At 49.2% G+C, this 71,752-nt stretch overlaps 1 long non-coding RNA gene and 1 pseudogene across 2 annotated transcripts; one reads left to right on the top strand and one right to left on the bottom strand.

Annotated features, from left to right (window-relative positions):
• The first annotated feature begins 19,302 nt into the window (after positions 1–19,302).
• LOC309638182 (GMP synthase [glutamine-hydrolyzing] pseudogene) lies at positions 19,303–22,119 on the top strand (annotated as a pseudogene). The gene has a single exon. The product of its transcript is annotated as a GMP synthase [glutamine-hydrolyzing] pseudogene (transcript).
• Positions 22,120–22,211: 92 nt separating this feature from the next.
• Positions 22,212–69,676, bottom strand: LOC309638333. Its single transcript, XR_014251082.1, has 3 exons — positions 68,636–69,676; positions 41,743–41,831; positions 22,212–27,076 (listed from the first exon to the last, which is right to left on the bottom strand). It is a non-coding gene; the product is annotated as an uncharacterized lncRNA (long non-coding RNA).
• Between the last annotated feature and the right edge of the window lie 2,076 nt (positions 69,677–71,752).

The following is a 71,752-nucleotide window of genomic DNA, read 5'->3' as shown; positions in this document are numbered from 1 at the left end:
GCAACGAGGTGCAGGCATCATCCCCCCCCTCCCCCCCCCAGCTCACATCTGCCCCTCCTCCCTCTCCCACCCAGCTTCTCCCGTGGGGGGGGCAGAAGTATCTCTCTTCGATCCTCAATCACTTCAAACAATTGTGCAGCTTGGAGGCGCAGGCCCGAGTGACAGAACGTTTTAGACCTAGCAACAGAAAGCAATTACGTGCTGTTTGGCGCTGCCTATAAGTACAATCGGAATTAGAGGGGAGACAAAAATGATTTCAGAATGCCAAGACTGGGTGACTGGTGACAATGCAATGACACGCCTTGCTCCCTCCCTCCTTCCCTCATTTCTTGAGCTTCAGTTGTGCGCCAGATTCTGTGCTGTATCTAAGAGGCGTTCAGTATTAGGTGTGGGGTGGAGGCGGGGGAAGGACACACAAACCAGTGTGTTCTGCCAAGAAGAGCTCTGGGGGTGCAGGGAAGTTACTTAACCTCACTAAGCCTTAGCTGCCCCGTCTAAAAGTGGAGGGCCACCCCACCTCACAGGACAGCTGTGAGGGAAACGCGTGTAGTGGACAGAGCACACGGTCAGCGACGATTAGCTCTCTATCTCTGTCGTAACCAGTAAGTGTTACTCTGTTGGTGGGAATGTAAACTGGTGCAGCCACTATGGAAAAAAGTATGGAGGGTCCTCAAAAAATTGAAAATAGAGCTCCCATGTGATCCAGCAATACCACTCCTGGGCATATATCCAGACAAAACTATAATTTGAAAAGATGCATGCACCCCTATGTTCATAGCAGCACTATTTACAATAGCCAGGACATGGAAGCCACCTGAATGTCCATCGACAGGTGAATGGATAAAGAAGATGTGATTATATATACGTGTGTGTGTGTGTGTGTGTGTGTGTGTGTAATGGAATACTACTCAGCCATAAAAAAGAATGAAATAATGCCATATGCAGCAATATGGATGGACCTAGAGATTATCATACTAAGTAAGTCAGACAGGGAAAGACAGATACCAGATAATATCACTTTTATGTGGAATCTAAAATATGACACAAATGAACTTATCTACGAAACAGAAACAGACTTACAGACAGAGAACAGACTTGTGGTTGCCAAGGGGGAGTGGGTGGGGGAGAGAAGGATTGGGATTTCAGAATTAGCAGACGTAAACTATTATGGGATAAACAACAACGTCCTACCGTATAGCACAGGGAACTATATTCAATATCCTGTGATAAACCATAATGGAAAAGAATATGAAAAAGTATATATATGTATAACTGAGTCACTTTGCTGTACAGCAGAAATTAACACAACATTGTAAATCAACTATACTTCAATAAAACTAAAAAAAAAAAAGACAAAAAAACAAAAACAAGAAGTGTTACTTATAGATGCAGTGTACTGAAAAGCTATGCTTCCACCAAGCAACGGCTTTTATTTGAAATTGTCAATGAAACATACATACACACAAACACACACATATCGTAAATGCATAGCTTGATGAATTCTCACAATTCCATACCCAGATCGAGAAATAGGACCTTACGAGGATCCCCAGGACCCTCCCCCTACTATCTTCCTATTCCTTGCCCCACTCCCAAAGATAACAATTATCTTGACTTGGAACGGCATGGATTAGTTTTGCCTGTTTCTGTACTTAGCATGTAAATGGAATTTCATAGCATGTACTCTTTTTCATCTGAATTCTTTTATTAAACCTTCTGTTCGTGGGGCACGGGGGTCAGCCATTTTGTGACTGACTTCCCTTTGTCAGTGAACTTTGCAACTGATCATATTTTTATGGAGCTGAGAGCCACAGTAACGGCCCACTTCCAGAAACTCTACAGGATCCCACCGGAGTCATTCTGTACACTTATCTTGCCCTTGCTCCCCCATATTTCCCCATGAACTGTATTCTGTCTCCTTTGGTGAAGTGTAAGAACGTTGATGACTTGTCTCACATCCCATTTGGAATAATATATTTGGAAAAATAATAATTGAATGGATCCTTAGTTCTTCCTTCCCTAGTCCAAGCTTCCTCTCACTATACAACTGTTTTAGGAAGATGATAATAATGATGATGATGTTGGTGACAGTGATGATGGAAGAGGCAGAGGGGAAGATGGTGCAGATGAAGCTGACGCCGGTGGTGACAGGTAACACATTTTATGTTGCTTCTTACGTACCCGGCCTTATTCTAGCCTCCTGACCTGTACTGACTCATGAAATCTTCATCACAACACACTTCTATCCCCACTTTCAATTAAAGAAGCCAAGGCACAGAGAGGCTAAAGTATCTTGCCCAAGGCCATCCAGCTGGAAGGTGGTAAAGCCTGGATTAGAGCCCAGCCTGAGTGGTCTGGTTTTGGAACCCTGCTCTCCGCCAGCAGCTAGTACGGTCATTGAAGGACAAGGATGTCCTCTGAGCCATTTGTATTGTCATCCCTTTAGAAGCAGTGCTCCTGGCTTGCTCCCCTGATCCTCTGCATCTGTTACCAAAGCACCAATGACAAGCCTCAGTGGCAATCTTGCACACGTATATGTGTGTGTGCACGCGTGCACGCACACACACACACACACACACGCACACACACGATGCTCCCGATTTTAATGCAAATGAGCACATACCACACAGCAGAGCAGTCTCCCTCCACACTTCCCCCCAATCCCACACCGGGTGTAATTATCACTGTCTTTCAGCAGAGCCATAGGCAGCCTTCAGTGGCATCAACAAAGGGAGAATCCCTGCAAATCAAGCTGACCTGCTTACAGAGGAAGAGCCATGGTTGCCTGGGAAGGATGACCAGAGCTGTTATCCTTGGGAGAATTTACCCCGGCACCACCAGAATTTCCATTCACTGACTTGATCCAGGCTCTTTAGGTACTTATTTCTACACTTCACAGCCATCCCATAAAGCAGGAGTTACCATTTCCACTTTCCAGTTGAAGAAACTGAGGCTCCGATAAGATGCAGTCAATTAATGGAAGCCTGAGCAGTCTGGTTTGATTTGCCGTGAAAAAGGAATCCCAGTGTTTGTTAAGGAGAGGAACACACTGATTTTTTTTTTTTTTTTTTCCCCAACAAAATCAAAGGGACTGGGCCCCTAGAGCAGGAGCACGGGAGGCCTTAGGTTCAACCCAAGCCACAGTGCAGCGGCAAAGGACGCTCCCTGGCTATCTCTCCTCTGAGCAGATCAGGCTCCTCGCCTCCAGGAGCTGCCACTGCGAGTGGGAATAACGGTGAAAATATGCGTCGACCTCAGGTTCCCCAGGAAAGCTACTCCCGTTCTGGGTCCTTCCTTGGGCTTTAATCCTTCTTACCACTTAATGTCTCAGTAAATCTTGTTGACAACTGGTCTATGCTTTCTCCAAGAGCAGTAAACACCTTGTAATTTACAAATCATTTCATCAATAATTGCCTGCAGAAGAAATGAAGCAACCAAAGGCTGGGTGGCGAGGATGGAGAAGAAAGAAGGACCATCCAATACAAGGGTGCTGTTTAAAGAAACAGAGACAGGCACCCGGGTGCTTGGAAAGGGCTGCCTGTCCTCAGTGACTAATTCCTGTTGTCACGCTTAGAGCAAACGAGTGATGCTGAACGGCCCAGGTGCCTGGCATTTCTCAGTTATTATTTCTAATCCATGTGGCCAGCCTGCACAGCCCGCATCATGGCCCCAGCTCTCACACGTATGGGGGCTAAGGCTCACCTGGGGTGAGTAGTCTGTCCAAGCTCAGGCAGCCTGCAGGTGGCAGAGCCAGGATCCAAGCCTAATTCTGGCTGCCTCCAAACCCATGCAGGCTCCCAAGGCCGCCTTGGTCTCCAATGGACGATGGTTTTTAAGAGCACTTGACTGCAATCCATGGGAAGATATAGATGTGACATCTCCCTGGGCTGGAAATTGTCCCTTCGCCCCTTGGGATCCCTCTGCCTCAGGAGCTGTAGGGCACTGCGCCCGTGGCTTTCTTGCCCTCTGGCCTCTGGGAGGCTCTGCGAGTGGGTAGCTCCAGCAGGGCATGGAAGGGCGGAGAGTGAAGCTAGGGGTATTTTCCCTCCTGGCTTCCTTCCTGCTGGGTTGCAGCAGGCTGGCTGTCCCTCTATAAAAGGCTGTTGCTCCTCTCAAGGTGGCCTTTTCTATAGGACTCCCCTGTTGGGTTCTGGAAAGCACTCCCTCCCTACGTTCCTTCTGCCTCAGGGGTGGTAACAGCCCTACTGCTGCCAGCCCCTGGTCCTGCATCCATGGTTTCCCTATTCTCCACCTTTGCAAACAGTCCGTGAAGCCTGGCGCCAGTTATTCTCATTGAAGTGTGTCCTCTGTTTCCTCTTGGGACTTGGACTGGCACAGCGACCCAGTACGCACGTGTGCACACACACACACACCTGAAACAAAAGTGTCAAGGAAACTTCCTATTCTGCCATGCCTTACCCTGCCTCACCAAATAATTAAAATTTTTTCATGGCCCACATTTTGGAAAAGTCCATTTTAGACTACACCCATGGTAGCATCCCTAGTGATCATCTAGCCCAATCCTGACTTTCTGAAAACTGAGGTTAGGAAAAAGAAGTAACTGGTTTACAAGGATGTATTGTACAACATGGGGAATATAGCCAATATTTTATAATAACTATAAATGGAGTATAACCTTTAAAAATTGTAAATCGCTATATTGTACACCTGTAACATATAATATTGTACAGCAACTATACTTCAATTATAAAAAAAAAAAAAAAAAGTAATTGGTCAAGGAAACTTGCTCCAGGCAAAGTCCGGACTAGAACTCGGATAAGGTGACTGCAGATCCTGCTTGCAGCACCTAGACCAAGTCCTGCTGCCTTTGCTGTGGGGACCCTTGACTCTCCCATGACCTTCTCTCCCAAAGAACTGGCTGGAATATGGTCATCACCTTACTAACCAGCTTTCCTTTCTCATTCCTGGTCTTCTCCAAGGCCGCCACTTACTCTCCCACTCATGAGTGGCGCCACCACGGTCGATGGGAGCCTCGCTTGTCGGGGCTGGAAGGAGACCAAGCAATCACTCAGCCCACCCCTCTCATCTTACAGGTGAGGAAGCATGTCACCCAAAACAGGACTCGCCACTAAATCAGCACAGGCCTGATTCACAGCACAGTGGCCGGGATCCAACGTTAGAGAGAGAAAGGAGCGTGGCCTGCAGCACGTGCAGTCAGGGAGCACCTCGGGAGTCGGGGGGTGCCCCGCCATGGCTCGCCACAGCTCCCCACACCCTCCAAAGGCAGCAGAATCACGAGGAGTTCACAGTGGAGGGAAGGGGAGCCTGAGGTTTCACCCTGATCGTAAGCATCTGGGTTTCCTCCTGAGAAAACCTCCTGGTTTTCCTCCCATAAGGGGGAGATGACTCATGACCTTGAAACTGAGCATGACCCTGCAGGGCTCCTGGGCCTGAAAACCTTTCAAACAGTTGCTAATCAGGGAAGTGAGGGGATGCAGAGACAAGGGAGGGGCAGCCAAGAAACAACAGGGCAGCCTTGCAGCAGGGCCCTAGTGCTGCCTCAGGGGATACACATAAACATATCTTTGAGCTCTTTACAGATCTAAAACCCCCAACAAATGGAAGACTTCAGCATTCATTCCAGAGAAGATCACAGTTTGATAACCTTGAAAAGCTCATCAGGAGACCACCTGAGACCAGATTGAAGGACTGCAGCAACCCCCTCCCACTCTGATCCTTATCAGCAACTCTGCCCTTGAACCCTTGCTATAAAACTCCTCACCAAATTCTCCCAGGTTGGGATGCACAGTTTTTCAGGGCACGAGTCCACTGTGTCCCCCTTTGCCTGGCAAAGCAATAAAGCTGTTCTTTGCTACTTCACCCAAAACTCCTTCTCTGAGGTTCAATTCGGCACCTGTGCACAGAGGCTGAGTTTTCGGCATCATTCTCAGTGGTTAAATCTCCTCTCCCAGTCCCTGTGGCCATGGCTTCCAAAGTGGGGAGCACAGAGGGTTAGAAAGCAGAATTGAGGGGGGCACGAAGGAAATATTACAATTCCTATTTGTATTTATTTTTACCTTTAAAAAATGTTTTCCTTCTATTACTTGATGTCGTGGCTTTCAGTATTACATGTATAAAACTTACAAATTAATACCCTTATTTTGGGGGTGAGAGGTAAAATGTGTTCATTCTTGGGATACAAATCTGCAAAGGCTCTGCTCTGGGGAACCGGGGACTCTCAGAGTATGGGCTGCATCAGAATCACCCGGGGAGCTCGGTTCAGGGCCCAGGCCAAACCCGCTGCAGCAGGTTCCCTGGGTGCAGGGCCAGCAATCTGCATGTCAAGCAAGCTCCCCAGGGAAATCCATGGCCACTAGCCTTTGCAGATGGTCACTCTGGACTTTGCCTCTGCAGCAGTTGGGAAGAACCCACTTAGTCCACAGCCATGCCTCTGTCCCCATCCCCAGAGCTGCGTCTCACAGAGAAATAGGTCCTGGCAGCCCTGTCTACCACGTGCTGCATACAGGGTGCTTGGCCAAGGGGTAGCACAGGGCTGAAGCCCTTGTGATGTGCACCCTGACACGGGAGCTACCTCTACCTCGAAGAAGGGGCACCTCTTTTCTAGTTTACCCAGAGCTGCCCTCAGGGCTGGCAGTGGCTCTGGGCTGCTCTCCATCTGCCTGCTGGGGGAGCCTGACCTTTCACTAGGACCAGACTGGGATCACCACCGCAAGGACAGCCCCTGTAAGGGCAAGAGGGGAAATGTGACTCAGACACGCCAAGACCGGCCTAGGGTTAGGGAAACACCCCCAAGTCTGGCCCAGGGTTTAGAAAGAACTTCCTGATGTGAGGGTGTTAAAATGGAAAGTCACGGAAGACCCACCTCAGGAAAAGGAGGAGAGAGAAAAAGATGGGATAGAGAAAAAGCAGATGATAGAGAATAAGACAGGCAGAGACTGAAAGAGGAGAACAGAGAAACGGACAACTACCCTTGAGAGGTGGGCACAGTGAGGAGTGGGCAGTAGGCACCGTAGCACATCTGCCCGACGGGCAGAGCTGGGGAGAGGGTAGGTGGTGGGTTATGGCTCATTTTAGGAAAAAAATTATGCCCCCTGCTAAGGCAGGAGACAGATGGGCTCCAGGTTAGATATTTACAACTGGCTTCCTGTTCACACTTCCTGGGGTGAGAAGAAGTTGGGCTTCAGGCCAGACATTCATTACCAGCCCCCTGTTTACATTTCTGAAGTAAGAGACAAACGGGCTCCAGGACTACATACTTATGACCTGACTCCTGTCTATATCTCGAGATCTGCACCTCGATATAAAACCCAGCAACAGAAATAGGGTAAATAACCAGATGTTGGACATTTTTATGACAGGGACAGAGTAGGACTAAACCCTGTTAAAAGATCAAGAGGTCATACATTTCCCATCCTTGGGGCAAGGGAAACATTCTGCACATGCGCAGAAAGGCTCCTTGGAGGTCAAAAAGGAGGGGGCACCACCCCATAATATGTGATGCTAAGGCCATCCCATAGGCCTCTGGGCTGAAATCCATCTTGGAAAAAAGTTGCACACGTATGTGGGGGAGGGTCCTAGGGCAGGTCAGGTGTGGAAAAGGAAACCAGATAATTGGTCAAAGGTACACAAAGACCCGGAAGAACTGCCCTATATAAGTGACTTAACGGCCTCTTTACTGCACTCCTCCTCATTAGGGAGAACGCCCACACCCTTCCTCTCCGGGTGTGCATCTCTGCCTTGCTTCTATCTTAACTAAACAAACTGTTTCTCTGTGTGCTCTCCCACCTGTTGTTGCGCTATGTCTCTAAAAATAAACTTTGTACCTGTTTTTACAGTTTTGCCTCCATGAGAAGTGCATTTTTCACTAGGGGCAAGAGCCACGGGGTGTGGTGGCTAGGATTCCCGGTTTTCATCCAGGTTACATAGGTTCAATTCCTGGGCAGGGAATTAAGATCTCGCTTCACACCACCGCTCACTTGCTGCCTCTCCGAGATCACCGCAACCCGCCAGTCTGTATATTCCTTCACACTGGCCCAAAGCGGCTGGAGTAGGAGAGGAAGACCAGGGATGCCCAGCGTTTCTGGGACTTTCACTGGTGAAGGTGAGGAAAAGCATTTTGCACTGTCAACGTTCTTCCATTGGCCACTGGAGCCTGTTTACATTCGTGTTTTAGCATCTGAGCCGTAAATCAGCAAATTACCTGTTGGGCTGTTTTAGCCAGGATGCTTGCTGATGATGACATTTCCACTGCTGATATACACAGGTGGGATTCTCCAGGGTGACTGCTATTATCACATCATCAGGAGTTTATCTTGGGAGCATTTGGGTTTTGCTGATTTAATAACCAAGCCCTGGTGTCTGTGCCCTCGGGGCAATGTTTAGCCTGATGAAGGGAACTGGTGAGTCCAGTGTCTTCTCCCATAGGTCAGGCCAGAGCTTATTTAAGAGAGAGAAAGTAAAAGGTGCAAGGGGAACATTTGCTTGTTTCATTGGCCATAGACTTTCCTGGCAATAATTTGCAGCAAGATAAGGGACCTCTTCAAGGTCATGCATCTTGGCTGGCTGGGTAAGGAAAAGGACTTGGGAAATGCTGGGCGCTTGGTTTTTTAAATGAGTTTGCTGATTTCTCTCAGACTCATCCATCAGCTGATGAATGTCTATTGTTTAACTGATGGTTCCTGCCCAGCTGGCCTGGCTCTCTGCCTGGACACGCTGTGTCTGGATGAAGGCAAAGATGGAGGACTTGCCCTGGGGTCTGGAGTGCCAAAGCCCTTGTATCCAGACCCCCAGGCATAAACCCTGCCCCAAGGTCAATAAGCCACTGAGCCTCATGGCAGAGAGGTAGCTTGGAGAGAGAACAGGCCACCTCTGCACGAAGTGAGATGGGCAACAGTGCCTGTGTCCCAGCTTGCACAGGTCCAACACCCTATTCCCGGACCAGTGATCTGCTGGAGCAGAACCTGTGATTCCTCGCATTTATTCCTGGGGCTTAGCACATGGCTTGACACTCAGCAAATGCTAAGTGCTGGAATGAATGAATGAATGTAGTGACTTGCCCAAGGACACATAGCTGGTGGTGGCACAGCCAGGATACCCAAGACTAGCGCTGTGCTCCTTATACAACCCCCCCCCCACTGTCTACCAAGGGGTTAAGTACACAGGCGTCTGCCCCAGACCCCTGGAGTCTGAGTCCTGGTTTATTTCCTAGCTGCGAGGTGGCTGTGGAGGCATGCCTCTCAGATCCCTCTTCAAGGAGGAATTTCCTGTTCAGTGACAGGAGGGCAGTTAGCTGAGAGCCTCCGGTTATAGCACCTTCAGGGGCCACCTCAGTTCTGGAGCTCAGGCCAGTTCCTCCCAGTCAGGGCCAACCAACGACCCAGCAGGGCAGGTGCTGGGGCCTGGCCATTTCTGCCCAGAGCCAGACTCGTCTAATGGGCAGTCTGCTGGGGAGCTACCCATTGGGCAGCCTGAGATGCTGCCATTGTGCATGAACTGGTGAATGGTGGTCTGAGGTGTTCCTGCCTCCTTCCCTACCCCAGCTTGCAGGTCTGCATTATGGTCTGAAGGCTCTCTCTGCCCAAGGACCATAGTTTGCTATGTAATAAATATGATGATACTGCCCAGGGATAACTGATTCCACCACCTGGACTACAGTGATTGCTGGGGGAGGGAAGTAGAGGGAATACATAACCCAGTTCGGGCCAGTGAGTTATGAGATGTTTTGGGGGGGGGGGAGCTTCTCCAAAGCTCCTTCTTCTTTTATAAGAACCTCTCAGAGAGAAGCTGTTTATCTCCAGATGGTTCTGTAGCCACCAATGTGGTGGGATTGGGGGGAGGGTGGTCAGAAGAGAAAACTGACCCAGGAGTAGAGTGGAGCCCAGGGAATCACAACAAAATGGGGCCAGAGTCCTGCTGACAAGGAGAACCCCTGGATCAAACCATGCCTGAAGCCAGAGACTTTTCAATAATTCATTCAATTATATCATCTAAGACCAAGCTAAGTGTTCTATCTATCATTGACAATGAAAATAATCCTGATTCAATTAGGGAACCAAAAAAAAGAGGGATCACCCACCCACCACCCCAGGCCAGGTCACAAAGAAATGAATCTCTGATGGTAAAATTTCAAGCACATGAATGGTAAGGAAATCTCAGGAAGAGGTTTGGGGACAGAGGATTCAGCAGATGTTCCCCAACCCAGATTTCATAGGCAGTGGATGCTCCAGGATCCACCTGTGGCCTGAGAGCTGGATAGACAGAGGCCAGGGTTACAGTGGTGGTATTCCGACCAAGTGGGAAACCAACCAACCCCCTGGGGCAAGAAGAGAGGAGAGCCAGTCCATCTGCCCACACAAACACACACACCCAAAATGAGAGGAGGGAACAAGGGCTGACCTACGTAGGGAGCCAGAGTAAACCCCACGGTACGTCTGACATCCAGGGTGAGTTCAGGGTTAACTAGAACTATTCCAACACGTTGCCCAGGATCCAGGGATCCTAATCTTTGCCCCTCTGCCCCCAACTCCGAAGGCCCAGTGCCCCCACCCCTTGGCTCAGCTTCCTCTCCCAAATGTCATGCAAACTGCCCTGCAGAAGTCTTTGACAGGTCCTGCTGAGCTAACTGCCCGGAAAATGCCTAAAACATGGACTGTCTCAATCAAAAGGAGAAAGATGCACAGCTGATTAGGCCTGTGTTATTTGACCAAGTGTGCTGGCTTAATAGCAATTAATGACAGGGTGCGGAGGGCAGAAATGTCATTACCATTATCGACATCTTCTCTTTGTGTGAGGTGGCTGTGGGTGATGGGAATCTGAGAATCCGATCAAAGATAGCGAAGTTCATCTTTCAAGCCAGGGCTGGGTGAGGGGGTCCTTCCTCAGGCTGGGAAAGGGGATCACAGCCCACACCCGGTGGCTTTTGAGGGACACACCAGTCCAGGGCTGCCAGCTGGCCTGACCCTGAAGGTGGTTCAAATTCTGGCGTGGGCTCTGCGCCGTGAAGTGACGGTCGAGGTGAGGATGTGGCTGTGGTCCTAGCTCTGCCCTGATGCATCAGGTGAGCCTGGACTAAGTCACCTTACCTGGGACTCAATCCTCCCTCTGTTAATGAGGGGTGGTTCTGGAATCAGTGTTTCTCAAAACAGGGGTCTGTTGCACTTGGGGTGGTCTGTTCTTCCTGTGTAGGACTAGTCCACACATTGCCCCAGGGGGCGCATTCACTAGGAATCCCCACTGCCCCCCAACCCCGCAAGATGGCCCCAGCCACTGTGACAACCCAAAACCACACACTCATATCTCAACACATCCCCCAGGGAGACAGTGCCACCCCTGGCTCTGGACCACTCTCCGGTAGCTTTCCTGAACAGTTGGGTGGCCTCCCTGTACCTCAGTGTCCGCATTTCAGAAATGGGGATTATAACGTGCCTGCCTCATTGGGCTATGAAGATTAAATGAGATACTGCTTATAAAAATGAAGAATGGTGCCTGGCACACAGAACAATAAGCATTACCCACGTGATCAATGTACGGAGCCCCCTCCCAAGTATCTATTATCCAATTTCAATCCTACACGGTACATGCCATTATTCCCATTTTATATCTGGGGAAACGGAGGACCTGAGAGGTGAAATAACTCGACCGATTTCAACAATGCCTCAGTGTGACTTCCCAGCCTGGCCTCTTAACGGCCCATTTGCGGGGGACATGACAAGGCCAGGCACTTACGGGCGTCTGTTATAGGATGTCTGTACTGTGGAGCTGGAGGAAGTCAGGACAGGGCCTGGGGCTGATCACCGTCAGTTCCAGAAGACGGACTGGAGGTGAGGGCCTTCCTGAATCTGCCCAGCTACATGCTTCTCTGGCACCCTGTCTGTAAATCCAAAATTCAGGTCAAGGAGGTTTTCTCCTTGCTTGCTTAAGATGGTTCTAAGGAACAGGACACGAGGGGCTGAGCTCAGGGGACCAGGTCTGCAATAGCAAGGCTGGGGGCAGGGAGTCCAGAGCGTGGCTGGAGAGGCGGGCGGTCGGGGGCGGCTGCAGGAAGGGCATCGCGCTGGCAGGACACTTCCTCCATGATATCCTGGGGCAGCAGAGGAAGGTGGGCAGGGGACAGAGCCCAGAGCCCACACCACAGAGAAGCCACCGAAAGCTCCGGGAGACCCCACGGGATGGCAGTCCGCCCCTTCCCTGCGAGCTCCCGCTCCTCAGTGTCTATGAGGCCCTGCCTCACCTCCACGTGCCCGCCCCCCGACCTCTGACCTCATCTTGTGCCGCTATGTCCAGACACCCTGACCTTTCTTTTCCTCCCACCTCAGGGCCTTTGCCCGGTGGTTGGTTCTGCCTGCAATGCTTTTCACCCAGACTTTCCCACGCCTGTCTCCTCCTTATTGCTGGATCTCGCAGCTCAGAAACGCCTTCCCAAAACACCCCAGGTGAACCAGTCACACAACCCTGCTCCTTAGCACTTAGCAATGGCAAGAATTGTTTGTGTTTATCAGTATAATGTTCTGAGAGCCTAGAACAGTGTCTGGCACTAAATAGGTCCTCGGTCAATATCAGATGAATGAATGAAGGACGGAGACACACTTTCCGATGGCAGGGAAACTTCGGTCTGAGGGGAGACACAGGCCCGTCCTCAGGGAGCCCCAGTCTGAGGGGAGACACGGCCCCGTCCTCAGGGAGCCCCGGTCTGAGGGGAGACACAGTTGTTTTTCTTGCAGCAACAGTTATCAGCAAGTACTAACCAAATACATGATCCTTGCCGGCAGTGTGGCTGAGGAGCCACATGCTTACGGGACTGTCAGGGAAGATTCCCACAGGAAGCTGCCTCTGAAAACTGGAGCCCCCACATCTTAGACCCGTCAAAGGGGTCTCTCCCTAGTGGACCAACACTGTCCTTTTAAATCAGAGCCAATCAAAGTGGTCATGCTCAGATGTGGCTGGTGAGTGTGATTAGTGACAAACCCCAGAGATCTCTCACCACAGGTCCAGACACACCTATGTGACCACTCCTTTTTGCACTATAAATACTTGTCTGCCTCTTGATTGGAGAAAAATGTGGTCACAGGCCACCCTCTGCTTGGAACTTCTCCCCTCTTCTCTGAGCTCATGTCCTATCTGTATCCCCATTTATAGACTCTAGGACCATGGAATGGGATGCAGGGCACAGCTCACATTGCAGTCTGCCAGTGGCACCCACCTGGAGTTGTGCAGTGCACAACCTGTACAGCTGTGCTTAGCAGCACTGATAAACTCCCAGAGTCTCAGGACTGATAGGGACATCAGAAAGCCTAAAGCACAGTCACTCAACTTTAAAATGAAGCACCTGAGGCTGCTGGTGGAGACAAGGCTTTTCCAAGGCCATGCAGTGGTGCCTCAGTGAAATGGCTGGGCCGTGGACACACAGCTCTTGGCTCTCAGAACGGCACCATGAGGTGTCCTCTGCCGTCCTCCCTCCCCTCCTCTAGGACTCTCAGAACGCCCCCTTCCCTCCCCTTCAGCACACCCTGTGCGCCCACCCTGGTTCTGTGCTCTCATTCAGACTCAGTACATGCCATGCTTTGGGGTCTTCCTAGGTAAATCACATCACCAAGCTGTGGCACCCATCACTGGTCCGCTCAGAGTGGGGGGCCCCCGCCAGAGTGGGTCCGCATCTGTACAAGGGTTAGTAATGGGGTGAAGGGAATGACGAGGAGGTGGGGAGGACCCCCATGTCTCCTGGCAGAGTAAAAACACAGAGTCAGACACACTTGGGTAGGAACTGCTCTGCCCCCCACTCTGGCCCCTGCCAGGGGTGTGACCTTGGGTGGTTCACTCAGCCCTTCTGGGCTCCAGATGTCTCGACTATAAAGGGGGGTAAAAATAACCCTCATTTCTCCCCCCACCCCTCACGCCAGCCTAGTCAGGATTACATAAGGAAACTGATGTGAGGGACCGAGCTTGGCTCACGCCATGGCTGCACCTGCCCCTCGGAAACAAGCCCTCCTCCTGGAAGCCTTTCTCAGCCTCTGTTCTGCATGTGTGTTATGGCTCTTCCCCGTGGAAGCCGTTTAAAGGCAGGAACTGCTACTGGGAAGAGAGAAAATCTTTGGCACAGCTCGGCCATTACCAGAGATGTTTAACCAGCCCGCGTTCAAGGCAGAAGGACGTGCATGAAAGCGTTTTATCTTCCTCCCACAAAGGGAGAGCAGAGCCCTGTGCCAAGCCGAAATGAAGGCTTGATTTTTTTAAAATAGACATTTAGGATTCACTGATGCTTTGCTAACCCCCAGTCCAATCACGACATCAAGGAAAGAAAAACTCCATTTTCTGCGAAGATGCTGAAATGGCCCTTTCCAATTAGGCGGTGGGCTCTGGGAGGGGGTGCCCAGGCAGGCGGCCCAGAGCCGTGTCTGCTCATCTGTGTGTTTCTGGGTCTGTGAGCACCTGGGAGCTGAGCGCACGTGTCCTGGGTGAGGGGGCTGGCCTCCAAGCCATCCTGCCCTCTGGGTCTCCCACCAGGCTGGGTCCCTGGTTGTCCCTGGGAGGGATGTGAGACCTGTTCATTAACAGTCACTTACATGTTTTGCATATATCAGTAGGTCTGATCATCTACTTTGAATTAGCAAAGACCAGGACTCTCACAAAATTGCCCACAAAACACGACTACGTGCTAATAACACCATCCATCTGAAACCCACCATTCCCCAGCTCCCCATGGCTCCCTGTCTGTCAAGAGAACACACACTCGTCTATTAAGACTCAGCCCAAGGGCGGTAATTAAAGCAACAACGACAAACACTTGTATGTCCCTTTTGCTGTCAGTCACCGCTCTAGCTGCTTTCTGCATATTAACTCATTTCATCTTCGCGTAACTGTGATGCTTCAAGAATGGCCACAAATCCTTCCCACTCCTCCCACTGGAGAGTTTGAGTCTAAGTCTTCTCACTTTGAACCTGGGCAGGCCCTGGGTCCACTTGACGAGTACAATGTGGTGGAAGTGATACTGTGCCAGTTTCAAGACCAGACCTGAAGACACTAGCAGCTTCCACCTCCATCTCTTGGTGCACTCTCTTTGGCAGCCCTGGGCCTCCATGGAAGGAGTCAGACTAGTCCAAGACTGCCATGCTGGAGGGACCACATCCACGTGCTTTAGTGGACAGTCCCAGCTGGACCCGGCCTTTCAGCCATCCTAGCCGAGGTGCCAGACACGTGAGTGAAGCCATCTGGGACCCTCCAGCTGAAGTACCATTGAGTGACCTCAGCTGATGCCACATGGAGCAAAAGCGCCAAGCCCTGCCTGAGTAACTGCCCACAACATCATGAGGTATAATAAAATGGCAGGAGTACTTTGTTAGGCAGCAGTAGATAACCAGGACAACCTTCTGAGGCAGGTCCAATGGAATACCGTTTGACAGCTGAGAAAACTGAGACACAGAGAAGTTAAATAGTTTGCCCATGGTCACACAGCTAATAAGGGATGAAGCCAGGATTCAAAACCCAGACAGCGTGGTCCCAAAGTCCATGCTCCCTCTTCTCTGAACCCTAAATTGACTACTATTCCACTGTGCTAACATCTCTTGAACTTACCCATTGGTAAATCTTCTCCCCTACTGGATGCAAAGGCTACTGAAAGGCAGATGCCAGTTCTTAGTCAATGCATAGCCCTGTCCTGGGACAGAGGAAGAGTGCTCAGTGTTTGCTGAGAGTGGAGGGGGGTGGGGAGTAGATAGATCGATGGACTGATGGATGGACAGATGAATGGGCTTGGAGAGGAGAGAGCCTGGAGAACGTGGAGGAGCTAGAACTGTTTGGGGTGCGGGCTTAACAGCGGTGCCATGTGAGGATCAGCATGAGGGAAGCAGAGGGGTGCAGAGACTCCCTTGACTAACTGTGTGGCTCTCCACCCTCTCTTCTCCAGGGCCTCACTGAGAGTCACTCTTTGAGGCTAAAGATTAATTCTGAAAAGCACTTCTATTTTAGTGTTATATGTTGCCTCCATTCTTTTTTCCCCCAGCACAATTTTAACAAGGACCAAAAACTTCCACTAATAGATATGTCACGTGCCTGAAATGTCTAGTCACCAGCTGAACACTAATTGTACTTCTGAATGTCCTGGTAGCCCAGGCAAAAGGGAAAATACATTGTAGTTAAGAGTTCTCATCTGGGGGAGATTTGCTGACCTCTTAGATCCAGAACCAGCAAGCCCAATAACTACCTTGCAGAAGGCTCACCTCTGACCCTCAGGCAGGGAGCCCCTCCACACTCAGCCTCTGGACGCACGCACCCCATGTGTTCACCACCAGTCCGCCCTGAATGCAGTGGTGCTTCTTCCTAACTCCTCCTCCGCTGTTCTCAAAAGGGCACGGGCTTGAGTTTATTCATCTCTCAACCATGAATCCTCAGCTCTGCAGATGCTGTGCTTCTTGCCAGAATAGTCAGTGACCGCAAGGTCTTCCAAACCTCTGGAAACTTCTGGAGAAACAAGAGTCTCTGGGCTCCTCCCACCAGCACTCTTCTCTTTAAGATTCCAGGCAAACGAGAGGATTTCTATTATCTTGTCCAAGAGTATTTTTCCGGGAAGAGTGGTTAGGCTGAACCTCAATGGAAATTTCCACTGGGGCTTTTCTGTTCTCTGGAACCCATTACACAGAGCAACATTAAATTTACAGGATGCAATCCCTTAGATGTGGATGGTTAGGTTATACAGTTCACAGGAGCAGATAAAAAGAGGCCAAGAGGGGCTTCCCTGGTGGCGCAGTGGTTAAGAATCTGCCTGCCAATGCAGGGGACACGGGTTCGAGCCCTGGTCTGGGAAGATCCCACATGCCACGGGGCAACTAAGCCCGTGAGCCACAACTACTGAGCCTGCGCGTCTGGAGCCTGTGCTCTGCAACGGGAGAGGCCGCGACAGGGAGAGGCCCGCACACCGCGATGAAGAGTGGCCCCCGCTTGCCGCAACTGGAGAAAGCCCTCGCACAGAAACAAAGACCCAACATAGCCATAAATAAATAAATAAATAAATAAATAAGTAAGTAAGTAAGTAAGTAAGCCAAGAGACTCATCTGGAGAGATGAAAGTTCTCCTGCAAAGAGGGTGGTCTCTGCTCAGAGTTCAGAAAGAGAAGTCTGTCCTTCCAGGAGGGTTTTATTGCATAGATGGTTCTTACAAAGAATGCTGGATAACATAACAGTTGACCCAGAGATGTTCATTGTCTCATTAACCTCCTGAGAGTGACCAGGACAGCAGATTCTAAGCTACTTAGAGAGAGCGTCCAGAACAAACAGGCACAGCGGTCGCCCCTCCTGCCCTGCCCCCACCAGCCTCTACCACTTGGCTTTACTCAAGGCAGGTAATGAACAGACTTGAGGAAAATGCTTAATCCCAAGCCAGATGCCACATTCACTCTACCAGGTCTCCTCTCTGCCACCTCCCACCGTGCGCACGCACACACAATTTCCCCAGTCTCTGTGTTCATGGAACTAATCTACTTTACTACCACCTTGAGGAACGTGTGAATCACTGAGCAAAGACAGAGAGACAGCTGAAGATAAGTTATTTTTGGAAGGTTGTCATTTTGAAGCCCCAAAGGCAGGCTTCTCCAGGGTGGGTGAGGCTGAGGAAGAGGACAGGCAGGTTGGGCCATTTTCTCTTCCCTGAACAGCCCTTTCTCCCCCACACTCTGGACCTTTGCAGTGTCTGTTCCCTCCACCTGGGATGCCCTCTTCTGATCTCCATCTTTTCCTGGCAAAATGCCATCTGCCTCTCTCGAGGCCCAGACATTCCTGATCTCCCCACCCCAGCATAAGCTCCCCGAGCTTAGGGCCCTTACCTCTCATGTCATAGAGTTGCTTCATGGTAAACAGTGTAGACTCTGGAGCCAGTGGCCCGGGCTCAACTTAAGACTGCTACTTACTAGTTGTGTAATAGGGAAGGACAAATCTGACTCCATATTGGATCTGTTTCTTTTACTTTCACCTTTGTATTCCATTGCTTTTGCTAGGATAAGAATGTTGCCTGTAGCTTGAAATATACAGGATAGACCATTCTCAAGGCTCTGACCTTTAAAGGTATAACACTTTTCCATTCATATAGAGATAAAAAGTTGCAGAACAGACAATAACATTTGTTTTGTTAGAGGTTCATGGGAACATCCTGACTGGACCTACAGGGACAGCTGCAAAGAACAAAGGATTCTGACACCAAGAGGTCTGCAGCAATCAATCACACCCCCTCCCCTTTTACTATAAGAGAAGCCTGAATTCTAACGAGGGTAAGATGGTTCTCTGCGATGCTAGTCTATCATCTTCTCCATTTGCTGGCTTTCTGAATAAAATCACTATTCCTTGTCCCAACAACTCGTTTCTCAGTTTAGTGGCCTGTCATGCAGCGAGCAGTACAAGTTTGGACTTGGTAACAGCTGTGCAACTTTGCGCAAGTTACTGAATCTCTCTGTGCTTTAGATGCCCCTTCCATGAGATGAGGAAGATAACCATGTCTCCCTGATTAGGGCTGTTGAGAGAAGTTTAAAAGCAATGACTGTAAATTGCTGTCATTATCATTATCCCTGGGGACTGCGTGCTCAAGGCTGGGGGGCACTCAAAGGAGCTTGGAATGCCTCCTGAACTGCAGTGTGGGAATAAGGAATTGGCTGCAGTCCACTAGGGAAGTGGGGATTGAGAGACAATAATGCAGTCGGGGCAGCTCCAGGAGTAATACGGGGGCCCAGGGATGGGGTGGGGCTGGAGGTCCTGCCCAGCACACCCTGACTGCCTCTTCCACACCCTGAGATCTTCCTCAGCACCAGCCCCCATCTCCTCCTCCAGACTCGGGGACCATCTGAGAGCAGACTTGAAAGGGAGCTCCTGCCTCAGATCTGCTCTGCAGGGAGTTGCAGCATTGGTAGGCTGGAAAATGTCCACAGTCCACTCTTTGGAGGAGGGGAGGAGCAGCTGTGATTTACAGTGTCTGCCAACTTCCAAGGTGTAAATACTCCCAGCATGGCGGGTTTCAAGCTCCTGACACCATGTCACTGAATGCAGAGTTGAGAATGGATAGGCAGTTCCCTCTATTACATGGCAATTTCACTATATGCCTATGATAGATGTAAATAACCTGAAGCGCATGGATCAGAGTAAAATACACAGAATTAGAATGTAGCTAAATAATGACAAAGTAATAGGTTTCAAACATATATTACATTTCTTTTTGATATTATAATTTAATATAATTTTAAATCATGGTTGTGTTTAAAAAGTAGCTGTCAGGATGCCTGAAACGGTTGGTTGTTTGGCCTGAGGCGACCCAGCCCTGGAGCCTACCCAGGCTCTTTGGTGGGGCTAATGGCAGACTCTGGGAGGGCTCAAGCCAAGAAGTATTTCCCAGAACTTCTGCTGCCAGTGTCCTTGTCCCCACGGTGAGCCACAGCCACCCCCTGCCTCTGCAGGAGACCCTCCAACACTAGTAGGTAGAGCAAATGAATCTAAAAAGTTATATGGAGTCCAGTTCCACCCTGAAGTTGGCCTTACAGAAAATGGGAAAGTAATACTGAAGAATTTCCTCTTCGACATAGCTGGGTGCAGTGGGACCTTCACTGTGCAGAACAGAGAACTTGAGTGCATTCAAGAGATCAAAGAGAGGGTCGGCACATCAAAAGTTTTGGTTTTGCTCAGTGGTGGAGTAGACTCAACAGTTTGTACAGCTTTGTTGAATCGTGCTTTGAACCAAGATCAAGTCATTGCTGTGCACACTGATAATGGCTTTATGAGAAAACGAGAAAGTCAGTCTGTTGAAGAGGCCCTCAAAAAGCTTGGAATTCAAGTCAAAGTGATAAATGCTGCTCATTCTTTCTACGATGGAACAACAACTCTACCAATATCAGATGAAGACAGAACTCCACGAAAGAGAATTAGCAAAACCTTAAATATGACTACGAGTCCTGAGGAGAAAAGAAAAATCATGGGGGATACTTTTGTTAAGATTGCCAATGAAGTAATTGGAGAAATGAACCTGAAACCAGAGGAGGTTTTCCTTGCCCAAGGTACTTTATGGCCTGATCTAATTGAAAGTGCCTCCCTTGTTGCAAGTGGCAAAGCTGAACTCATCAAACCCCATCATAACGACACAGAGCTTATCAGAAAGTTGAGAGAGGAGGGAAAAGTCATAGAACTTTTGAAAGATTTTCATCAAGATGAAGCAAGGATGTTAGGCAGAGAACTTGGACTTCCAGAAGAGTTCGTTTCCAGGCATCCACTCCCAGGTCCAAGCCTGGCAATCAGAGTAATATGTGCTGAGGAACCTTATATTTGTAAGGATTTTCCTGAAACCAACAATATTTTGAAAATAGTAGCTGATTTTTCTGCAAGCATTAAAAAGCCACATACACTATTACAGAGAGTCAAAGCCTGCACAACAGAAGAGGATCAGGAGAAGCTGATGCAAATTACAAGTCTGCATTCACCGAATGCCTTCCTGCTACCAATTAAAACTGTGGGTGTGCAGGGTGACTGCCGTTCTTATAGTTATATGTGTGGAATCTCCAGTAAGGATGAGCCTGACTGGGGATCTTCTATTTTCCTGGCTAGACTTATACCTCGCATGTGTCACAACATTAACAGAGTTGTCTATATATTTGGCCACCAGTTAAAGAACGTCCTACAGATGTTACCCCCACTTTCTTGACAACAGGGTGTTCAGTACTTTACGCCAAGCTGATTTTGAGGCCCATAACATTCTCAGGGAGTCTGGGTATGCTGGGAAAATCAGCCAGATGCCGGTGATTTTGACACCTTTACATTTTGATCGGGACCCACTTCAGAAGCAGCCTTCCTGCCAGAGATCCATGGTTATTACTTTTGATTTATTACTAGTGATTTCATGACTGGTATACCTGCAACCCCTGGCAATGAGATCCCTGTAGAGGTGGTGTTAAAGATGGTCACTGAGATTAAGAAGATTCCTGGTATTTCTCGAATTATGTATGACTTAACATCAAAGCCCCCAGGAACTACTGAGTGGGAGTAATGAACTTCTTGTTCTACTTCAAAAAAAAAAAAAAAAAAAAGATGCCTGAAACTTCAGCAATTGGTTCTGCCCTCATTAGTAACCCTGATACTCTTTGTAGCACATACCTACCTCAGGACCTTTGCACCTACAGTCCCCCCCCCCCACATGGTATGCTCTTTCCCCAGAAAACCCTGTGATTCCTTCCCCACTTCCTTTAGCTCCAGCTCAAGCACCACTTTGTCACTTATTAAAAGACATTCTCTGGCCATTCTATATAAATAGCAGCACCCTTTCCCTCAGCCCTTCCTAACCCCCAGCTCTGCTGTATTTTCCTCCAGAGCCCTTGACACCATGGACACTCTATTTGTTCATTCATCATCCATCTTCCCCCACTGAAATCCCCACAAGGACAGGGATTTCTGTCCACTGTGTTAACTGACCCCCAGTTAAATTATGTCTGATAGCAGGTACTAAACATAGATCCATAGAAAAAGTATCTACAGCTGTCCACATTCTACAAGGTGCAGCCACAATCATCTCATCTGCTCTTAGCAGCAGGGTGGTTATGACGACTCCCATTTTACAGAGAACTCCTTCCCCTACCACAGAAGGTATGAGGCTTTGGGATAAATTGACTTCCCCAAGATCACAGCTAGCCAGACAACCTGCCAGACCAGTATTCCATTCTTGTGACCACAAACCCGGGTTCTGCCCTCAATACTGCAATGCCTCTCAGAAAAGCAGGAGAGCTCCCCTGGGTGATGCACCCTTGAAGGCCCAGGATTCGCAGTCACACTATGTATTACCTCTCTTGAGCCCCCAGTGAAGTTCCTGGGACACACTAACTGCTCAATAAACAGGTTTCTAAGTTGAAGTCAGACAAGTTCTTTTCCCAATGCCCTCCCTCACCCTCGCCCTGCACGCTCCCAAAGTCCCATCCCTCCACCTACAAGATCTCCTCCACCGTTGGGAAGCTCTAATGAAGCTCTAGGGTGAAGCTTTGTCTGCTAAGGTTTAAGACATTTTTTCAGGTCAGATGTAATTGCAAGCATCCTCATCTCCTAGCACGCTACCTGGCACAAGAACATGCTCAGTAAATAAATCTGATTGAATGAAGTGTGTGTGTGTGTGTGTGTGTGTGTGTGTGTGTGTGTGTGTGTGTGTGTGTGTGTGTGTGTGTGTGTGTGTGTGTGTGTGTGTGTGTGTGTGTGTCTGTCTGTCTGTCTGTCTGTCTGGAACTCCACTTCTTCTCGGGGAGCACCAGAGGCCGGGTGTGGAGGAGTGGATGCATGTGCAGGTTGAGGTGGGGTTTTAATTATCTGCTCCCCACCTCTTCCGAAAATTACCTGCTTGTAAAGGGGAAATACTGACTGTTTCCTGGACACCTTTTTTTCTGGAGAGGACCAGAGGCAAGTTGGGGAGAATCCAGGCCTTCGGGGAACCCTGGGCAACAGGAGCTGGTTGTGTCCTCGGTGATTGCAAGGTTTCCCAACCTTGTCCAATGCTACCAATCACCTGCTGTAATCATTAAGCAATTCAAATTCTAGGCTATGGTTGTCACATTAGCAGACATCAGACTCACCTGGAGAGCTTGTTCAACCAAATGGGGGGGCCTGGGCCCTGGCCCTGGGGATTCCGATTCAGTAGCGCTAGTGTGGGACCTGACTGTGCAAGTATAACAAATCCTCAGGTGTGCCGGGTGCTGGCGTTCCTGGGACCACACTTTGAGAATCACTGCCCTAGGCCAGCTCCCTGGACCAGAATCTCCAGGGGAGGGATCGGTGTTTTTCACAACTTCCCAGGTGATTCTCAGCACCAAGACAGTTCAGGAAGCTGCTAAAATGTGAGGGCCACCTGCAGCCGAAGCCCCTGGGACCCTTGTTACGAGGCAGATTCCCAGGCTCTGCCTCAGTTCTGAGGAATCAGAACCTCTGGGCGGTGGGGCCCAGGAATCAGAATTGAACCATTACAGTTTGAGAGTCCTGACCCTATATACAGAGGAGTAATCACTTAGTAATCAAAGTGAACGCCAAACCCGGCTGTTTTCCAATGAAAGAACAATCCAAAGTTCGGGCAAACTCGAGTTGCCCTGGGAATCTCAACCTCCGCCCCCAACCCTCCCACCCCGGGGAAGTTTGGCCAGAGCCCTCTGGACCCTGGAGCTCTCTCTCTCTTTAGGTGCAAGAGCCACGGGGCACAATTCCCCAAGCACGCCGCTCTCCCTCGCGCTGCTGTGCCTTTGCAGCTTTGCACAACCTAAGGTCTCAACCAGGATGCTCTCTCCGCCTCCTGGCGTCTCTCACATCTCAGCCCTCACTCATCCCTCCGTGACGCTCAGTGACCTCCAGCCCGCAAGCACGCACTCCCCGGACTCGCACTGACCTTGCACGATTGTCTACTACTGCTCTTGCTGCAGGGACGGGGCCAACGTATTGAAGGATCACAGCCGTCCCCACCTTCCAGGGCGTTGGTCCTGCTTGGTGATGCCTCGGTTGTACTGGCCGTGGATAACAGGCAGGGAGGAACATTGGGACGGTTCTACTGAAACCGTGGTTAAATCCACTTCGCTTGCCTTCACTAATCCAGGTCGTTTTAAGACTCGCCTGTCCTCCAAGTGGCATGTAGCCTAAACAGTAAGATGTTTGCTCCAATTGTGTCCCAGGAACTTGGAGTCAGTTGCCTAGTTCAAGCTGAGCAGGTTAAGACCGGAAGGGATCCCCGACCCTTCAACTGGGCATGCGCGAGCGTCCTTGGTAAACCTTTGCACGTGTGGAGGCATATAGTTTAGTTACGCCTGCACAGAACAAAGATTATCACACCTTTTTCCAATCACCTTTCCCCCACGCTCCCCAAGCCTGAGACTGCCCTGCTTCTTTATTCTTTATCCCATAAATACCCCCGAGGCCCTTGCCTTCAGGTGAGCGCATTTGAGATTTCTCCTCCTGTCTCCTTGATCGGCTGCCTTGCAAATAAACCCTCTCTTTGCTGCAAACCCTCTGTGTCTCAATGTTTTGGCTTCCTGTGCATTGGGCAAAACAAACCTAGTTCGGTAACACTACCAGTGGAAGCATTGTGGAAGCATGACACAGATGGGCTGGAGTTCTGGAAAAAGCAAACCCATCTAGAGAGCATTTTCTAGAGGGAAGTGGAGGTTAAAGAAGACTTTTAAGGAGTTTGGGTCTCTGCTGTGAGATGTAATTCCCACCTCACTCCTCCCCCTTCCAGAGAATCTTCAGCAAAACTGCTCATTATTTGCAAAACCTTTTGGATGCAGGTTTTTCTGTATCATTACTGTGATGCTGTGCTGATATGTTCCTTAGATGGAGTCAAGAAGGCCCATTTTCAATGGGTCCTGACACTCTGTACTGTCCTGTATTAGTTATTGCTGCTTGACAAGTTACGTTAAGACTTAGTGGTTTAAAACAGCAATAAATATCTATGGTTTCTGGGTCAGAAATTTGGATACAGCTTAGCTGGGTGGTGCTGGCTCGAGATTTCTCATCAGGTTGTGGTTAAGATGTTGGTCAGAGATGCTTTCATCTGAAGGCCTGGCTGGGGCTGGAGGAGCCCAGGAGGAGAAGCAGTGGCTTCCCAAGGATCCCTCACACGGCTGCAGAGCTGATGCTGGCTTGGCAGGAGGCGCTGTGCGCCTCAGGGTGGCCTCTTCCTGGTTGCACGAGTGCCTTGAAGCTGGCTGGCTTTCCCCAGAGTGAGCAATTCAAGAGAAAGAGAGGCAGACGGAACAACGTCTTTTATGACCTAGCTTTGGGAGTCACACACTGTCACTTCCACTACATTCTATTGACGAGGAAAAACATCACTAAGGACATCCCACATTCAACGGAATTAGGCTCCCCCTTTTGAAGGGAGGAGTGCCAAAGATTCCGTGGGCAGATTTAAAAATACCCCAGTTGTCATGTATGGGAGACTGGGTACCTACTTCTGGTACAGAGGAGATGCTTACTAAATGTCTGGTGAACTGGACAGACAGCCCATCTTTCCCTAATGCCACTCTGAAGCTGAGATGGAACAGGAAGCAGCGGTGACTGGACTGGGGCAGCACTGTCTGTGGGCATCTCTAGCTGTCCGACGCTGCTCTTGGCTGCCGGCCTATCTGGGACATACAGAGCAGCCTTTCGCGGCCTGGGTCTCTGACCAACAGTGTCCTTCCAGCTCTGTGCACCCCTCTGGCTCCCAGCCTCCTGTGTATGCCTCTTACATGACTCCTGTTGACTCTAAAAGGCCTGCACAGGCAGCCACTTCCACATGGGGTTTGCTTCCAGGCCTGGATTCCTTCTAGAGGGAGACTATTATTCCACTGTGACATGGTAGGGACAGATCAAGGGGGTGGGAACGACCTTCCTCCAAGGCTACTACAATATGGACATTAATCAGACCAGCTCCTTTCCTCATAACCTTTATATGTACATTTCAGCCTCCAAGACTTTGCTTGTGCTGTTCCCCCACCCAGAATGCCCTTCCTTGTCCTCTCTGCCCTGCTAGATCCTGCTCCCTGGGAGGCAGTGTGGCATAGTGGAGAGAACACAGGCCTTAGAATCTAAAGGCAGGAAGGAACTCAAGGCTCCGCTTCACCATACAGTACTTGAGCACCTTGGACAAGTCAGCCCATGACCTTTCTGAGCCTCGATGTTTCCCATTTGTAAAATGGGTCTATTATACCACCTTAGGGTATAATAAGTCGTTTCTAGGCTTGAATGAGAAAACAGAAGGGAGAGTGCTCTTTGTGCAGCATAAAGCACTATAGGTAAGGAATCTTTATTTTTCCTTTTCATCCTCTTGAACCCAGCTCAGTTCTAACTCTCCCAGGAGAACCTCTTCACATTTATGACTCTTTCTAGCAATCACGTTTCAACCACACACACCTGCATTTAATCTGACACCCTCAAATTTTTCTTCTCATTTGTGTTGGGCCAGTTTCTGACATGGAGTGTTGAGTCCAGCAGGACTTGCCTGTGTCTCTACCACATCACACAGCACAGTGCGGGGTCCACCTGGGTGCTTTGAGCACCGTGCCCACAGACCACACAGGGGCATGCTGACTTTGGGGGCTCCTTTTTCTATTCTGCTGTCTGTGATCCTGTAGATCCCCGTTTAGTGGAGATTCTGTGCAGCCGGTCTCCAGCTTCCATTTAGTTTCTAATGGCCCACGCCTGTTAGTCTCATCAAAGAACTGCCTTTGGGAACTGCTTGGTCCACACTTGCAGTGGACCAAGTGCCTGGGAGTGTACACCCTCTCTGGCTGCTGGCAGTCCTTAGTCAATGACTGACCTGTGCAGAAGTCTGAAAGCCCAGCTCCCTTGCCTTAGAAATGCAGAGGTATAATTTATGCTCCAGAGCTCCCTCTGGGATGTGGCCTGAAATTGCCCCTTGCCTCGCCTTCCTCGTCCTGCTTCCCCGACTCCTTTGCAGCTTCCTAAAAACATCCTTTGCGCACGAATCCTCAGCTCCGGATTTACTTCTAAGGAACCTGCCTAAGAGATCCCCACCCAGGCTCCCATAAGAATGAGCAAGGTGGCATTGATAAGCCACGTGGACCAAGATCTGCAGAAAGGAAAGGGAGGGAAGAAAACCACGTCTCTTTTCCTCTTTTGGTTGCTTCCTGATCACCACCAACGCCACAACTGGGGAGAAAAAAGAAGTGATTCATTTTCAGTTTACATTTTCTTTAACATAACAAACTCCCGCTTTTGGAGGCTTAATTGGATCTATTCTTGGATGTGACAAAAAGTTAGTGGGAGATAAAAGGGGCACATCAAGGAAAAAAAAAACATTCCAAGTGAATAATTTAAGATCACATCCATAATTAATGGCATTTGGCATGTTTCCCCTGGAAGCCTAATCATAGTGTGGAATGTGCTAATTAGAGCGGTTTGGTGCAAATCAGTCATTGCAGGTGTGGAAAAGCTGCCTCTGTTCTTTTCAGCACTGGTGGCGGCTGTGACACTGGATCCTCAGGTGGGGTGGGGCTTGAGTAAATGATGGAGCTCCGTTTTGAAACGTCTAATGGTGTGAAACGAGTTTCTCTTCTTGTTGAGGAGGGGGACATGTATGCGGTATGTGGTGTTTGATGGCGGGACACGGCAAGTTGGAGCTGGAGAGACATTTTAGGTTAGTTCTTTCCCTCTCTTACCTTTGGGGAAGACAAGAGAATGAAACAGGGTCAGAGCTGGAAGGAGGGAAGTGAGGAGAGGAAGTAACTCCCCCAGCCCCTGCACCTACCCAACACCCAGTGGGATAGGGGAGATGACATGTTGCAGGGCCAGGTGCACCTTGGAAAAGGTAAGGCACCAGGGCATCTTTGGTTTACTCTTTCGTGTCCACGCTCCACCCCAGGAGGCTGAAACCACGCACTCAGCCCTGCCTGATGTCTGACTTCTGGTCAGATTTAGCACACGGGAGCCCCTATTTGAGATTGGAGGGAAGGAGGGAAGAGATAGGGAGCTCAGGTGACTTACTTCCCATCTCCTCCCTCCTCCTTGCTGGGATCTGCCTGACCCCCTAGAGCTGAGATTCCACTTGTTGTAGGTCAGCCCTCTACTCACAGCCTTCTCGTCACAGGGTCTCGCTGACCTGGGCTTCAGGGCCTGGGGCATCACATCCCCACCCTTCCCAGCCTGGTCTACAAGTGCTCCCCCTTGTGGGTCCCTCTCTACCTGCACCTTTGTAAACACCCCTTTAATAAATTCTCCTCAAATGATCCTTAATTTGAGGGTGACATTTCTTAACAGCTGTGTCAAGACCCTGAAAAAGAACTAGTTCACAAGAGTGACATTCTTTTTAAATGGAGTGCTCTCCCTTAAAAGCCAGTGTTTTGGCCAATATTCTTTGGCAGTCTTTATTAAATGCGTCCGTTATTTCCCTGCTGTCTGAAAGAGAAGTAACTACACACGATTGAAAAGCTACCCTTGTTAACTCTTTATGAACATCAACTGTTGTCCCATGGTGGGCACTGCAGGCTTTGGCGACTGTTATGGTCTGAATAGTGGCCCCCCAGATTCATATGTTGAAGCCCTAACCCCCTAATACGACTGTATTTGGATATAGAACCTTTAAGGGGGTAATTAAGGTTAATGATGTCATAAGAGTGGGTCCCTAATCTGGTAGGATTGGTTTTCCTAAAAGCATAGGAAAAGACACCAGAGCTTTCTCTCTCCTCCTGTGCCCACAGAGGAAAGGCCACGTGAAGACACAGTGTGGAGAGAGCAATCTGCAAGCCAAGAAGAGAATCCTCACCAGAAGCCAACCCTGCTGGCACCCTGATCTTGGACTTCTAGCTTCCAAAATTATGAGAAAATAAATGTCTGTTTAAGCCACGCAGTCTATGGTATTTTGTTTTGGCAGTCTTGAGGCAGGAGATAGATGGGCCCCAGGTTAGACATTTACAACTGGCCTCCCATTTACACTTCATGGGGCAGGAAAAAAAGTTGGCTTTGGGCTGGGCACTAGCCTCCTGTTTGCATTTCCTGGGACAGGAGATAGATGCGCTTCAGGTTAGACATTTAAAATCAGCCTCCTGGGACTTCCTTGGTGGTGCAGTGGTTAAGAATCCACCTGCCAATGCAGGGGACACGGGCTCGAGCCCTGGTCCGGGAAGATCCCACATGCCACAGAGCCACTAAGCCCATATGCCACAACTACTGAGCCTGCACTCTAGAGCCCTCGAGCCACAACTACTGAGCCCACATGCCACAACTACTGAAGCCCGCAGACCTAGAGCCTGTGATCCACAAAGAGAAGCCATCGCAATGAGAAGCCCACGCACTGCAACGAAGAGTAGCCCCCGCTCACCGCAACTAGAGAAAGCCCGCGTACAGCAACAAAGACCCAAAGCAGCCAAAAATTAATAAATTAATAAATTAATAAAAAATAAAATAAAATAAAATAAAATAAAATCAGCCTCCTGTTTACTCTCCAAAATGGAAGAAACTACAGAGACAGGGTAAATGTGGATGCCTTAAGATAACAGTCATGGCAAGAACAAAGAGGGGCAAAACCTTGTTTGAATAAAGGATCAAGGGATCTCTGCTTCCCCCCTCCTTGGGGCAAGGGAGACACCACACATGCGCAGAAAGGCTCCTTGGGGGTCAAAAGTCAGAGGACAATGCTAGGCCATGGTGAGTCTTGCTTCTCCCAGATGCCTTCACGTCAAGATCCATCTTGGCTGAGAGGTGCGTGTTCACCTGAAGGGAGGGTCCTGAGACAAATTAGCCGGGAGGACAAAACAAGATGATTGGCCAGAAGGAAGACAAAGACCTGGAAAACTGTCCCTTTATAAAGGATTTAAACTTCCCAAAGGCATGACTCTTTCTCTCTGGGTTTGCCCATGGGTCTTTCCACATGTACTCTGCTTTTAAAATAAACTTTTTACATTTCTCTTTACCTTCTGCCTCCTTGCCTGAATTCTTTCCTGACAAGGCAGGCAAGAGCTGGGGGTTTAGGGTGTAGCCTCTGGCCTCTGTGGTCTAGCAGTTAGGACTCCCGGTACGGGAACTAAGATCTTGCTTCCAGCTACTGCTTGCTGCTGCTTGCTGCAAGCTGCTGCTTACTGCTGCGTGCGTCCAAAATCAGTCTGATCACAGACTAATACAGAGACTCCAGGATATAGAACAGTTTGCCCTTGCCCTAAGTAGTTCCAAATTTCATGCCCACCCTACTCCGGTTTTACAGTTTCTTTGCCTTATCTCTGAGCTATTACCTCTTGTGGCCAATAACGTCACTACCTTTAGCATAGCCATCCCTTACTCACTTAAATCTTACTTGTTTCCTAGTACTAAACTGTCATGTGAGACCAGAAAAATAAAGCTCATTAGAATCATGTATAAAACAAGAGTTAATAGGTTCTGAGTGAGGGTCTGAATTGCTCTTCCTTGAGTAGCGCATGTATTTTAATGCAGAGACTTTATCATGAGGACTTTTTAAATGCCCGGAAGCCATTTTTTTCTTACTCTGGAATCCTTGTTATATTCTTGTACAGCTGAGGTTGCCAAATCCGTGGCCTAAGGAAAAAACGTGGTATCACAGTAACTTCTCTCTTTTCTTTTCTGAACTGGTTAGAACACAATGAAACTTCAAATTTTGTACGATCAGGTCTTACCTCACACCTGAGGATCCTTTGGCTTGAAATTATTAGAAACTTGGCTCCTGGCCCCTGCTACATGGCCCCTGGTAGGAGAGGGGCCTCTGGATTCATTTAGCCCAGTGGGTTCCTGGAGAATTTGATTAGCTCTCAGGCCTTGCATTAGCCATCGTTTGTCTCAGCCTGGACGGCCCTGCAGCCAGTTGATACGGGGCCGATTTTATGAGGCAACTCCCCTCCACCCTCCTCGGCTTGTAATGCTCATTGGCAGAGACAGCTAATCGATTGCTGCTCCTTGCCAGCCCCCCAGATATCGACTCAGGTCTTGGGAAGACTTTATAAAGAGTCGTCGGGGGGAATCTTCCAGTTCAAATTGAATTGTGGGCCATTAAATCTCTTTAGTAAAAGACTGAGCCTCATATCATATGCCAATGCACCTTCTGAATTTTTAACCTGCGCAAGAGAACAACCACCTTTCCTACAGCCATCTCAGCAGGTTCCGGGTTTTTTTTTTCCCTCCAGCAGATCTAGTTAATTGTTATGGATTTTCCAGCAGGTAAAAGAATTTGGAGTTTGGAAAGAGCAGGCTTTGTTTTCTCTTCTAAAGAAAACCAGTTCAGGTGGCTCTGCCTAGAGACACAAGAAGGAGGGAAGAAAGAAGGAAAAGGAGAGAGGATGGGACCTGGGGTGACTACCATCAGGGGCATCTCAGACAAAACTGGCTATTGACCAGATGCCACACGTGTGCACCCCACACATGCAGCTCAACACACACAAGCAGACCCACATGCGTGCACACAAACGTCCACACCAAAGGCACATATATGTACACAGATACACACATAACACATGTTCATGTGCACACATGCAGACACACGATGTGCACACAAACACACTTGTGCGTGTGCAGATGCCCAAACGTACACACATGAATGTACACACACCAGCTTCATCATTGTTAACATGTGACATTAGGTGACATTAGGTGAGTTATGTAACTTCTCCCAACCTTGATGTTCTCATCTATAAACCCAGAGGTAACCTGGGTCATCGTGCAGAATAAATTAGTCCATAGGTGAGAATCCTCAGGCATGCAATAGGTATTAAACGTCTGGCCCTGCTGCCTGCAATCCTTGGTGAGGTCTGTCATGGAATCAGAGATGGGAGGAAATTTTAAAACTCTCATTTTATCCAGGAGGACACAGAGGCCCCCATACACACTTGGATGAAGACACACTTCATCCAAGGTTACCCAGCGAGTTAGTAACAGGTGGGACTAAACTCCTGGTCTGCTTCTTTCTAGTACTGTTTTCTATTACGCTGCCTCCATCAAGGAGAAAGAAGAGGCCTGGCCAGCCACATGCTCAACCCCAACAAGATCACTTGTTTTTATTAACAACTCCCATTTGTGTAGCATTTTACTCTTTTCAAAGAGCCGAGGCTAATTAGAAACTGCAGTCCTCAGAGAGGCTGCCCTTGGCTTCCTGCGGGCGCCCTTGCCCAGGGTGAAGGGAAGCGAAGCTAGAGAATAGGTCTCATTTAATACGAAGACGTCACTCCCGGGTCTGACCTCCCGGGCCTGTGTGTGTGCCTTGAGAGGGCAGGGTCACCTGGGAACGGCCTCAGGCTCCCCTGCCCAGCAACACCATTGACTTCAGCAAAGGCAGCAATGCATTATGGGTGCAGGTGCAGGCCAGGCTGGGAACCAGAGCCCAGACTCACAACACAACATGTAGTCAGGAGTGGAGGAGGAGCCAAAGTCAGGAACACCGGCGTCGGAGTTAGGACAAGAATTTGATTTAGTAAATATTGCCAAGCACTCTGCCCTGTCTGGGAATGGTTAACAACACACACAAGGTGTGTGAGGCTGGAAACGTCCCTGGCTTTGCGGGGCTCACAGTTTAGTCACATTTGAGCACTCACCACTTGCCAGGTACTATTGTCAGGCTCTCCATGTAATCACTCATCCAATCTTCAGAACAACTCTATGAGGTAGGGTCTGTCATTATGCCCATTTTACACACGAGGAAATGGAGGCAAAAAGAGCTTAAGTCTCTGACCCAAGGTCTAAGTAATAGAAATAGGATCTGAATCCACACACCAATGATGCCACTGTTCATTTGGGTTCCCCTACACAGGCCTGAGTAAGGACTTGTGTGCAAGTAGCTTATGCAGGAGCTGATCCTGGAAAACTCAGGAGGAGGAGTAGGGAAGTGGGGCAGGGAAGGGAAGGAAGCCAAGACAGACAAGCATTGACGATCAGATCCCCAGCTGATCCTGCTTCATCTTGCTAGGAGCTCTAGAAGCCAGTGCAGAACCTGCACCTTGGACTTCTGTGCCCATGGAGGTGAGGGAGCTGGGGCATTTATACACCTGCTCCCGTCAATCACGGGCTGAGCTACTCTTGGGTTGTTTATTCCCCAGCTCTTCTAGCCTTCCATGAAGGGGCACAAAAGGCTTCCAAGGCCAAGGAACGCTCTCAGCCAAAAAGTTAAAAGCATCTGGAAGTGGGCTGTCGTGTACCAGAGGGGATAGGGGAGGGGGGCAGTGACAGTTCAGTGTGGCCACCCCAACATTCTAGATAGCAGAAGAGGATAGGGATCCTTGCCTCCAGCTCAGATATTGAAGCAGGTAGACCCAGAGGGGTGAGCGATTAAAGATCTGAAATACCTGGTACATGGGGTGATGTCCCCACCTCCCCTCATCCCAGCTTACAGATCAGCCCCTGCAACCTCAGTCCATGAACTTCCCCAAGTCCTAGCACAGAACCTTCCTGTCAGGCCTGAACATGGGGAACTTAAGTTCAAGGATGAGACAAAGACCTCACCTGATCCAACAGCTTCACCTGTCTTACCCCTGCCCCCACCCTTGACTTTGAGAGGCACAACACCACCTGTGTCATGTACATGTCCCTAATTCTCCCACCCTGGCAGGGGAGCTCCCGCAACGCAAGACGTGTAGGCAGGAGAGGGAAGGAACTGGATGTCCCACTGCAAAGGGCCGCTTGCCCCCAAGGTTGTGAGCCCTGATACACTGGAAGCAACAGCCCGGCTCAGGAGAGGAGAGCTGGCGGCGATGAATACATACATCCTTGTCTGCTGTGAATTGGTGTAAGTGGGCTGTTCTGTTGGCTGAGTATTGGAGAATGCCAGTGGAATGTGGAGACAAGTCAATAGACATATGTAACAAGAAATCATTGCATTTAAAATGATCTCCCCCTGCAGGCCTTGGGAAACTGTCGCTATCAAGGAAAGAAGTGGGCCTCCGCTGAGCCGGGAGATGCTCGTGGGCTTGGGCGGCTGTGCGATCCTGCGGACCAGACCGTCCTTCCTCATCTGCTCAGCAAGGATTTTTCAGGCACCGTCCAGGGTGACCTTGGCACTGGGATGTGGACGAGGAGCAAGCATGTTCACGGTAACTCCCTGCCCAGGGAAGGGTCAGAGTTATTCTTGATCTGCTGGAGTTTACATACATATTTTTTTATTCCAAGCGCTCAGGGCAGCACTGACATCCAAAAGCCTGTGGCCTCATGGAGATAACAGTTTCCTTACCTGTAGGTTGGGGATAATAATGACCCCCAGAATTGTTATAAGGAATAAAGTCTATGAAGTATCTAATATGCAGCACATGCCTGGCGCTGGGTGTTACTGTAACCATCACTGAGCTGCTCATTGTCTGTCTCCCGTCTGGAAAGGGGGCTCCATGAGGGAAGAGAGGTGCTGTTGACTTCCTCTCCGCCCAGGCCGTAGGGCATGGCAAATTGTGGTTTTCGGTAAGCAGTGAATGAATGAATGAATGAGTGAGTGAGTGAGTGAGTGGAATTGTGACAACTCCTGATACATAGTAACCTCGAGCTTTATTGTGTAATAAGATTTTAACCTCAGATTAGGTAAATTCCCCTGTACTTTTCTCTCAAACACCCATCCCAATCCTATTTACTAATATTTTCTATCATCATTTGCTTACTAGCTGTCTGTTCTATTAGAATCAAAGTCCATGAGGGTGGGGTTGTGTCTTCCTCTTCACTGTGTATCCCTAGGGCTGAGCATTCTTCCAAAGCTGGTGCTCAATGATCGATGGAAGGGAGGAGTGGAAGACGGAGGGATGGAGGAAGGGAGGGAGAGAGGGAGACAAGGAATATGAAAAGTGGCAGAGTGACTTGGAAAGCTGTAGGCGCTGAGCACCAGAGGCTTTCGCTGCCCTTGTGATGGGCAGGCGGGGTCCTCGGCTGAGACTAGGGGTGGGGGTAGAACAGGTCTGCACGGATGAGTCTGTGATCAGGAATGAGGCTGCCCTGCTTGACTCTGTGAACCTCTCCCTTGCTCCAGCCCCCAGCTTGGCATGCTGTTCCCTCAGCAGCCTCTGTGTTTTCCCAGGGAAGAGAGTTGTGGTTCGGTGCCTGCTAATGCCTGTTAATGATGCCTGTTAATGAACCTGGCCCGTGGAGGGATTTCATTTCCTCCCTGCAAAGGTCACTCTCTTCCCCCTACCAGGTGGAGGGGTGCACAAAACGGAGGGGGACGAGGCAGCTTCTCGGGGGAGCCCCACTGCCCAGCTCCCTAGGACCTGTGCCAGCTTTGCACATCCCTGGCTGCGCTTGGAAAAGGCACCGAATGTCCCCGTTTGTCTCTTGGTAAAAAGCTGTGTTTTCCACCTTGTAATTAGTGTGGCTCTGCTTGCAACACCATGTTCCTTTAATCACCAAAGGGTAAGCTTGCAGTTAGCATAATGCAACATGTTCCTGCTCAAACACACAGGCAGGAGGAGGACAGAGAGAGAGAAGGGCTGAGCAGTGGACCCACAGGCAGCATTCTTGCCTGGGAGAGAACAGCCATCTTCTGGGGCAGAAAGCGGACTGGAGCATTGCCGGGGGTGGGGGGGTTGGGGGGGGTGGGCGGGGACAGATGCTGAGAAGCCAGAGGAAGGGACAGGGAAGCTCCTGGCCCTGCCCTCAGGAGCCCCAGTCTGAGGGGGAGACAGGTCCCTTGACCTCAGGGGATCCCCAGACTAACGGCAGAAGGAAGGGATGTAAACTCCATTAAGCTCCTACTGTGCACAGGCTAGACGCCCCCGCCGCCTCACTTTACCCTGTGGTGTAAGCGGAGCTACTTGTCACACACCAAGGGGCATCACTTGTGTGGAACACAAGGAGGGTGGTGCCCTGAAGGTGGCTCTGGGTGTAAGCATGCCTTCCGCCAACTTACAGACAAGAGGATGGGAGACAGAGGCTAAGCCCAAGGACTCACAGCTGAAAGCTCGGAACCAGGATTTGAACTTGGTCTCTGAACTCAGGTCACGTGCCGCTTGGGTAGTTCCTGGCGCGTGAAGGAAAGTGGGACAGAGAGAGAGCAAGGCCTCCCTGCACATCCCACATCTCAGCTGGCTTGCCCTGAGACAAAGGCTCACAGGCCTGTGGGCAGTTTCCCGGGAAATGGTCCCTGCAAGTGGGATGGAGTGAGAAGGGGAAATGGCACCAAGAAGGGGAAAAGCAAAGCCAAGTTTGCATTGTCAGATTGGCCACCTGGGTGGGCAACTGGTTCTGGACCCCACGGGTCATCTCAGGAGTCTTGGGGCACGTGTCTCAGAGCTGCACACCAGGAGATGAGTGGGAGGAAAAAAATTCTCAGTGGCCGCCACCCCCTCTTGACCAAGGGTGGCCAGTGCTTCCTGGTTGCAGTTACCTGAGCACCAAGCAGGTACTCCAAGCAAGTACTCCCATGATGGATCTGTTTCTTCTACTTTCACCTTTGTATTCTATTGCTTTTGCTACAAGTTAAGAATGTTGCCTATAGCTTGAAATATACAGATAGCTCATTCTCAAGGCTCTGACTTTTAAGGGTATAACACTTTTCCATTCATACAGAGATAAAAAGTTGCAGAACAGAGAATAACATTTGTCTTGTTAGAGGTTTATAGGAACATTGCCAGGGGACCTACAGGGACAGCTGCAAGAACAAAGGATTCTGACACCAAGGAGCTTGCAGCAAACAATCAATCACACCCTCTCCCCTTTTAGTATAAAAGAAGCCTGAATTCTAACTGGGGTCAGATGGTTCTTTGGGACACTAGTCCACCATCTCCCTGGTCTGCTAGCTTCCTTGCTCTGCTAGAACAATGAAGTCACTGTTCCTTGCCCCAACACCTTGTCTCTCGATTTATTGGTCTGTCATGCAGCAAGCAGTATGAACTTGGACTGGGTAACACCAGGAGAGCCATGCTGGGGCCTCAGAGAAGCCCTGGGCAGGAAGCAAGAGATGCAGGTCACCAGCAGAGATGAGGGCTGCAGGGCTGCACCTGCAAGAAGCTGGTCCAAGCCTATCCGAGACCCTGAGCAGTGGCCAGAGAAAGGGGCCTTGCCAAGCAGCTGAAAGTGATGAATAAACAGTGTCTGGGATGCAGAGACTGAGAAGGAGTTAGGAAGTAAAAGTCTCATTGGGAAGTACCACTTGAGATGGAAAAGAGAGAAAGCAGACTGGACAGGGGAGTCTGCTTTGGGAGCTAGAGCCTACAAGGACCCAGTCTTCTAGTCCCTAACAACAATCTGAGATTCTGTGATGGGGACATATATCACAGTCCTCTCGGCCCCAAACAGATGCAGTGGTAGAAGTTCCTAGCTCAGAATTCTGCCATCCTTGGCCAGGAAGGATTCTGATTTGTGGTGGAGGCTGCTAGATGTCCTCATTCTCTCTTTCTTCCATCTTCCTTAGTGATAGCATCCCAAATTTTTTGCTGGGCACATAGACTCCTGGAATAAAGTTTATATTCCCATCTGTCTTGCAAGTAGGTGTGGCCATTTGACTGAATTCTAGCCAATAGGACATAAGCTAAATCAGCATAGACAGCTCTTTGGAAGTCTTCTTAAAGGGATAAGTGCCCTTCTCTTCCTCATTTCCTTTACTTTGCTGGCTGGAATGTGGCTGAGATGGCTGGAGCTCCAGCAGCCATAATGGATCACACAATGAAAGCTGTGTGCGGAGGGTGAAGGGGCAAGAGGATGGGTCTTAGATGCATATAGAGCTGCCATACCAGCCCTGGGCTACCTACTTCTGTAATTGATTAATGTTAGACAGAAATGAATGTCTGTCTTGCTTAAGTGACTATCTGGGGTTTTCTGTAATTATTTGTATATGTATCTATCTCCCTAGTGTGGGGACTCAGGGAAAGCAGGGACCTGACAAAACTTATTTCTCTTTGTGGCTCTTGCCCCTAGCGTGGAGGCTGTCATAGTGTTTGCTGAATGACACACTTTCATTCCCACCTGACTCCTGGAAAGGTGACCTAACAGCCTCCCTCTAGTCTCATATTGAGAGGGCAGAATGGAATCCTAAGCTGGAGGCCCAGGGTCCAAGCACCCAGTTTGGGCCACACCCTGCACCACTCAGTTCTACTATTCAGGAGGCCTAGGGGCAAGAGACAGAAACCATGACCCTCGGTGGGGAACCCCTCCAGAGGCACATGGCCCAGTGAGCAGTGGCCTGCTGCAACAGGCTGAGGGAGAGGTGTCCGGAAGGGCTGGTAGCTCTTGAAACTGCCCCGCTCTCTCTTGCCTCGTGGACTTTGCACCTGCAGGTCCCTCTGCCGGGCATGCTTTTTCCTTCCCCCAGCCTCCCCCATTTTGCTCGCCTGGATTACTTCTCCCAGATTTCAACAAAACTACTCCTTCCTGGAAACTTTTCTTGAAGCCTCACCCCCGGTGAGCGCTCCCGCGGCTGTGCTCACCCCATCTTAGAAGTACTTTCCATACTGCACTGTGCCCTCCGTGAGGGCAGGGACTGCATCCCCTTTCTTGTGGAACCTGGTGCAGGTGGGCCCTCAGGGAGGGCTCTTTGCGCAGCCTCTGAGCCTGCCACAGGAGGAGAGCTTGGAAGTCAGGTTGCTTGGAAAGGACCGGACAGCTCAGTGCCAGCCACGCGTCCCAGCCCTGTGCTTCCAGCGCTTCAGCCATCTTCTCCCCTCCCTCCCCTCTCCCCCACCCCCCTCAGCAATGCCCTGGCAGGACTGAGTGTTTTCTGCTCTTGGTAACCTGTGACCAAAGCCACTTGCAGCTAATTAGCACTGGCTGTGTGTTTGACCCCTGCCCCTGGCTGGCACAGACCACCCCAGCTCATTCCCATTTAATGGGCTCAGCACCCGCCTGGCAACACCCCGTCTCTTCCCCTTCACATGATTGAGCTTCTAGCCTGAGGATTTTTTTCTTTTTTCTTTCTGGTTTGCTTCACTTTATAATGAACACTTTCTTCTGGCTGTTCTCTTCCCTCCTCCACTCACTGTGTGTGTGATGCTGGCTTGGGTCCCCTAAAGACAGGCTGAGGCAGTCGTGGGCCCTGCCCCTGGGGAACCTTTAGTTGGGGCTGACACGATGATGTGGAGGGACAAGGATGGGGCACAGGGATGCGCAGAGGGAGGGACCCCAGAGAACATGTGGTCCAAGGTCTACCCACTGTGCAGAGGAGAAGACTGAGGCCCAGAGAGCGTGAGCAAGCAGATCAAGATGACTCAGTGATCTAAAATGTCTTAGCCCGGGTCCCCCTAAGCCCCAAACAATGCCTGAAACAAGGTCTATGGATATGGGAAGAAACAGAAGTAGGGAGCCGGGAAGAATGAAATAGGAAGGAGAATAAGCCAGTCTGAGTGCTTTACCATCACACTGGGGGCCTCTAAGTGCTTCTAAAATGTCTACTCAAGGTGGGGGTGGGGTGGGGTAAGAGGGCACTATTTATCCTTCAGCTTCTGGCCATCACTGGGCAATGGTTGCCTCATGCCATGGCGGTGTCGACATCCTTGCACTTTTTAAGGTTGTTCATATGTCTGCATGCTGGGCAGGCTCTAGGCAGCTATTGCCAAGGTCAGGGGAGGGGTGTTGTGAATAGCTGATTCCCACAACAATGGCTATGATGAGAAGTTGGGCTGAGAGGTTGGGCACACGTTGGAGCTGACATATGATGGAGCTGTGCAAGGGCAAGAGAGCATGGCCAACTGCCTCACTCAGGGATGTGTTGGGCAGCAATGATCAGAAAACCCAACTTCAGTGTCCAAAAAAGAGAAAACTTCATTTTTCTCCCATAATAAGACTAGGTAGGTAGCTACCGGTACAAGTTCAAGGACGTCCGCCCTGAAGTCTGAGATTTTCTTAGTCTTTCTGTTCTCAGCCCAGGATGGTTGCTGAAGTTCCAGCAATCACATTTGCATTTTCAGCAGGAGAAAGTGGAAGTATGGTGGAGGGGAGAGAGGCAGTATCTTTGTTAGGTCAGCAAAAGCTGTCCCCATGATCCCTCCAGCACATGTTGATTGGCTAGAAGGGTTGTCACTTAGTACCTTCACGTGGAAGGGAAGGGGGCTGTAACGAGGGCTGGGGCAGCCAACCAGCCATCTGCCATCCAGACATGGCCCCGTTTCCTTTTTCTTTGTGCAGCTGCTGTCCTGTTCCCCTGTCCCCACTACACACTTCATTTGTTGCTTCTAACTCATGGCTGGCCCTGGTCTTTGGGACAATTTAGGCATATGTTGGATTCTTTTCACTGAGACCAGACAGATGAGAACAGATGGAAAATAACCATGAGTTGCTCCATTTTTTTCTTCCTCCACTTTTATCTCCCTTTGAAAGAAGGAGAAGCCCCTGGGGGAGACGAAGCGGGCATCATCTGATTCCATCAATGACTGAGCACTGGCCGTCATGAGAAGGGTGTATTTTCATGTGGCTGTTCCCCTCTCCTGGCCAGTGGGTTTTTTCACCCAGTGATGAGCCTAGAGGGGGGTGCTGAGGGGAGAAATGAGATCTGGGCTCCTGCAGCTGTCCCTGTGTGTGCTTGGGACACGGGGATGCTGGGCAGTGAGGGGTCCCTGCCAGCTGCACACCTGACCCAAGCACCATCCATCCGAGGGCTTTGGTTAAGTTCAAAGTCCTGAGCAGTTATTCAGTCTCCTCCAAACTCCAGATGGGCAGGGGCACTCATGTCCCAGCCTCTCTAGACAGCTTAGCAGGAAAGCCTTTGTCTGGACTCCCCAAAAAGCCAACCCTGACATAAGAATTCGAGTGACAATAAGGGAGCTGAGAGTAAGACAAGGAATGGAAGGAGCCCACGGACAGTGATATCATCCTAGGTCCCACTGTGGGCAACAGAGTCCTCTGGGAGACCCTGTGGAATGGAGCTCAGAGTTACCCACCGAGGGATAGGGAGCTGGGGTATGTATACACCAACTCCCTCAGTTACCGGTGAGGGCTGCTCCCAGGGCTTGCTAACTCCTAGCATTCTGGCTGTCAATGTGAGCAGGCAGAACAGAATCCAGCTGCCAGAGAAAGCCCTCTGGTGAAGAAATGCAGGTGGTGCCAATTGGGAGCTAATCTGGGAGCGGCTAAAATGGTCAAGGCCGGGGCCAGCGGGTGGAGCCCCGACAGTGGCTCCTGCAGACAGGCGGATGTCCCAGCTGGGCACATCTCAGTGGGCACTACCAGCATTTTGGTGGAACGATTTTTCTTGGGTGGAACAAATCGCTCTTTGTAGGATGCTGGCATCCCAGGCCCGTCACACTTCCTCGTCACTGTGACAACCAAAAAGGCCCCCCCCCCACATTTCTAAGTACTCTCCCTCAGTTAAGAACCGTTAAGAATGGTTAAGAACCGTCAATCCAGTCCAACCCCTTTGTTTTCCAGATGAAGGCAGGTACTTGCCCAGCAACACGCAGCTAGTTCTGAGAGGCGGAGTCAGACCTGGAGGGCAGGTTTCCTGAGTCGTTAACTTGCTTGTTCCCAAAAATATTGGGACGGTTCAGCACTCACTCACTCATTCATGCATTAATCAAAAATTATTGAAATGTCCTCTCTGAGCTCTGGGCCCAGTGTCCCCTCACTAGCCTGGCACCCTCCTGCTGGGACCCAGACCCCTCCTGCTTATTCCAGCCTCCCTGGAGGGGGCCGTGTGCCCTGTGGCTGACGGGCTCTGTGTCAGGGGAGGGCCCGTGGCTACAAGATGGGCTGGCATGGGCTGTCGCTGGATGGGAACTTCACTCTTGAACAAGGCTTCCCCGATGCCCTTTCCTGCTGCTGACAAGGGCCCCGCAGCTGCAGTGACGGTAACAAGGCCCTTAAGTAGGGAAGAGAATGCTTTGGAGATGCTTCCCGCAGCCCTCTCGTCCCTGTCTCCAAACCATCCCTCTGCTGTCTGCCCGCGGCACCTGCAGCCAGGCTCCTGGCCACTCTCCCCACTCCAGGCCCCTGGCTCCTCTGTGATTGGCAGCCCTGCTCAGCCTGGCACAGACTCCTGGCACCGGGTGCCCTGTGAGCGCAGCGCCAGCCTTGGAAATGATGGAGGGTCCCTGGCTGCTGCACCGAGGGGCCTGGTTACCCTCCCTCCCTGTCTCCAGCCAGGATCCGCCCGGCCTGGCTCCCTCTGCTCTGCTAAGGGCCGGGACCAGATGGCGACTTATCAGGGCTGATTTACAGCCACAGCTAAGTCGGCTGAGGATGAGGCGTGGATGCCAATGGGCCATGCCCTGACAGAGGGGCCTGCAGGGTAGCGATGGGGGACAGAGTGGGGAGAGACAGGACGTGCCCCAAGGAGAGAAAGTGGGACAAAGAGCGAAGGAGAAGCATGGGGCCGTAAGAGGAGAGAGAGGAGTGGGAGAACAGAGTCTGGGAGACGCGAGGGAGGAAGCAGCACAGCCGATGTTTATGGGGTACTTACCATATGCCAGGCCTGCATTTTCTCATGGGCTTTGCTTTAGAGCCGGGCCGTCCAATCTGGTAGCCACTAGCCCCAGGTGGCATTTTAAGCTAAAATTGAAATTAATTATAGTTAACTATAATTGAAAATTCAGTCCCTTAGTCACACGAGCCACATGTCAAATGCTCCATAGTCACACGCGACTGGTGCCTGCTGCTTCGCACAGTGTGGATACAGAACATTTCCGCCGTGGCAGAAAGTTCTATCGCACAGGCTGGCAGAGGGAAGGCCGATATCAAACAACAGCTGAAACTTTCATGTTGCTGATACACACCTGTATCTCCATCCATCCATCTACCCACCTATCTATCTGTCTACCTACCTATCTACATATCTATCTAACATCTACAGCGAATCTATATCTACATAGATATCAGGCACTGTTCTAAGAACTCTACATGTAATAATTCATTTATATCAACCCTAGATGGTAGGTATTTATCTCAAAGGTCAGCAAATATTTTCTGTAAAGAACCAGATAGTAAATATTTTAGGCTTTAATATTTTAGGCTTTGTGGGCCCTGCAGTCTGTCACAAATGGCTCCATTCCACTATTGTAATATGGAAGCAGCAGTATGGGGGTGGCTGTGTTCCAATAAAACTTTATTTATGGTCACTGAAATTTTAAATTTCATATAGTTTTCACGAGTCACAAAATATTCTTCTTTTGACTTTTTTTCAACCATTTAAAAATGTACAAGCCTCCTTAATTTGTGGGTCAGTCAAAAACAGGAAGTGGATTGGATTTGGCTCATGGGCCTGATTAGATCACCCCCATTTCACAGATGTGGAAACTGAGGCACAGAGACACCATCTGGGTTGTCTGAGGTCACACAGATAGAAATGGCAGAGCTGAGATTTGCACCCAGGTAGTCGGGCTCCAGAACCTAGGCTCTTAACCTCTTGACACATTAATGGACAAAGTCATTTCAGGTAGTGGTGATTGCTGGGAAAAACTATAAGTGTGACATGGTAGCAACTGGGCGTGGGTGGGTGGGTGGGGTGGACACCTGTAGGTGAAGAACAAGGAAGACTTTGAGAAGATGCCTTTTGACTCAAGACAGCGATGACCAGAAGGATCCAGCCACAGGATAAGCCAGAAGAGCAACCTAGTCGTGGAAGGGACAAACGCCATGCCCTACAGCAGGACCACAGGCCAGTGTGGCTGAAGCACAGAGGCACAAAGGCATAGAGAATGAGAGCAGAGACGGACGTCACCACAGTTTCATGAACCATGATAAGAAGGCAGTATCATAAATGTGATGGGTCCTTCGGCATTTTAGCGGAAGAATGATTGACACGATTCACATATAAAACCAAAGAGAACCCTGGGTGCATAAAAGAGGTGGGCAGCTAGTTAGGAGGCTACTGCAACCACACACACAAGCAATGAGTGGCTTGGAATGAGGCAGGGGCTGTGGAGACATAGGTACAAGGATAGTTATGGGTGATGTTTTGTACTGGAACCAATAGAATTTATTGTTCACATGGATATGAGAGGAGAGGGAAAAGCCTGGAATTGCCTCCTAGTCTGGGGGTTTGAGTGATGGGTGGAAGGTATTGCCATGTAGACATCGGAAGGACAGGACAGGACCAGGTCTGGGGTGGGGAAATCAGGACTTCTGCTTTGGGACATGCTAAGTTAGAGATGCCATTGGACATCCAAGCAGTGATGTCAAATAGGTGGTTCTGTATTGGAGTCTAGAGCCCAGTGGAGAAGCCAGGGTGGGGGATATAAATCTGGGACCAAGGAAGATATGGGCAACAAAGAACAGTGGGTCCCGGAACTGCACACAGCCTCTGTGGGGGGCGTCGAGATGGAGGCTCCAGCAAGGGAGAGAGAAAAGGAGCAGGAAGCAGAGGGAGAACCACGAGTGTGAGGTCACAGAAGCCAGGAGAAGAGAGAGTGTAAAAGATCTAAGAGAACTTAAGAATATGTCAAAAGATGCAGGATGGTCCAGCAAGATGGAGATAGGTGACTAACCAATGGGATTCAGCCACAAAGAGGACAACGGTGACCTTGAAAAGAGCAGCTTCCATAGGTGGTAGAACTAGAAGTTTCCAAAGCATTACCTCATGGTTAAGTGGGGTGCCAGAGCAGGACAGGGGTGAGGAAGGCGGCATGGGAGAGTCCCGTGGCCGGCTGAGGGCAGCGGGAGTGAGGTACAGGCCAGTCTTGGGATGCTATGACTCCTCAGGTGGGTGGCATTCTGGGAGCTCCAGGAATGAGCTCCAAGTTCCCCGAGTTGCCTGAGATGCACCTTCCTGAAACCTCTACTGCCCCATCTCACGCTCCCTCCACACCCAGCCCTGCCCAAGGTCGTGTGGCTGGGCCACCAGGCACCAGGGCATGGCTGGCACATGCTGTTCTACAACAGACCTGGTTTGTTTTCCCCACTCACCGGCGCCATCTCCAGGTAAACTTTCTCGCCTCCTAAAGGGTGGGGAGTGGGGGTCCCGTCTTCTTCTAACTATCTGCCTGGTGTCCCAGGGTGAGGGCTGCCCTCCAGCCGTGGGGTACACTCCGTGCCCAGAGGCCAGGTCACAGCGGAGCCTGTGCAAGGCTGAAGATCACTGCACCCACCAGGGGGAGGGTGCAAGAGTCAAGCCTTCTTTTTCCTGCAGGAGCCACTGACCACCTCACAAGGTCCAGGGCAGGAGGTCACCAACGACTTCCCCTCCTTCCGAATACTTGAAGGCAGAATGCCTAGAGCAGGGGTGGGCAAACTTGGTCTGCAGAGGGCCACACAGTAAATATCGTAGGTCTTGGGGATCCTATGATCTCTGTCACAACTACTGGACTCTTTCTTTTTGGCTTGAAAGCAGCCACAGACATGATATAAAACTTTATTTACCGAATCAGGCAGTGGGCTGCAGTTCTGCTGACGGGTTAGGGAACTGGGGTGGGAAAGGGTCTCAGGGGGAGAGGGGTGGGCGCTGGGCTCCAGCAGAGAGGATGAGAAGGCCTGGGAAGGACCTCAAACTGGGCACTAGAGGTGAGGAAGGGCCCTCGGAGGGAGGTGACAAGATAGACAGTCTGATGCCTACTCCTGAACTTAACTACTTTTTGGCAGGAGGCAGAGGCTCTAACCGGCAGGTATTGGAGAGACCAAGAGCAGGCAAGGTGGGCGTGTGCACCTGTGTGGGGGGAGGGGGCCAGCAGGAAGGGCTAGCCATCTAGGCTGGAGGTGGCTTCATGGGCTGCCCCATCAAGCCACCTCCCCCAGGAGCTGCAACAATTGTTTCCTGTGGTTCAAGTCACCGCAGGCTTCCAGCATAGAACAAGCGTAACCATTACCCCTTCCCACTGAAATGGCAGTAAAGACGGTCCAAAGGGAGTGTATCCATCCCCTGCAAGACAGCAGGGAGCCATCCATGGACCAGAGGTCTGAGAGGAGAGCAGGGAGTGATTGAGTCAGATCAGCGGAGAACCCAGAGCAGAGAGGCAACCCGCCAAACTCACCAGGGCTTAGAAGGACAGCAGGGACGGAGAGGCTCCTTCTTCTCTTGCAGCCGACAGATACGAGGCCAGAAGAGGAAGGCGGGTCAGAGTCAAAGTGATTAGTTGGGAGACTGTCTACAGAACAGCTGTGCAGTCAGCTGCCCCCAGGCCCCAGCGTGGAGAGTGGCTGCAGGGGTGATGTTTACCCCTGGCTGGAACCGGAATGGTGCCCTGGGAGAATAATTTCCTAAGACTTCTGGGATGTAGGTGTTAGCCTCACACCGTCACACCTTCCTTCACGCGTCAACATTCCATGCTGTGCACGTTCACAGAGTTTACAGGAAGGCCTCTCATTCTGGGGACTTCTGATTCTCATTTTATCATTTTATACCCTTCTGTACTGTTGGATTTTTTTTTTTTTTTACTGCAAGCATGTATTACATTTTAAAAATTTCTTAAGAAGAGCTAAGATAAAATATTTATACCATATTTAACAAAATACTAATATTTATACTATTTGAAGAGTTTTCATAAATAATCATAAAGGCAGCACTATAAAAATGCGTAAGGAATATGAACAGGCAATTTACAACAAGCAAAAGGCTGGTGTGTCATACAGAGCCCAGACGGAAAACAGAGTTCACCCCCAGATGGTTCAAATGATGGCAATTACATAAAGGATCAACTTATGGGGGGTGAACAGGGTTGAGGGAATGAGCAAGGGATGGCGAGGCCCCCAGAGGCCAGCCAGCGTAAGAGGCTGTCACCACTCACAGGCTAAATGGACTTCAGTCCCACGAGAGGTGAGGTGTGCGGAGGGGCTGCCCTGGGGGAGCTGTAGTCTTAGAACAATGCCAACGTCGGAGACATGGGGCTCAACCAGGGAAGAAATACCCCGACCTCTCTCTCCTACCACCCTTCAAACTGCTCACCCAGCATTCCAGAAAAACACTCCAGAGGCAAATTCACACATAAAATCTTCATTATAGCATTCCTTATAATAGGAAAGACGGGAAATAATTTTAATTAATGTCCATCAATAATAGTGATTATAATGTTGGTAAAGATCATGAGAGCTAATAGTTTTGTCTGTGTGTGTGTGTGCGCATGTATGTGCCAGGATTGATTCTAAGAAATTTGCATGTATTATCTCATTTAATCTCACAATAATCCTGTGTGGCAGGTACTATTATTATCTGCATTCTACAGAGAGTTAACTGGACATTAGTAGAGGTGGAGTGAAATTATGATATAGCCACTTTATGGAACGGTACGGCCATTTAAAAAAGAAGATAGGTCTAAATACATGAATCTGAAGAGAAACACATTAAGGGAAAAAAGGTCATAGAAATGTTTGTATAGTGTAATCTCTTTTATATTTTCAAAATATCAACTGTGTGTGTGTGTGAGTGTAGAAGAAAGGCCTGGAAGGACACACTTGACAAATGCTGGTGCTCACCAATGGGAAGGGGGACTATTGGGGATTGAAAGAATTTCATTTTTATCTTACATGTAAGCAGAATGTACTCACATATTTCTTGTGTACAAAAAAAATGAAGGAATAAACAAGTGAAAGAAAATAGAAGAACGAGCCTCCGTGTTGAAACTGGGGTTTCAACCCGCCAACGTGGCCACTGCCCCTGTCTAGCTGTGTGTTCTTGCTCCTTGCTTCTCTAGACTCAGTTTCTTTGTCTACAAAGGAGGGTTCTAATGGCTGTACCCGCCCTATAGCTGGCGTGAGGAGTGGGTGGGTAGCCAGTGAGGAGTGTCCTACAGCTTTCACTGCTGAGGGCGTGGGTTAAATCCCTGGTCAGGGAACTAAGATCCCGCAAGCAGAATGAAAAAAAAAAAAAGAGAGATAGGCAGAATGATTAATAACAAATGCACATGTATGTCTACACACAACCGAGGTCAGCAGTGTGGCAGACTTGAAGTTTTATAGAAAGTGGCATCTGTTTGGTTAGGGAAAAATTGTTAGAAAAGATACATGCAGTACACCTCAACAGATAGAGGGCATATGATATATAGCTAGCACAGGGATTCTCGATCTTCTGGAAGTATGAGAGTCACTTGGGACACCTGTTAAAATGTAGACCACTGGCCCCTCTCAGAACTCAGAGAAGGTTCTTGTGTAGCAGGTTGGGAATGGTCCCCAGGAACCTGCATCTTGAAAAGCATCTTGGGCAATTCTGGTGCAGGAAGCCTGCAGACCACCATGTGAGGCCACCCGGGCAGCAGGTGGAGCATGGACTTGAAGGCAGGGCAGAGTCTGCTTCCCAGCTCTCCACTCACTGGCTGCGTGACCTGGAGTAAGTGATTTAAACTTACTAACCTCATCTCCTCTTATGTGAAGGACGGAAAACGTCCAGATCTCATGGCTTTGCTGTGAAGATTAAACCGATGATGTATGTAACCTGTCTCCAACATATTAGGTGCTCAAGAAAGGAGAAACTCTTACTATAAAATAAATCATTCAGGTATTCAGGACAAAGAACTAGGGTGGGTAAACAAAACAAACAGCTCACAGAAATGAATCTCATATAGTCCTACATAGCAGCTGAAATTCTAGTCCTGAGTTTCCTGAGGTCAAAGCAGAGAAAGAAACATGCTCGGTTATAAGATTCAGTGACCATAAAATAAAAACAAACCCATTGTTTAAGACACTTTTACCCTAAGAAAGAATTTCCTTATAGGTATATTTCATGAGAGGTGTGTAACATAATGGAAAATGTCCTTGATAACATCCCTACTTTAAATACAAAGACATTCTTCTATGTCTACAGTTGTAGGCACTGGTAAAAGAAGGCCAGTAAGTGCTATGCTTCCAGCCCCAGGATGGCTGGGGAAGGTGGGTGGGTAGGGGCCCACTTCTGGCCTCAAGGCTCCCTAGTGTCCAGGGGACACTGTCCTCCCTGACCGAACAGAGCTCGAAACCCAGACCTGAGGCCTGCCCTGCCCCCGTGTAGGCCAGGCACGTCCTCTGTGCTTGGCTGCTCAGTTGGGCAGAAAATGGCCTGAAGAATCATGTCCTGGGAATCAGCAGCCTCATCCCCTGATCAGAACTTGGAACAGAGGCCAAGGTCATTTAGTAGAAAAGTGAGTTAGAGAACCCCAGGCATATACCTCTGTGACTCTCTAGACCTTAATAGTAATTATTTGCAGAGTGTTGCCAAGCCCCCTCTGAAGGTCTATTTTAATAAAGCTCACATGCTCTGAGCACACTGATGAGTGTTGATAGGGAGCTAAACACTGCCCGGGAGAAACAGCTGGTCTGCACCCTCTCCGGAAGCTTATTCAAAGGGGAATCTTTACCCAGTGTTGACAAGGATCTGAATTTTACACCTCCAAGGACTGTATTGTAAAACACAAGTGTTTATCTTTAAAGTCTGGAAGGGTAAGTACCAAACTTACCCCAGAAGTTACCTCTGGTGAATGTGTTGTATGGGGGTGGAGTTGGGGGGCAGGGGGTCCCCTGAGCGGGTGGTCAGGGAAGACATTTGTATTTTACTCCAAATACTGAAGCAGTGCTTGACTCTGCTACTAGGAGAATGTTTGCAAATATTTCTTGTGGAAAAAAAATTAATAAGAAAAAAAAAAGAGGAATGCACCAAACCAGGTTTCTCTGTGGAATAAACAAGCTCATGGATACGAATACGTAGTGGGCCCTTACTTAGACTATTTAGACATAAAAGATACACTAGACTATTTATTGAACCCTGATGAGGTGCCAGGTGCTGTTAGACATGTGTTAGCATATTGAGTTGACCAGATGACCCTACCAGGTAAGTATTATTTGCCCCATTTGCAGATAGAGGGAGTCAGGGCACAGGTGGAACTATACCCAGAGCCCTCAGCGGTGCATTGATGGGTTAGTGAAATCACAGAGCAACGTGAAATGGATTTTCTCCTCCCAGAGAAAAGCAAAGAACACGGAGAAAATTCTTCCCTCCTTACCTGGGAATCCTCGGAGAGAAACTTGCAGCATCTGCTCACATGTTATTGGGGAACAAAATGCTAGGAAAATTGGAAACCCTGCAATTCCGCCCCGCTGGAATGAGTCTGGGAGGGTATCAATCCTCCTGACAAGGAGGAACAGCGGGGGGTCCTGGTCACCCAGGGGAACAAGCCAGCTCACCCTTTTTCAGTGGGCACTCAGGGAAGACTCCAAACAGGGGGTCGTGGCAGTTTTGCCACCAGGGACTGTCCTGCAGCTACCGCCCAGGGCGTAATGGGGGGTGGGGGGTCTGAGCAGGTCCCTTTTCCCCAGAAACGGGGCCGGCAGCCAGCAAGCTCACAGCTGCCCTGTCCCAATGCTAAGATGGATTTTATAGGAGCAGCTAGATGGGCATAAACCACACACAGGTAGGTTGTTACTCGCTCCAGATTGGTCATGCTGAACGCAGGCCTTGGCTTTTAGAACAAGTTCCCTCTCCGCTTCCTGCCTTCCCCACAGCTAGAGGCAGATGAAAGAGGAAAAGTCCCAGCTGGAACTGCTCTCCCGGTGACTGTGCCACTCCCAGCCCTGGGACCCCCTGGAACCTGTGCTGGGGGCCTGTCAGCCCCTCCCTCCCTCAGCTTCCCTGGAAGTTCCTTGGGGGCTTTCCTTTTCCCTCCCCCCAAGCCTCTAGTCACTAGGTGGCAGATAGCCAAAGACTCCCGCCACACCAACGGTCGAGTTTACAACCCAATTATATGGGATTCCTGTGGCTGAAGACAGCTTGCGATTACTCTCAACCTTGATAGGATTCTAGGAATGGGGGCTTTGGATTCAGGTCTTCCGGATTCATCAGCAAGCTCACAGCCCCTGGACCGGGTTAGAGTCACTCCTCCACCTTGTGGTCATCCTTGGAACTGCACCCCGGGAAGGAAAGCAGATCCTGAGAGCACTTAGCCCAGCCAATAAGGATACGGAGGTGGCTGGGGGGACTTAGGATGATGATTTATTGATGACCACGATGATGACGCTGAGTCAGTGAGTTTGAAATCACTTGCTTCTTTCCACTTTCTGCTCACGTCACCTCCTCACAGAGGCTTTCTCTGACCACCTTACTTAAAATAACACCCACCCATCATTCTACCCCTCTACCCGGCTTTACTTTTTGTAGCCCTTATCATCACCTAAAACATTATTAGTTTGTTTATTTGTTGATAGTGTAAGCTCCACGAGGGCAGGAACTTTGTCTCGTCCACTGACTTACCCTCTCTCACTAAGAGTGCCCGGCGTGCATGCAGTAGCTGCTCAGTAAATGTTTGGGGAATGAAGGAGTTAATAATGACTCCCTTACCCACCGCTGTGCCCAACAGTCCTCCAAGCCCCTGGCAAGGCCTCATGTCCCTCTCCCGCAGGCCCAGCGATGCCCCTTGTGCTGGGAGTAATGACCATGTTGGACCCCTAGGCTCAGCCCCAGCCAGCCTGTGCTGGTCTGGCCCTTCATGCTCAAGCCCCTGCCTCACTTCTCACCTTTAGTACCTGCGTCCCTCAGTGTCATTCCCTGCGCCTGTGGCTCTGCCCAAGTCACAGCGGCTTCAACTTATTGCCCATCCGTTGAGTGCCTGGCCCCGGGGCTAGGTGTTTTGTGTACACTGACCTCTAATCTTCATAGCAACCTGCAAGGCAGGTGTTTGTTACCCTCATTTTTCAGATGAGAAATGAGTTCAGAGAAATTAAGTGATTTTGCACATGTGATTGCTGCCACCCTGGTGTTTCCTGGAGACCATGCCCCATGACGCTAATGGGTGAAACAAATAAAGAAAAATTCGTATGAACCAGAGTTTCCATGGTGAGAGATTTTAGAAAATGCTAAACATGGCAGGATTGTTTATACCAGGACTTCTCAGAACCTTTAAAATACCCACGGGCATCGCAACCCTGCAAGTGGGGAGGAGCATATGGAGAGCACGGTGGGTTCCAAACTTACTTGACTTTGGAACCCCTTTATCAAAGAGCACCTCACAGAACACGGCTTGGAATTCGATGCCCGCAACCTTGAAAGCATCAAGAGCCACCTCAATCGCTCTGACCAGGGATGCCAAGGGGCGGTGGCGGTGGGGGGAGTGGACAAATGTCCGGCATCTCCAGTACGTATCTTGCTTGATCTAGTGACAACCCTGTGAAGGACGACTCATTTATCCTCACTTTCTAGATGGGGAAACTGAGGTAAAGTAATTTGCCCTATTTGCCCCACAGATATTTGAGGCAGGTAGAGCGTGACTCTTCCCCATGATGACCAGGGTAAGAATAATAATGAGGATCTATCGGGAACGTGGAGGCAGCCACGGGGCCTGCCTGAGAGGAGCTGGGGTAGGGGTGCGGCTGTGCCGGGCCTCTGAGGGTCCCCCCAGCCCTGACAAACACACTCCTGCAGCCACGGCCCTCCAAGCTCCCTGGGTCCACATTCTCGCCCGCTCTTGCACTTTTCATTAAACACCGCGTATGGCGGCTCGTTAAAGAGAAAACAGTTGTTCTATTTCTGAGTAGCCTCAGGAACTTCTGACTATTTTTACTGCTTGAAAAACACTGCAGAGAATTTTGTAGTGTTTGAACTTGACATTGCCTCTGAGCCCAGCAAGGCCTCCAGGCCAGGGCTGAGAGACAATTCTCTCCACGCCAGGACACCTTCCTCGCTGCACCAAGGATCCGCTGCAGGCCCCTCCTCCCCCCAGGATCATACTTCTCATTACTGGAGGTCCTCATTTCTGGAACTTTGCCTCACTTCCAAGCTCCGAAAAACACACCATTTGGCTGTTTGGTTCCCTGTTTTGTTCCTAGTGCTTTTTCCGAGAAACAGCCTATTAACAGCATTAGCTTATCCTTAGATAGCACTTGCTGGGCGCCAGGCACCGTTCTAAGCTCTTTACCTATGTGAACTCGCTGAAGCCTCACAACAAGCCTGTCAGATAAGTAGTGAAATAGATGGGGAAACTGAGGCAAAGAGGGGTTAATTTCCTTGTCCAAGATCATAAACTACTAATTGGTGAAGCCAGGACTCAAACACAGGCTCTAGAATTTGTACTCTTAACCACTCCTGTTACGCCATCTGCTAATAAACTCCCAGGTTTGGCCCTGCTCTTGTCTACCACCCCCTTCAGGGGTTGTAATTCTGCCACCAAATCCCAGCCCAGTGATGACAGCTGGGTGGGCTGCCTGCCTAGGTCTCCAACCATCACCTGATCCTGGATCGCCATCACCTGGATTGGCATCACCTGTGGCAGATTGCATTTCCCAGAGATGGTGCAACAGTACCTCTCATGCCACATGTTCTTCTAGAAACTTCCTACTCCCCCCACTCCTTGAACCAGGGAAGATCTTTGGGACTGCCTCAACCAACAGAGTGTAGCTGAAGGGTGACACCATGTGGCTTCCGAAGCCAAATAATAAAAATATCATGCAGGGAATTCCCTGGTGGCCCAGTGGTTAGGATGAGGCGCTTTTACTGCTGTGGGCCTGGGTTCAGCCCCTGGTTGGGGAGTTAAGATCCCGCAAGCTGCGTGGTGTGGCCAAAAAAAGAAAAAAAATTATCATGCACGTCTGCCTTCTCTTCAGGGACTCAGCCAACATGTTGTGAGGAAGCCCAAATAACTGTTGGAGAGACCCATGTCTCCTAGCTGACAGCACCAACTAGCACCTGGGGGTGGGGGTGTGTCACTTTGAAAGCTATCCTCTAGCACCTACTTGAGTAACCCAGCTAATGCAATGGAGAGCAGAGGCAAGCTGCCCCCACCCAGCCCTGCCCAAGTGGCCGAGTCCTGAGCAAAGTAAATGATTATTGTTGTTTTAAGCTCCTAAATTTTGGGGCGGCTTGTTACATAGCAACAGACAACCAGAACACCTGCTGTGACTGTCTTTTGAAGCATTTTGTGACTCTGGGTGGTCGTCCCTGATGCAGCTTATTTTACTACTGGGTTTACTATAGGGACCTCCCTGTGCTTCTCTGTTCCCACAATTCCTGTCTCCCTAATAGAGAAAGTGATGGCTGATGCTTTTCCATCTGCCCATCTCACTGCAGGGAACAGGGCAGCACCAGACTGGTCCAGCTGCCAGCCATCCTCCCAGCAACTGACATCCAGTCTCTTCACTAAAAGGACTCAGTTTCCTAGGCAGTGGGGTCAATTGCCATCTATTTTCTAGTTCACAAATTCTCACTTCAGCAATGCGTCACTCTGCTATTTGCCCCTCCTACTGAGTTTTAAATTTCACTTCTTTTATTTCACTTATGGAAGTTATATTTAGTTCTTTTGCAAACTGGTCAATTTTGATAGCTCTTCTTTGCTTCACCATCCTTTCAATCTCCTTTTCATTCTTTAAACATATCAAACTTACTACTTTTGTACTGGGTGTCAGATGATTACAGTAGTTCCCATTTGGGGGAATCTGATCCTTCAATTTATTGTTTCTCATAACTCTTGCTCATGGTGGCTTGTTTCCTTGTGTATTTGGTGGTTTTCAATTGTGAGCTACAAGTTATTTGCAATTTTTATCTGTGAGAATACTTCAAGATCTGTATTTAAAGTGTGTTCTTCACACTGGTCAGTATGGTCATTATTAAAAAGTCTACAAATAACAAATGCTGGAGAGGGTGTGGAGAAAAGGGAACCCTCCTACACTGTTGGTGGGAATGTAAGTTGATACAGCCACTATGGAAAACAGTATGGAGGTTCCTCATAAAACTAAAAGTAGAATTACCATATGATCCAGCAATCCCACTCCTGGGCATATACAGGGACAAAACTATAATTCAAAAAGATACATGCACCCCTGTGTTCATAGCAGCACTATTCACAATAGCCAAGACATGGAAACAATCTAAATGTCCATCGACAGATGAATGGATAAAGAGGATGGTACATATATGCAGTGGAATACTACTCAGCCATAAAAAAGAATGAAATGATGCCACTTGCAGCAACATGGATGCAACTAGAGATTATCATACTAAGTGAAGTCAGAAAGAGAAAGACAAATACCATATGATACCACGTTTATGTGGAATCTAAAATATGACATAAATGAACCTATCTGTGAAACAGAAACAGACTCATAAACATAGAGAACAGATTTGTGGTTGCCAAGAGAGAGGGGGTTAGGGGAGGGATGGAGTGGGAGGTTGGGATTAGCAGATGCAAACTATTATATATAGGATGGATAAACAACAAGGTCCTATACTGTACAGCACAGGGAACTATATTCAATATCATATGATAAACTATAATAGAAAAGAATATCAAAAGAATGTTTATATATGTATAACTGAATCACTTTGCTGTACAGCAGAAATTAACACAACATTGTAAAACAACTATACTTCGATAAAAAGAAAAATAAAGTATGTTCTTCAGAAAAGATTTGTGTTTGTTTCTGCAAGGCTCCTGGGGATACCACCAATTTGGAATCACTGGCAAATTTCACATGGATTTACAGGTTGACCTCATCTTATTGCACTTCACTTTATTGTGCTTCACATATATTGCATTTTTTTTAAAAATCGTAGGTTGGTGGTGATCCTGCTTTAAGCAAGTCTATCAATCAGTGCCAGTTTCCAATTGCATCTGCTCACTTCGTTTCTCTGTGTCGCATTTTGGTAATTATCTCAATATTTCAAACCCTCCACCAGCAAAAAGATTACGACTTGCTGAAGGCTCAGATGATGGGTAGCATTTTTTAGCAATAGAGTATTTTAAAATTAAGGTATGCATTTTTTTAGACATATTGCTATTGCACACTTAGTAGACTACAGTATAATATAAACATAATTTTTCTGTGCTGGGAAACCCAAAAATGTGTGTGACTCGCTTGATTGCTGTGGTCTGGAACCGAACCCATAGTATCTCCGAGGTATGTCTGTATTAGGTCAAATATGAATCTTCAAGGACATGCCACCATGGCCACATTTGTCTCTTTTCAGGTCCCCTGAGGTCTACTTTTCCTCTCTTCTAATAGTAGAAGTATTTTGAAAGAAAGTCTGCTTCAAGTTTCACTCTCTCATTCCAGTGCCCCAATGTGCAAAAATCTGCCACATTTTGATCTGAGTTAGTTTTCCTGTTTCTTTTCTTACCAGAGGTCCCAAAGACATCCTTAGGGCACTGTGTACCTCTGGAGAAGAAGGGGGCCCTAAAAACGGAGGTGTTAAAACAACAAAGGAAATAAAAGATAAAAATTTTTATGGAAAAGAAAAATTGTGGGTTTGTACCAATTTCAAGAAAAATATTTCATGGGACTAACAGCTAAAAATGTTTTCTAAATGCTTTGGCAGCTCTCCCTGCCATATCAATAAGTTAATTACGATTGAATTTTACCTTTCCTTAAAGTACATTCCTCAACCCGGTAACAAGTGGTTAACATTTATAGGCCCTAAGGCCCTACGAAGCAATTCTCAAAAAACTCTTTTCGCTTCAAATATCTTAACTAACTCAGTGGATCTTTCAGTGGTTCAGCATTTTTATCCACCTGGTTAATCTGCACATGTCTGGTTTGACAATCTCTGCATTATAGCAGGTGTATGAGTTATACGTTGCTACCACCAAACTTACTGGCTTTAAACCATGAACATTTAAACAGTCCGTGATTTAGTCTGGGCTCAGCTGTGTGGTTCTTCTGGCCTCAGCTGGATTTGCTCAAGTGTCTGGAGGTGAGCTGGCTTTTGGCTGACACAGGCTGGCCCTGGCTAGGAGGACCGGGCTAACTTGGTTCTCTTCCATGTGTCTCTCATCCCCCAGCAGGCTGGCCTGGGCGTGTTTTCAAGAGAGCATTTTTTTTCAAGCCTAGGCAGTGTCTCACCCACGAATATTTCACTGGACACAGCCAGTCACATGACAAGCTGAGAGTCAAGGGATGGATTTCACTCCACCAGGTGAGAACATACAACAAAGAGTGTGAATACAGGGAGAAGTAAAGAACTGTGGCCAAATGATGTGATCTATCACAGCCAGTGTCAGGCATTGCTCTCACGGGGGGCCTGTCAGGCAGCTGGTTTAATGGACCAGGGTGCCCCTTAGGCACTGGGGCACAGACAGACAGAACTCTCCTCCCTCCTTCCTGAATCCACTTTGGTCTTTGACTTCAGAGTCAAGGTGTCTTGCTCTCTCACTACACACCTACTGCTCCTGGTAACACAAGGTTAGCGTTTTCAGAGACCACCTAGGAAGGCAGCAGTCAAGCAGGGCTGATCTTCCTGGGGCCAAGGAGTCCACTCTCCAGCTCAGGCCAGGGCAGCTACTCAAGTCTCTGGGCATGTTGCTGAAAATAAATAAAATGTGGCTGGAGTTCGATCACTTAAAAACTGAACATGGGGCTTCCCTGGTGGCGCAGTGGTTAAGAATCTGCCTGCCAATGCAGGGGACACGGGTTCGAGCCCTGGTCCGGGAAGATCCCACATGCCACGGAGCAACTAAGCCTGTGCACCACAACTACTGAGCCTGCGCGTCTGGAGCCTGTGCTCCGCAACAAGAAAGGCCACGATAGTGAGAGGCCCGCGCACTGCGATGAAGAGTAGCCCCGGCTCACTGCAACTAAAGAAAGCCCGCGGGCAGCAACGAAGACCCAGCGCAGCCAAAAATAAATAAATAAAATAAATTTATTTAAAAAAAAAAATTCTTAAAAAAAAAAAAACTGAACATGATTTCTTTCCTGCATTAACTGGGGATACCTTAAATACATGACCTGGAGAGAATCTATCGAATCTTTGGTTTGTCAATACCATGCCAAGGAAAGGAGTATAAATCAGAGAGCAATTATAAGAAATTGTGCAGCATGCTGCGAAGCCCAAGGTCAGGGGCCAGGACATCCACTTGCCTCCATGAACTCAGAGCCCACACCAGGGCTAGAGCACACCAGGTGTGTGCTTAATAAGTGCCCACCAGCCTTGGCTTCACAAGCAAAGAATATGCTTGTGATACTTTGGTGCAAAGAGAAGGGCCAAGTAGATGTATCCTGAGAAAGATTAGGGGAGACCCTGAAGGGCCTTTGGTCTGAACCAAAGGTTCATATAGGGTATATTTGTCAGAACTATAAAGGGAGCAAGTGACAGAAACCTAACTCAAGTTTGCTTAAAAAGAATGGGAGACTTATTGTCTCAGATGACTGAATAACTTGGAAGGCTGGCTAAGAAGCTGGCTTCAGGAATACTTGGAACCAGCAGCTCTGTCCCTTTCCCTCCCTCTCCTCTGCTTCCCAGGTTTTTTCTGCCTAAACTCTAATCTCACTGACCTTTTTTCTTCACACTGTAGGTGGAGGGTAGGGAATTGTTGCAGAACTGATCAATAACCAGCTCTGAACTCACCTCCATCTGGAAACTTTGTGACCAGAGAGAGGAAAGGGCTCTCTCTTCTGAGATCTTGTTTGAAAATCCCCAGGAAGGGTTCTGACTGGCCAGGCCTGTGTCATGGGATCCATCCTAGGCTGATGGATGGAGCTGGAGTTGGGGGTATGGGGCAGGAATGGGGTCCATGATTGGTAGTCTTCACCAGAACCACATGATTCACAGGCGCATTTCCAGAAGACGAGGATACTGTTGTGGGCAGAAGAACCATCACGTCCACCACAGAGGGCAGATCATTCTAGTACAAGGGACAGCTTTGTCCCTATATGCTTCACCTACACGCCTCACCTAACTTATGGGGGATGAGCACTGGTAGAGATTTTAAGCTACTCTTTTCCTGAAGGGAGACTGGGCTGAGGTTAGTGAAATGTGGATGCAGAGTGAAGTAGACAGGAACTATCACTTTCTTAAACGTGCTAAGCACCATACAAGGTGCTTAATAAATATTATCTCTTTTAAGTCTTATATTGAACACTTGAGGGGTTCTTAGTCCCACTGAGGCCCAGGAAGGACAAGTGGGTGACCCAAGGTCAAACGGTGGTGGAGCACCTGAAACAAGGCTCTCTGACTTACTCCCCAAATAACCTAACTAGACCGTGAAACCCTCTCGGAGCTCCAGCAATTCCACCGCCGAGTTTTGACCCTGGAGAGGTAAGGGCTTATGTCCATCAGACAACATACATAAGAATGTTTCCAGCAACTTCATTCAGCCCCAAACTAGAAACAAGCCAATGTCATCAACAATGGAATGGATACTTAATTTGTGGCATATTTGAACGTGGAATACTCCCTGGGACAGAAAACAAACAAACTTGTTAACATGCATGAAGAGACATTTTGTTAGAAGCCAGACACAAAAGAAAACATACTGTATGCAGTGCATTTATAGAAGTTCAAGAACAAGCAAAGCCAATCTTGGTGACAGGGATCAAATAGCAGTTACCTCTGGGGTGGGGTAGAGACTGGGAAGAGGCACCAGGAAGCTGGAGGGCGTGCTGGGAAACTGTGGTTACTTGGGTGTATCCATAGATAAGAAGGCAACAAGCTGTACACTTAAGATCTGTGTACTCTACTGTATATATGCCACACCTCCATTTAAGAAACAACTATTCTCAGGTTTGATTGAAGTGCCAAACCCTTCAAATTTGCATTGTTCTTTAATTTTCATTCATTTCATTGTTCATTCATTTATTCAGAACAGAACCTGGGGTTTTCCCATCTAGGTTTCCAACTGTATTCATTTGTCTGTATATCTCCCCTACAGGTGCTTTAGTGAGACCTCACTCAGCAGACCACTCTGGGGTTCCACCCTCCCCTTCACCCAGTTCCCAAATTCCAAAAAAGAAAACCCAGAAGTTCCAAAGGGGCCTCCTCCTTTCCTGGGCTCAACCATCAGGGTGAGTTGAGGTTGGGAATGCCAGCTCCCAGCACACGATCCTCCTGAGCCAGGTGGCCCTCATGTGGCCAGGAGGAGCTGGAGCTCCCTGGAGGAGCTGGGGTGGGGCTGCCTGGCAGAGGCAGGGTGTGGGGAGATCAATCCTTCCACACTTGCCCTGAAGGAGGAGCATCAATAGAAACATCTTCATAGAAGGCACTGGAACCAGACACAGGGCCATGTCTACGGGGGCCAGACGCAGCGGGAAAGGGGCTCTGTTTTGGGCTTGCTTTGCAGGTTGGCTAGTTCCTTACTTACCCACTGGATGACTTTGATCTTGCCCATGTCAACTTCCTTACCAGCAAAATGGACCCCAAATACCCATTCATAGGGTTACCTTGAGTTAGAGATCAAAAGTAGACTTTGCAGAAGGGCTAATCTAGTTTACACGGTGCCTTCTCGTGAATGACAACAAAGGAATCCTTCCTCAAGAGATTTTACTGCCTTACATTGGAAATTTGTCATAACATACTGATTTTCTTAGGACAAGAGATATCACAGCCATCTGTCATAAAAAATGGTCATATTAAGCTTTCAAAGCCACAAGGTCTCTAATGTGACTGGTAACCAGTAGGGTTGTGCAGTGCACAACATGAAAAACCATATATATCCCTGCTTCCAGGATATGAGGCAATGAGAATAGAGGAGGTTTGCCTTATTTTTCTAGCCAGGAGGCTTAAGTTAGCTCCTTCATTCTTGCAGGGCATTACTCTTGCTATGGACTAAATTGTGCCCCATCCCCACCCCATGAAAATTCATACGTTTGAGGCTTTGGGAGAGAATTAGGTTTAGATGAGGTGCAGGGGGAGGGGGGCTCATGATGGGATTAGTGCCCTCATAAGAAGAGGAGGAGGCACCAGGTTTCTCCCTTTGCCATGTGAGGACACAGTAAGAAGGCGGCCACCTGCAAGCCAGGAAGAGGGCCCTCACCAGGAGCCAACCAAGCTAGAACCCTGATCTTGGATTTCCAGCCTCCTGTGAAATACCTTTCTACTGTTTAAACCACTCAGTCTGTGGTATTTTGCTATGGCAGCCCAAGCTGAGTAAGGCAGGTTTTAGTACCAAGAAGTGGGGTGCTGCTGTCACAAATACCTAAAAATGTAGAAGTGACTTTGGAACTGGGTAATGGGTAGAGACTGAGGAGTCTTAAGATGCATTCTAGAAATAAGGACCTTAAAGGGGATTCTGGTGAGGCCTTAGACAGAATTGAGGAACATGTTATTGGAAACTAGAGGAAAGGCACGATCCCTGTTTTAATGTGACAAAGAACTTGGCTGAACCGTCTGTAGTGTTTTGTGGAAAGTAGAACTTTCGAGGGATGAAACTGAATACTTAGCTGGGGAGATTTCTAAGCAAAGCATTGGAGGAGTGCTTTGCTTGCCTCCTGACTGCATATAGTAAGGCGCAAAAGAAGAGAGATGTATTGAAGAAGCAGTTGTTAAGCAAAAAGGAACGAGAGGGGGCTTCCCTGGTGGCACAGTGGTTGAGAATCTGCCTGCCAATGCAGGGGACACGGGTTCGAGCCCTGGTCTGGGAGGATCCCACATGCCGCGGAGCAACTAGGCCCGTGAGCCACAACTACTGAGCCTGCGCGTCTGGAGCCTGTGCTCTGCAACAAGAGAGGCCGTGATAGTGAGAGGCCCGCGCATCGCGATGAAGAGTGGCCCCCACTTAACGCAACTAGAGAAAGCCCTCGCACAGAAACGAAGACCCAACACAGCCAAAATAAATAAATAAATAAACTTAAAAAAAAAAAAAAAGGAACCAGAGCTTGAAGATTTGGAAAATTGTCAGCCTATCTGTATTACAAAAAATGAGATATTTTAATCTGAAATGAACATGAAGTCTGTGGCTGAACAGGATTTGATAAGAGGTCATGGGTACAACTCGGGGGACGACACTGATTCCAGGAACCTCACAGATAACAAAATTCAAGGATGTTCAAATTCCTTATATAAAATTGCATCGTATTTGCACGTAACCTGCGCACATCCTCCTATATACTTTAAATCATCTCTAGATTACTAAATGCTATGTAAATAGTTGTAAATAAAATGTAAATGGTATGTAAAGAATTGCCTGCATGTGGGAAATTCAAGTTTTGCTTTTTGGAACTTTCTGGAACATGTTTTTGAATATTTTTGATCCGTGGCTGGTTGAATCCACAGATGTGGAACCTGCAAATATGGAGGGCTTACTGTATATAATGACACTGCCAGCTTGAACTAAAGGGGACAGAGAAAACAGGGTGAAATGAAGGAAAACTGCTGGACCTCTTAGATGAGCCTTCAGGGCTGGATCACAGAGCTGTTTGACTGCAGCAGATGCTATTCTTCAAGAAAAGGGAAGATGGATCTCAAAGGCAATTCAGAGGTCATCAGGACCCACTGTTCAGGGGCCAGACAGCCCCTGACTAAAGCCTAGGGACCAGGGCTGCCCAGAGTGTTAGGGATGTGACCCCCACTCAGCAGAGATGCAGAGAAGGGACCCCTGGTCCAGTGGGTCTGGAAGGTAGAGCATTGAACCAAAAAGGATTATTCTTGAGACTGAAGATCTAGTGGAGTTTCCCTTGCTAAGTTTTGACTTGCTTGGGACTTATTACTCCTTTTTTCTTTTCTGTTTCTCCATTTTGGAATGGAAATGCCTATCTTTTGTCTGGAAGCACATAACCTGTCTGGATTCACAGGTTCACAGCTGGAGCGGAATTTTGCCTCAGAATGAACCCTACCTGAGTCTCACCCATATCTGATATTTAGGTGAGACTTTTGGCTTTAGACTTAGACTCGATGCTGGAATTAGTTAAGGCTTTTGGGAGCCGTTGGAGTGGAATGAATGTATTTTTTATGAGAGAAGGACACGAATTTGGGGGGTCAGGGCTGGAATGCTATGGATTGAATATTTGTGTCCCCACCAAATTCATATATTGAAGTCCTAATAGGATAGTATTTGCAGGTAGGGCCTTTTGGAGGTAATTAGGTCATGAGGGTGTAGCCCTTGAGATGGGATCAGTGTCTTCACAAGAAAAAGAGATGGTAAGAGCTCCCTTTTTGCCTTGTGAGGACACAGCAAGAGAGAGGCTGTCTGCAAGCCAGGAAGAGGGCCCTTTCTAGAACCCAACCATGCTGGCAGCCTGGTCTTGAACTTCTAGCTTCCAGAACTGTGAGAAATAAATTCTTAACGCTTATGCCACCTGGTCTACGGTATTTTGTTATGGCAGCCACAGCAGACTAAGACAGTTCTCATTGTCTGTTGAAGTAACTATCCCTGAAGATATACTGATAATGGCTTGTTATTAACCTTCACAGGGACATTTGAATTCTAGGGTCTAAACTAAGCCCCCCAGCAGTGAAGTGCTCATGGTGGGTCTTTGAGCTGCATGGTTGTCAGTGGGCAGGGATGTATTTAAGGGAGAAGGGAGATGCTTCCACCTCCTGAGACAGCTTCCCTCCCTCGTCAGACTGCAGCCAACACTCTCCTCCGCCCATGCCTGAAGATGGTCTTGGCTCTGGGTTCTGAGGCCCTGCTCTCTGGAAAGGAGACTGATCCTTCAAGATGCAAGGGTATTAAAGTCCCTGAGGCGGGAGTTTACCATCCCTGTAGCCTCCTTCTGGCTATAAAATTAGACCTGCCTATTTCAGAGAGCCAGCTGGCAGGTGGGAGGAGTAGGGAGTGGGCTCTGACCCCTCCAGGGATGCCTGGCTTAGAGACAATAAGGAAAGTCATCTAGTGTCTTCTACACGTTTCCTTCCCCACAGTTTCTGCTTTAGTATTTTGGGAGGAAAAAAAGGCATTCTGGTGATGAAAGTGGGCCCTGTTAGGAGAAGAACATGGCTGCCCTTGGAGGGACTGGATCCCTGGGGAACCCACGGTCGCCCAATCTCCACGGGGCTTCCTGGAGGCTGAGCCTCTTCAGTCCCTTGTTCATTTGGCATCTCCCATGGGTTCCGTGGGGAGACATAGATGTACAGGAGAACACCCACACTCCTGCCAGGAGCCCACTGCCTGCTGTAGGACTCAGGCTTGCAGACAAATCATTACCAAAGGGTGTGAGAAGTCCTACAGGAGAAATGATGGAACTATGGTGCCGGCGGGACGCACAGGAGGGGAAGAAAGTCCTCCTGACCCCTCAGGAAGGGCTCCCAAAAGGAGGTCACATTTGTACACCATGGGTCAGAGTGCAAAGGCAGAGGATGGTCTGGGAACAGCTGAGGGTCATGGGATGGGTTGGCAATGGATAGACCCAGACACCCAGGCAGGGGCAAGGTCCTCGGGGGCCTGTGGGTGGCAATGAGTGGTTCGGATTTTATCCAAAGTAGGTGTTGGAACTATAAGATTTTCAGCAAAGGCAGGGGGTAACTTTCCCAGCGAGGAAGAGCACGTGCTCATCTGAAACCTGGGCTCTCCCAGGAAGGAGCAGCGGGGGTCTGAGCCCTTGGACCCTCCTCCCTGGAGCCTGGCTGATGCCACTAGCCAGGGACTTGCAAGTCCAGCCCAACCCTTGACTGTGTTCTGTGCGGGTTGGCCCACCTGTGTTACCATGACTACACCCCTTCCAGTCAACCTGGAAACCTCCAGTGCAGCTTCTCCAGTCATGGCTCAGGTATTGGGGTTCTTTTGTGATCTTAACACGTGGGGGTCCAGGAGTAGGTGAATCTTGAAAGAAGAAATCATTAATTCACCTTGAGAAACTAGCAGAGCTCCCTGCCCCTGACCAGGCTGGGGCTTGGGCCAGAACTGGGTCCTGGGAGGGGGCAGAGGTGGAAAACAAGAGGCTGAAGGGTCCCAGCCCTGACTCTACCCAGTCAGGCTCTGGAACAAGGCATTCGTGTTCCTCTTTCTCTCCTAAGAATGTCTACATGAAAATACACTTACACAATAGAGCCCAGGCCACACACAACGTGACTCTCAACCAACGGAACACGCTGCTGCCTTCCCTGCTCCGCGTGAAGGGACCCTGACCTCCCAATAATCCTGCAAACAAATGGGCTTGATTTTAACTCCATTACCGGGGCTAATCTGTCGACCCCCACCTGACTCGCACAGGAAATGGGCTCATTCATCATGGATGGTGTGTGAACTTTGCTGAGTCCTCCGGAGGAATCCGTCATGTGGTGTGTAGTGACACTTTCCTAAGCAAAGGGCAGGGCTGAGACGTGTCTCCCAGGAAAGGCTCAGGTCCAGAGGGCAAAGGGCTAAAGCGTAAAGTGATGCCTCTCGCCCCCCACCCCCACCCAGCAGGCAGCTCTGCGCCCTCCAGTCGCTCCTGCACTTGCTCATCCTGTGAGGAGCTCAAGGCCACGGCTTCATCTCCCTGGGCAGCTCCATGCCCGTTTTGTCCTCAGCCCCTCTTGGTTTACAGGGGGCAGGACAGGGAGGGAGCTTAGATGAGTTCTTCCAGGGCAGCGGTTCTCAACCTTCAGGGCACATCAGAGTCCCCTGGAGGGCTGGGAAAAACTCAGATCGCTGGGCCCCACCCCAGAGTTTCTGTTCGGCAGGTCTGGGTGGGCCTGAGGATCTCCTTTCTAACGAGCTTCCATGTGATGTTGGGGCCGATGCTGCCGGCCTGAGGTCCACACTTTGAGAACCACTGCTCTAGCTCCTTACCTGGCACCTTCCTCACAGGTAATGCTGGAAACACTACGTGTGCTTCTTTCTCTTAGTTGCCTTCTTCCAGCCACCACTCTCTACTGTTTTATTTTCTTGTCTGTCTGCCTTCCCAGACCGTCAGTCCCTAGAGAGCAGGATCTGTGTCTTAATTACCTGTGGATTCCCAGGAAAAATACTTAGCAGAACTCAAACTGCTTGGAGAGCAGTGGATCTCTCTCCGGGAAGAAGTGGCATTGGGGTGGGATTGGTCCCAAGAAGCACTGTTACTTTTTCATTGTATATACTGCTATACTGTCTGGATTTTTAAAAAGGAGAACAATTCATGTATTATTGTGTGATTAAAAAATTATGTCAAGAGAATGAGAAGACAAGCCACAGACTGGGAGAAAATAATTATAAAAGACACGTCTGATAAGAGACTGCTTCCACAATGTACAAAGAACTCTTAAAACTCAAAAAATAAGCAAACAACCCAACTAAAAAATGGGCCAAAGACCTTAATAGATGTCTCACCAAAGAAGATATACAGATGGCAAATAAAAATGACAATATGCTCCGCCTTATATGTCATCAAGGAAATGCAAATTAAAACAACAAGATACTACTGCACACCTATTAGAAGGGTCAAAATCCAGAACACTGACAATACTGAACGCTCGTGAGGATGTGGAGCAACAGGAACTCTCCTTCACTGCTGGTGGGAATGCAAAATGGTACGGCCTCTTTGGAAGACAGTTTGGTGGTTTCTTACAAAACTAAACCTACTCCAACCATACGATCCAGCAATTGTGCTCCTTGGTATTTACCCACAGGAACTGAAAACTTATGTGCGTATAAAAGTCTGCACATGAACGTTTCTAGCAGCTTTATTCATAATTGATGTCCTTCAGTAGCAACCAAGATGTCCTTCAGAAGGTGAATGGATAAGTAAACTGGTACATCTAGACAATGAAATATTATTCAGTGCTAAAAAGAAATGAGCTCTCAAGTCATGAAAAGACATGGAGGAACCTTAAATGCATATCACTAAGTGAAAGACGCCAATCTGAAAAGGCTCCCTACTGTACGATTCCAACTTTATGACGTTCTGGAAAAGGCAAAACTATGGAGATAATAAAAAGATCAGTGGTTGCCAGGGAGTTAGAGGGGAGGGAGGGATGGAGAGGTAGAGCACAGAGGATTTTTAGGGCAGTGAAAATACTCTGTGTGATTCCATAATGATGGATACATGTCATCATACATTTGTCCAAACCCATAGAATGTACAACACCAAGAGAGAACCCTAGGATAAACCATGGACTTTAGGTGATAATGACGTGTCAGTATAAGTTCATTGGTTGCAACAAATGCATGACTCAGGTGGGTGATCTTGATAATGGGGAGGCTGTGCACATGTGGGAGTGGGGTACGTGGTAAATCTCCGTACCTTCCCTTCAGTTTTGCTGTGAACCTAAAACTGTTCTTAAAAACTTAAGTTTAAAAAAAAAAGAATGGGTAAAGGACCATTTCTTTGACTGAAGCATCCTCTCTAAAGATACTAACGCTGCTATCCCACACCCCCACTGAGTCCTAAAATGTATTTAGCTAATGGCATTACTAAGCGCCAGGTGCTGCTCAAAGAGTTTTAAATACACAGGCTTATTTAGTCCTCAGAACAACCACGTGAGGTGGGTACTATTTATTATCCCTCTTTCCCATGTGGGGAAACTAAGGTACAGGGATGTTAGTTACCTTATTCAAGGTCACTTGTCTGATTAGCAGTGGGGTTGACATTCACCTGCTGGTAGACTAGTTCTGGGATTGTGTCTTGACCTCTAGGAGGGTTGTATCACTTAAGTTATGAACACCTTGAGGATGGTCAAAAGATGGAGTCGTATTTATTTACACCTAACCCACTTTCTTCTAAAGAATATTTGAGGGAACTACTACTGATTTTGTTATCCAGAGCTTACACTGCCTAGAAATGCTACCATGTATATGTATATATATATATATATATATATATATACACACAAAACTATATATATATACAAAACTATATATATATACAAAACTATATTTGTGCTAGAAACACAATACAGAAACACGAGCTTAAGCACATGTGCTTACTCCCCACCGAAAAAAGTCGTCAAAGTAGATGTGATCAGTGGCTTCTGAGATTTCTTGTTCATACTGGCTTCTCACTGGTTACTGGCAGGCATACAGCATCAGGTGCCAAAAGGAGAGGAAACATTTATGGGGGGTGGGGACAAACCTTAAATACAGAACATTTTCTTCATTAGCCTGATTTTTTCTGTGCATTGGGAAAAGAGCTGCATGATTTGATTGACTGGCCCTGCTCTCAGAACCCCTGAGTTCCTTGTCAGTGGAGCCTGAAGCTTCTGGACTGCAGGGCAGTTCAGGAGCTCTTCATCTGAGCAGCCCAGGCCCCATCCAGCCTTACTGAGTCGGCATCTTCAGGGGCTGTGGAGGGGAGGAGCCTGGCTTTTCTCTCTCTTTTTTTAAATGCCCTGCAGGTGATCCCAATGTGCAGCCAGGGCTGAGAGCCACCTGGAAGGCCCCCTGCAATTTTAAAGTTCTGATTGTCACTCTAAAATCCCTCAGTTTTTAAAAATATTTTGTGTTCTTATCCCTGTCCCACAGCCCCAGAGTCCTGGCCTTTCTGGGGGACGGTGCTGGGTTCCTTTAGAATTTAATCACCTCCTTGGAAGCGGAGCCCAGCTCCCCAGGGGGTTGCTTGTTCACCTCTGGTGAGGCCAGTGGGCTTATTGATGGTTTCTGATTTTATTTATTTCCCCACCTCGGAGATGTTCTTCTGCATACAGAGAACTCGGGCTGTCTGCTGCCTGCACAGCCAGGGCCACTGTGAGCTAGGCCAGGATGGATGGCAGAGTTTGCCCAGCCCGTTGGCTGAGAAGCTGGTCGCCTTCCTGGGGGTGATCTATGTGATGCGGCAAGGCCCTGCCTGCAGCCGAACGTCTTCCCCACGAGCTTTCCCAGCACAGGGCTTCGGGATGGATGGGACAACACAGGCCTTGCCTGCAGGAAGCGCCTGGAAAATTCTGTTCTAACTTGGAGGGTTCAGCTCTGCCTATTTATCCCTTTGCTTCGGCACCAGCCCAGGATGGCATCAGTCGGAGCTTGTGCTAATGCATGTTTACTTCCCTGCCCCACTTTCTATTGCCTGGGACCAGTTTGGAGGACACAGCCTTTGGGAGGGCAAAGGTCTATGTTGGAGACCGCAAAGAGGGGATAGGCCCATCATTTGTACTTGATTTCTATTTTTCATGCTATCTCACTTAACACCCACTCCCTTCCCTCTCCTGCCCCCAACCTAGCCAGGTTCCTGCCAAGTAGATGGAGTATAAGTCAGGATCTAAACAGGAAAACAGAAATAAATTCAAGTACACAATGGAGGGAATGTAACGCAGGGGCCTGGTCATGCAGATATTGGAGGAGTCAAGAGCCAAATAGGGCACCAAAGTAACTTAGAAATTAGCAACCTTGAGAAGCCACTGCCAGTTCTCAGGTTGGAGAGAGAGAGAGAGAGAGGGAGAGAGAGAGAGAGAGGGAGGGGGGTGGGTGTTGGCAGAGCCTGGGACCTGGAGCCAGCGGGACAGCTGGGACCAGATGGCCTCTAGAGCCAGAGCTGGGCCATAGCTGCCCCAGGCAGGCAGAGAGGGACCCAGACCCAGCTGCTTCCTTCCTGATCCTGTGCTCCCTGCTGGGGAGATGAAACCCAGCTGACTCAGAGTCTGGGGAAGGCAGATCAAGGGCAGGGAGAGAACTGAGGGCAACAGGTGCGAGACCAACACAGTAGGATCTCCAGACCACCCTGTACCGGCTGTGAGGCCACTTAGCCAAGACCCCACGGCTAGTTCGGGTCCGGGCCAAGGCCTTCGCTGACCGCCACAAGGCTGGGACCCCATCGTGGACCTTCCCTGGGTGGGACATATCAGGCCTCTGGCTCTGGCCCTCTTCTTTAGGACCAACCACGATCTGCTTTGAAGGCAGGTGGCTGACAAGAAAGGGTTGACTGTGGTGATGCTGACTCACCGAGCTTCTCTTTCTGGGCTCCGGCCACGTGAGTCCCTGCGGGAGAGACAGCGCTGCGTGCTCACCGGTCTGTGTCCTCTGTCCGAGCACACGGCAAGGCTGTGTCTCCCAGCCTCCCCTGCACCTAAGCTGGGACCACGTGACCAGAACCAGCCAATGGCGTGTGGGCAGGAGCCTTGCGGGTCTCTTCCAATCCAAGGCTCTTAAAAGCAGGTGTGAGGTTCCCGGTTCTTCTCTTCCTGCCACAGTCCCCTGGAAGCTGGCACATATTGAACATGAAACCACAAGATAGAAGCAGCCATGGTCCCTGTAGAGAGGATGGCTGCCCCAGGGAGTCACACAACCTACAATGGAATGTGTGTGTCAGAAAATCTTTATTGCATTAAGATACTGAGATTTCGAGGGGTTTTTGTTTGTTTGTTTGTTTGTTTTCTGATTTTTTTTTTTTAAGCCACAGCATACTTGACATTACTGCAATACAGTTGCTATATGCTATAACAAGTCCTCCCATTATATCAGGCCCCCTCTTACATGCTTCTGCAGGCTTTCCACAAGGGCAGCCCTGGTTCCATTTCAGTGGTCCTCGTTGAGACTCTGGTCTCCACGGAGGCCAGGGACTGCCTTAGGCATGACGTTATCCCCAAGCTAGCAGAGTGGCTGGTGCAAAGGGGAAAAGTAGCTGTAGACTAAATGGATAAGTGAATAAAAAAATGAATAAAAGCAAGACCAGAACTAGAACTTGGCTTACACTGGAGCACTAGAAGGAAAACACTCAGTCGAAGGGAGCCAGAATATAACTCAGGAGAAGCTGGATGGATTAGAAAAACAATCCATTCAGGACAGGTGAAATACAAGGCAAGGCTTTCAGAAGTTAAGCACAAGCCCCGCCAATCCAGGAGGAGGCAAGAAGAAAACCCAAGGGGACCCAGGATCGTAGGGGACCACAAGCCTGATAATATCCTCAGTGAAGGGCCAGCCTCCACCACTGGGACAGGGCCCAGGAAGGAGGAAGCAGCACATGCAAGACAGGGTGCGATCATCCCACTGCACTTGGCCTTCTCCCGGCATCTTATTTTAGCTGTCACATTTAAGAAGGATTTGGAGGTTCTGGAGGAGAGCCAGAGCCAATAGGAGAAATGATGAAAAGTTGGGGAAAAAATAGAACTTGTAGGAAAAGCCTAGAGGGTGGGTGGGAGTTAAATGGGGCTGGGGGAGGAAGGCGGAGGTTAATGGGCACCTCTCTAGCTCAGGGGGGCAGAACTAGGGGACCTGGGTTCATAAAGCAAGAAAGACTCAAGTTAGACTTCAGTCAGCGAACCTCAGTTAAAAGGGAGTGATACGTTGGAGGAGGTGGTTGGGCTTCTGGTGAAGTCATCACCTCCCTTGGCGGTCCCTCTTCTCAGCACGCCTCAGTGGACCCCTCCCTGGTCCCATAAAGGGCCAGGCACAAAGGACGACTGGGAAATGTGAGGTCCTAGAGGAAAGACGAGAGAGGTCTGATAATGCCACTGGTGTCACATGGCAAGAAAGAAGAGGAGACTGACTAGCTTCTGCCTACTCTGGTTTATGTATCTGAGGCAGGAGGCTGGACCAGATGACTTCTGTGGGTTTGGAAATTCCTCACATGGCCTGAAGAGCATTGTTTCAGCAGTTTGGTATTTGACACTTTCCGCCTCAGTTTTATCCTGCATGGCTATAGCCCTAGGAAATGTCTTATATCTGTTGGAGCAGTTCACATGTTCTAACCATAGCCCTGGGACAGGCTTTAGAGAAAGGGTCACGGAGAAGTGAGGAAGCCCCATGTATCCCCGGATGTCAGGACTGGAAGGGTGCTGGAAGGGTGCTGGGAGGAGCAAGGGGCTTTCGAACATGATTTTCCTGCAAGAGAAAACGGATCCAGTTCCCCTAGCGGAAGGGCCTCTCTGTTCTTCTCAGGCCTACGGCAACGTCTGAGCAGGAGACACTCAGTCTCTCTCCCAGCAACGCACCGGTGGGATCTTTGCTCCGTCTTCCTGCCCTCAGCACTGCCCTGAGGCACCTCCACATGGCTGCCTCTTTCTCTCCACAGGGGGACAGTCTCTGGGCTTCCTCTTGCTTTGCTAATGCTTTATAAGCCAAACCACAGGCCCTATTTGGGTCTATGGAGGCAGAAAGGGCTAATACAACGACCCCCTCCCCCCACTCACTTACTTGCTCCTAGGGACCGTCATGGGTCTTACCGAGCGCCCCAGTCCCACCTGACCCCTACCCTTTCCCCTGCCCTAATGCTGCAGCCGCCCCTGCACCTGGCCACAAGAGGGCACCATGCCATCACCACCCTAGCAATCTGGCCCTCTCCTAGACCCCCTTCCTTATAGGACAGAAGGATTCACATTGGCACAACTAGGAAATATCAGGATATTCTAAGGGGCTTAAATCAAAAGGTGTAAAAGGCTGAAAGATAGATAAAAATACGTGCCCGGCCCTGTGCCAGATGCCAGGGATTAAAAAGTGAATAAGACCCACACCTGCCCACTTCTCAGTCCTAAAAAGGAAACAAACAAGGAAACAAGTAATTACTACGCAGAGGGGTAGCCTAGGGAGATACAGAAATGTAGCCTTTTGAGGGAACACCTAAGAGGGCCCCCTGCCCCCCAGCTGCAGCAGGGGGCTCAGGAAAGATTCCTGGAGGAGCCAAGTCTTGAAGGGTGTGCAAGAAGTAGCCTGGTGAAAGAGGGAAGGGCAGCCCAGGGAGCGGGAACAGCATGAGCAGAGGCTCAGAGGCATGAAAGTTTTCATACTGGACTGTAGGGTAATTAGAGCTATGCCATAGTCTGTGCAACAGGATCTGTTCCTTTCCTTGCTAGGCAGAGGAAACACCAATTGTGTTGAGCTTAGTGGGGTTCCCAGACCCTCCTACCCTCCCCCTCCTCCCCCTCCTCCCCCTCCTCCTCCCCCTCCTCTTCCTCCTGGGGCGGGGGAGTGGTGTCACTCTGTCCTCACTGGTGCTTGGGATGCTGATCTCCTGGTTTAGGTATTATTATCATTTTCAGTTTGCTGATAAGGAACCTAAGGCTCAGTAGATGTAGGAACCTGCCCAAGTTTGACAGCTAGTGAGTGACAAGGCAAAACTCTCAT

The sequence above is a fragment of the Balaenoptera physalus genome (assembly GCF_965194825.1).
Source record: "Balaenoptera physalus genome assembly, chromosome: 11".
NCBI classification, from domain to species: Eukaryota; Metazoa; Chordata; class Mammalia; order Artiodactyla; family Balaenopteridae; genus Balaenoptera; species Balaenoptera physalus.
The sequence above is the reverse complement of the archived record's forward strand: the minus strand, read 5'-3'. Positions and strand labels throughout refer to the sequence as shown.